A 72,089-nucleotide genomic window follows, 5' to 3' on the forward strand; every position below is an offset into this window, starting at 1 on the left:
TTTCAATGCCTTTGTCACGTTAAATCTGAACATGTTGGTAATTTTGCTTTTCACACAAACAGGGTTTCTCTGGTTGACAGTCGAATGAACTTCCTCAAATGGACTTCTTAGATTGCTTTTTAGAGCTGAAGCCAAATACATATCCCGCAACCTATTTATGCAGGCATCGAAGTGACTAGGTATTCTCTGTTGATAAAAACGAACGTAATTGGTTGCCGTGCCGTCATCATGTATCTCCTACTGAAAAAGCCATCCCCAAGAGCCATCCGTGTGGACAGTGTGCCCAATTTTAGGGGGTGATGCGCCTTCCAAATATATTGATAGGACCATTTAGGTTTATGTTCAGCAACAGTGTAGCATATAACATTCTCAGTTGATAAGATGAACATACTGATTGCCGCATAACATCATTTACAGTCTTTTCTCCCAGCGCCTACAATTTATTTATATAGGCTTTTGTAAATTAAATACGTTGATATACGTAAATACTTGTCTTAATTAATCATAGTCAACCACCGTTTTCATCGAAGTTGAAGGGACCCACGTAAATAAGTTCGACACAACCAAAACATCATAAAGAAGGAATACGCAGGGACTAAGCTTTTACTTCGAGGCAAACGTAAGTTCGACACATCAAAGCTCGATACAACAGTGTTTGACTGTAGTTGATAGAGATGTTAGTGAGTGAAAAGCTTTACCGAAACATCGCTGTCAAAATGAACGATATAATAGACGAAGATGTGACAACACGATGACACACCAAATGCATCATGATATATGTACTGACATAAACAAAATGCACTTTATTTTTCAAGTTACTAAACGAGTCCCCGTTTAATGTCATGTCTTTGTAACAATGGCATGGGGACTAGTGGAAATGTATTCTTTACGCACTGAATGTTCACACAGTTTACGCGTTGATTAAAGGCGTCTATCGTGAAGGCAGACTATGAAATCATAAAAGGACGCCAACGCAACCTCAAGCAAACTTGATAATATCCAAAAAGTAGGATAAATTAAGGAACATCTGCATTCAAAGGAAATATCGCGTATTCATATTTGTTCGTGTGTCAGTGTAAGATCTAGGTGATTTTGTTTAATAAAATTTGGGGCCACTAGTAGGTCACCAATACCCAAATGCAATGCATGACGTAAGAGCCGTCTCACACTATCGACTGCTGGTTTGCCTCACCTCGGCTCGATTAATTGATACAGGCTGACATGACAGCTGGCATGTTGTGTGTACATAAAACAATATTAACTCACTGAATTACAAACTTCACTAACAATTTGATATGTTTGATACAAGCATACTTCATGCTGTACGATAAATACAGGCTGACACGAAATGGCTGGAATACTGTTGTGTGCACATAAAACAACATTCACGCACTAACTCATTTCACTAATAAAGCACATAGTAGCCAGCCATAGCGAGTGAGTGAACAATATTTTAGTCACATCACGGCGTGTCAGCTTGATATGGGAAGAAACGCGAGGGACGCCACTCTTCATATTGAAGTGATACATTGACTTTGTCATCCGTGCACAACTGGTGCAATGTACCGTTACAACTGTAACGAATACATGACACATGAAAGGTTGAGGGTCTGATATAACGGGTGAGTCACAGATGTACATGTGTGCGGAATACATTTTTTCATACTTTCTATACGTGTACTGTGCCGGCGTCCACTTTCTGACGTATTCTTTACTCCACGAAGAATGCAGGTAATCTGCCCATGTTTCTGCAGCTGAGCAGTGATGATCAGTAATGAACGTGGCATGATGACCATCATCACAGCAGGTTAACGTAGACAGCTGTTGAACAGATGATGTAAGCTAGTTGCTAAACAGAAGGCGCATTTTAAGAGTTAAAACTTAAATCTGAAATATATTTGCAGTCTGGTTCAATATATATAGATGGATCCTTAGTCAAACGTATATGACTAAGTAATTCATACACGAAGTAATTCATAAATTCACACCAAGCACAATTTAATTCGTTTTAAAAAAAATATTTGCAAAACTGGCACATTCTCTCTTTTCTTGTAATATACCGATGGATCGCAAGAGATCGCATGAACAGATTAGAAACAGTTCACAGAGTGTTCCAATGTAGAGATATCAGCAAGGAAATGTTCCCGTATTCGCATGTCAGTATCATTTTGAAGTCTAGTCCTTTATCATATATGAGAATGAATTTGCCTTATAACAGCGCCCAAATGGCAAGAAAAATATGATTAGATCACGACAGCTTGACTCGGTTTGCAAGTAGTCTCAATAAATATAGTAGTGTGACTTCAATGTTATGTCAGTTGCATTGGCAAACCGATAATCTAAATATGTGACATGGTCGTGGTAGACGTGAACGAAATATAAGGCCTTGAAGATAATCATATAACACTCAGAGATTTAACAGAAAAATTCAGATATCAAGACGCATAAATCGTCATCAGTGAATGGACTCAAGGCACAACATAACATCATTCAGTTGCATCTTTGGCGTCGTAATGTGATCAATGGCGAATCGAGGTTCTTTCGAGAATTTTCTCTTACTGCTTCGTATTTACAAACGTGCACATCGCGACATGATGGTGGCTGGCTCAATGATGGTGTTGGTTGGCATCATTTACAGCTACGAGACAGACATACCTCATTCAACTTGATGGTCGACTCTCAGATGTCCGTTATCATGTTGAGGTTGTGAAGTCAGTCGTGGTACACTTTGCTCATAAGATTGGTCATCAGTTTGGAATCCATATGGATAACACCAGATGAAACCATGCTCGTGTGTCAAAATGGGTTTAGTTTAGGAATGAGAACATACGTTTTACGTTGGGATAAACTCAAATGTCGCACGCACTAACATCTCGTAGAACCTTATCTGGACCTGGAGGCACGGGTGGCACAGTCGTCCAAGGCGCCGCAATTTTCTGTGCATAGTTGCGTCCCTTGGCATGCCAGAAACCCATGGCCGTGTGTTCGAATCTCGAGTCGTCCCGATTATGTTTCTAGGTTTCTCAAAGACAGCTCGTGGTTTTCACCAAAGTGGTAAACGTCTGAGACCTGCATCACTTCGGGCTTTCTTGCCACAATATGCTGACATTCCTGGATACAAGTGGAATACTGTTAAAAGCGGCGTTAAACCCAACTCACTCACCTGGATCTGTGTGTTCGGAACTGTACCACACGTACTACCATCATAACCCTCACCCAGAGCATGCTCACATGATGCCAAGTCATTTTCCGGTCCACGGACTTCACAATCATTATGAAAGTCACTCCCCTTGTCACATCCTTGATGTAATAACATTGTAATAACATGCAAGTCATGACCATTAGTCCATAAGTAAATTATTTAGATTATTCCTGCCGGTTTTATATAGTAATCTGTCTGTGTTTAAATGGTGATTGCATGTTCCAAATGTTAAAAAGTCGGAATAAGAATGATTATTAAGTAAGCGGTACTTTTAAAAGGATGGCATAGTTTTGTTAATAGTTGAAATTGGCGGTCGGCGTCCACATACTTCTACTTCCAGATGGATGAGGTTATAATATGAAATGTCTTCTATTAATAGTGATTCCATTGCCAGATTTTGTATGCAAGGTTTTTAAGAAAATGCAAAGAAAATGCGGAGGACAGTCACAATCGAACATGGCACATTCTGGAGAGAATTCCATCGTATTAACATCGAGCTTGCGTGCAAAGATACTGATACTGATAGACTGATTCAATGAAGACTTACGATATGGTAACCATTCATGTTAACAATCGTGAAAAAATGGGGTTATTTATAAGCATTACATTGATCATGATTCTCAGTTCAACCGTGGGAAGATTCCATGTCTTGAATTAAAGAGGGTCGGGTGATTTGGATGATTGTGTACAATAGTACTCCGATGATGTGACTTGTTTCTCATGCTTTCAGTCACTGGTTCAGTCAAGTTCAAACTCGATTATGTACCGACAGCCGTGATACACATGTAGCTAGAATGTGCTGACTTGGCGTTAAACAGTATTCACCTACTAACTCAGTCATCATGGGCTATGTCTTCAAACTGGGTGTACAGGTTTTCCAAACCGATAGTTATTGTCGTTGATGGTATTTCGAAGAGGTACAAAGTCACTATCAGTTAATCTGGCTGAGACTTCCATTAGGCATTATCATTAAATAGTCCCATTGTTTGAAGAATGACGTTGGACATGCTGTACAGTACACAGACCGACTCCGTGGTTTAAAGGAAAGGCGTCTGCCTGAAGAGCGGAAGGTCGGGGGTGCAATTCCCGGTCGCGTCATACCAAAAAGACATTAAGGAGAAAAAATACACAGCTTAAAAAGTTTAGGTTTCAGTTTTCCGGAAACGTACCGGATACCTTCTCACTTTAAATTCGACCTGGATATCTTCCGCATACCTTGCCAAAATATTGTCAAAATGTCAGGGATGCGTTTTGTTCTCCCAGAAGAGTGAAACTTATCAAGAAATATTTGAAACTGATTAAGAAAATTAAAAATTGCTGAAGGTATTCGGGCTGGATTCAAAGTGGAAAGGTATCCATGTTAAACTGTGGCATGGTATCTCAGTGTGCCAACATTTTGACAGGCATTAGTCCGGACCAGGGCAAGTAGACACACAGACGCGCTATATACATGTATGTGCACTAATGTTCAACACGGCGTTATGCACCAGTCAACTGACCTTTTTGTACAGGCACAAGAGTTGACATTTGATTGATTAATAGCAGTTATTTCGAAATGAAATACATTTGTAGCTTTGTAATACATTCGAGCTGAGGAGACACCTTTGGGATATTATGACGAGACATCCTTTTGTGGACAGATATATGATTGGGAGATCCAAATGTAAAACGTTAAAACAAAATAATTAAAATGCTCTTAATGACATTGTACATTTGGATAAGGTTGTGAAAGAGATCAAATTTGTGTATTTAATTCTATTCAATGAATGTTTGTCGGTTTCCAACAATAGTAAGAGTTCTTTTATCTGTTTCTATTGTAGTCCGTTCTTGCACGAATAGCAAGTCTATTAATAATTTTCGATCTCACTTTAATATTTGTCCCCAGTTGTTGATTTCTAAAGCTGAAATCAGTTTCCAAATGCAATCTGTTAGGTACATCTGGTGATTATTGTTAGCAAACACGTCATGACACTCTATACCTTCCTCGGTTTCCACCGGCAGCGTCAATATAAGTGTTTTTCTACTGCACTCCCCACTTAACTACACAATAGAATAATACTGCTGTCATTGTGGGTAGCAAATTATATTCTTTCTATCTCGAACAACAAGCAGTAAATGACGACTGTGATCAATAGTTTATTGATGTGAGGACTTGATGGAAACCGTAGCGTGCCGTGTGCCACTGTTGAGGACATACCTAATGTTTCGTGACTGGACTGTGAATAGTGGGGCAACCACTTGGCGATTATAAAGCTGTCATTGGAGGGTAACCATTACAAGTGAAGAGTAGCCGGTCCAATGCTGCTGTAAGTTTACATTGTAAACATCGAGTTCGGGTTTTCTTGAAACGCTTCATTTATTCTATCCCTAATACTGAATGGATACAATTATTTTTTTACAATGCATACTATTAAATGTTAAATGAGTTTTCAATATGTGATAGGTAGATATCATATTGTAATTATTGTTGCCGCACATAGTTTAATTAAAGTATCATTCGCCTATATACATTATCCAAATACACATTAGTTTACTTTTTTCGCCATATGCTGGCGAGATAGATGTCCTGACTGGGTGCTGCAGTTTAACAATCCAAGGACGTTTCGTAAAGATGCACATCATGTTTGTATTTCAGTGGTACAAAATTCTATAACCAAACCCCGAATTACCGTCCACCATATTCAACACAGACGCCTTATTTTGTTGTTAAGATCACGGAGTGCCAATGAGACTATTAATTGTGTTCGTGATGTTTGCATGCGTTCGTTGATATTTTCACTGAAAATTTCTGGCACATGATGCCATTATCGAAACGTTGAGTCAATATACTAGTCTCAATCCAAATTGGTTTCAGATATGGTTTTTCGTTTCCTATGGTACCAGCTATCATATCGAGTTATTGATAAATGAAATGTATTAACATTATTTAACTGACCATGACTACATTTACAGATGTACAGATTAATCAAGTTACCCTGTACACAACAAAACACTTGTTAAGTGATCATGATGAGGTGCATCATGTCCCCACAATGGATAACTGAAATGCTGTATAACTGACCCATGAAAAAAAGACTTTGAAATTATATTTAAAAGATGAGCACATCGTTTTGACCCATTAAACACTTGGAATAAAAACGTTCTCAGTTTTTTATTTCGAGTTGAGCGATGATCAAATATTTGCTTGACTTTGAGCATATCATTTTGACGTTACAAATATTGACTGATAGTTGATCATAATAGAGTACTAGTTCGTCAATCATGCAATTAATCTGTCCTGATGTTAATGCCTCTTGTTTTACCTTCAACTTTGAGGATAAGCGTGAACTTCATAAACATTATAATAACCTACCGTAACAATAGTAAAATGAATTTTCAACAACACGTAAAATTGATTACACCTCAGAGGCAGACAGTAAGCATACTTTATTGGCAACAAATATATACCTTGAATAGTGTTAAGCACTGCCGCTTCTCAACTGTCATATATCTCGAACGTCCATCTGTCGTTTGAAAAATATACATTATTACATTGATCGCATTTTGATAAATGTCTTACCTGCTGGTAGGTTAGTAAAAGAACACTGTGTTTCTCCGCGTGAACCCAAAGTACCGAGTGGAAATAGTGGAAGCATCTGAAGGGTTCGCTAATTAACTATTGCCGCGGCAGCTACAAACCATATTATAAGATATTCGATTTCGGTTATCTATTCCAATACGAGTAGAAAAATATATGAAAAGTACATAATGGATACGATCGAAAAAATATATTATCAAATGGTGCTTAACTTTTCTTAGGTATAATATAAATGTGAATGTATATTCAGAACTATATGTCAAAGATGTCAAAGATAGCATCAGCTTGTTTGATTAGATTGAACAAAAATGTGTGGCATATTTCATTCCAACAACGATGGCACATTTCATTCCGATAATGACGGATCCATTGAGACACATTGAATACATGTGGCTCAACAAACAGTGGTATGTAAAAGCACATACACGAAAACAAACGCCTGGATATCGATTACTTCATCTGTAGTTGTATTGTTCACCCAAGTACTCGGGCGCCGTGTTAAACAATACCCCTTCACAATGTAACGGGATACTGAGGCTGCACACAATATTCAGACATGAAACATTGATAGAACTACACAAACCAATCTATTTACCTTCATCCAAGTACTATCTGTATCCAAAGCGATCGAATTAAAACCTGCATAACGGTGAGTAGTGTATTGTCTAATATGATGAAGGTATTACAATATACTTATTTCACACAGATGGGTTTTATGTGTAAATGTACTATTGAAAGTCTCAGTGTAATGGGTCACAATCTATTTACACGTTGAATCGGGTTCCACTCGCCACGTGAGTACGGTGTGTGATATGTATGGAATAATCGTGATAAAGACGTAAGCCTCAATTGACCAGTATCTCAATTAAAGCTTACATGAACTGAAGAGCCTGGCAATTGTCAGTCAGATACATTAATAGGATTCAGGTTATTAATGCCTTAATCTACGTAAGGTAATTAAATATCCCTATTAACGATGACGTGTAACAGAGCCAGTGGCACAAACCTATCGACATATGTACACAATGTTCATGCTAGCATTTAACACTACGCCGGTGCATTAACTAACCAATCTATTGCAATATTTACATTCATCAGTAGTAATCCTGCTTTCCATCCCCAGCCAAAGTGTTTATGTGGGGGACTAAGTGCCCTTAAACATGTGCGGCCATAAATATTCCATTAGATTAATGATTCCAGTTTTAAAAGAGTATTTTCTAGTGGGTCCAGACACATATTTTACGTATTCGACTACATTTTGGATTTAATAGAACTTTTTATGACCCCCTAACGTTTTAAGCATGTTCTACCCTTCACTCATTTAGATAAGTAACTATTGACGCGGATGGTCGACTTGTCAAAAGTGGCAGTTTAATTGCAAAGCATCACAAGAGACTTCCGCAGCCTCTACGCTTGTGCCCATAGTGACGAGAATACATTGACTCAAGCATCGAACCAAAAAACCTCAACTACTCTGAAACGAATCAGTGTTGTGACTGTCCCGCTGGAGTCGGTCGCATGCTTTGGATAGCTAAGGTGGAGGAATTGCATATTTGAAATAACATGAAACGCGGTTCTGGACACTATCACTAGACAACAACACACCTGACACGCGGTTCACTGTGGCAGCATTGTGTGAGTAGCAACTGAGTTACCCAGAGGATATGTTTGGCATGCTTGACTCAATATCTTTCTTCTCCCATATGGAATAAATAATACATTATCAGCATTCATGTATTGCATGATATATGAACATATGTATTTTCTCGCATGCCGTGTGAACATATGTATGTTTAACAATACATCATACAATATAGGTATAATTGCAGTGCGACAGCTTAACGAACTTGTGGACGTCGATGGATCGGTGTTTTATTTATAGGTTGGATGTAACATGAAATTCATGGTGGACTTCGATACCAGACAGACTCGTGTCATGAGAGTTCCTGTGGAGATATTGAGAACAGCAGTCCTGTTCGCTCTTTGTGCTTCCTTTACAACTGGTGTTAATATAGGTATGTATATTAAATCATGACTGTTTAACTCTACTGCGATCAGCGTTCCTTGTTCTAAGCTTTATTTTAAGAACTATTCGCCATTCTAATCTGGATAAGGTTTATATCACAATATATCTATAAGCAAACAATGTGGTTGGCCTGTCCCCACAAACCTTGGACCTCTTGCTATAGCCACGTCTATAACTGGACCAAAACCCAAGCCCCCAACCCCAATTCCCCCCCCCCCCCCCCCCCCCCTCTAATTATTGACTTGAACCATATGTTCACGTGTTTGTTCAGTTGGACACTTGATTTGCCTTGGCATGTGATTGTGACGGGAGGAAAGGGCTTTGTCACTGTTATTTATGCACAGTGACACAGATGATCCAGTACTCTAAAACTTCACAATTTGCTGTGCAGAGATCAGAAGCATAGGATGGTTAGTTCGATTCCCAGATCACCCTGATGTATTTTTAGGTTCGTCAGCACCAAAGTCCTAAATGTCTGAGACCTGCATAACTTCGGGCTGTCCTATGTTAAGCACCCACCCTGATATAACTGATATACTGTTCAAATGGCGTTAACCCATATTCACCAACTCTCTCATTATAAGCACAATCAGCAATGCAGAAATGGACATAGTATCAATTTGTATAATTTTATTTTGCAGGCATTATTGAGAGCCATGATGTTGAAGAAAAGCACATGAAAGCGGTGCTGAATAATGTAACAAACGTCCGCTTCACACGAATAGTCGTTCCCCTTGAACAACCCTTTGTCCTTGTCCGGAATGGTACGTTCAAAGTTCATAGTCATCACGTTTTTAGTTCTCTTTTCACGTAGGGGTTACGTATCCTAAACATAAAGCCATCTCTCTGGAACAGGACAAACAGGAAGGGAAACACGAACTCATCAGAAAGTCATTAGAGGGAATACATTTATGAAGACAGTAATGCCACAGAAGAGACCTCATTGACTTTATCGACTGTCTGTTACTAATATCACAAGGATGATGCTCTCACCAATATAGTGCTCGTGTATTTCACCATATCGGAAGATGTTTTAGATCTAAATGAGTTACGCCTCCTCCCCACAGAATACTGACACGTCTTGATATTACAGAAATATTGTTTCAAGCAGCGTCAAGCCCAAATCACTTTCACGTATAATGTTTTCATATATAGGGTCAACACATTTACCATCAACATTCATTACCTTGAATTAAACAATACATTCATATATCAATCTCCACTTAAGAGTTGAGCTACGATAATGGTCATTTGTTTCAGATGTATTCAACATAATAAATAGTCTACCGATTCTTCTGGCACCGATGGACACGTGCAGCACCATACAGATCCTGCTGCGACATTACGGACACAAGAAGAAGAGAGTCACGTGTTTTAGACCAAATCCACAGCCAGAAGAAGAGGTCTTCTTCTCCCCGGCGTTACTCTTCAGTGCGAGTATTTTAACTGCCATAGAACGACTTAAGTGGTCAGCCGTCATCATAATCGGCGAAAACGGCAATGGTATGTATATAATTAATAGAGTGTATATGTCATGCTGATTTTACGCCAAGAGTCTCAGACTGGTCGGAGTTTCGAACATCAGAATGATACACACAATGAAACGATTATCCCGTTATTATCAATGCATCAAAGTATCTACGATACGATAAACTTGACGTCAGTAATGTTAGACGATTAAACTTCATTGATAATTATTATGACGCCATGCCGCAAATGTATCCGCACAACACAAACAATCTTTAACGAAATATTATACATCTGTTTATGGTTCATTTTTTATCAACTTGCCATCGATCTTGCACCATAAGGACAAAAAATCAAATACTCGACCACTGCAAGGTTAATGTGGCCCCAGCTCGCCACATGCACGACGGTATTAAAGCTGCAATACCGCTCATTACGTTATACGTGATATTTTCCTCACACATATTATCCATGATGTAGGTCAGTGACATAAGATGTTAATTAAATTTAGGTAACCATTATACCAATACCTGGGGGAGACATGGCTACAAGGTGTGAAGCAAATTTATTGTGATCATGATGTGGCTGGAATATTGCTAAAAGTGGTGTAAAACCCAACGCAAACACTCACGAAAGTCAGTCATACAGGCCCTGAAACAAATATATCCAATCCAGCCCATGCAAGTCAATAATGTTTGGCAAGTCTAGATTACTGCAGTATCAGGGTCTGTACAAATCTGAAAATGAAGAAAGTCTCTAGGCTCCTGTTTATTGTATTTCATACCTATAATTTAACAACTGTTTTTCTGTAAAGTATGTTCATTTCAGAGACTAGATGTTAGTCTAACACTCACTACATCTAGATCTATAGATAAATCTGTATCCGTGTTCGTCCGTATACAAATCATATGCACGCTGTTGGCCCCATATGGACATATATCTGTACATATATCATGTACATGTATCTCTAGGACCACTCCCCATCAACACTATATTCTATCAGTGCATCGTTTCCCTCGAGTTATCTATCACTTACATATATATGTATATTCGACTCCCATTTCTCGAGGCTTCACTGCATGGTTTCAATGTTTATATTAGTATTAAGATATCAAACGTCTAAAGAATTAACAATGAATATTCAACGTGAGTTCATGTAAATAAATGCAATTTGGTCTCTTCCAATTCCACTTACTAGATCATTCATATTAGCGGTGGCACTTTCAATTCCCACCGCAAACAATATCTACGGATGTATCATCAGAGTTGCAATGATGTCAATATTTGATCATTGTTCTTAGAACCGCCATAATGGACTTTATTTATTAACTATTAATCATTCAGAATACCCGCGAAAGGCCGAATGGACAAGGTATGTGGGTAAGCATGGCACCCACAGCATAGCATTAGGCCATACAAATCAATACATAGAATACTTACTGTTGTAATCACTTCCAATTTCCCTGCACATACAGATAGAACAATTCCGATCATTTAGTTATTTTAATTAAGAAAGGTGAAATAAATACGTATACGTCATATCAAGTTTATATTTGTTTCAACAGCTACATGTAATTGTAGAATATAATATTATCTCCAAAAAAACCTAACGACTCAAATGAACTTTCAATGTCCTAAGCATTAGAAAAGCTAACTTCATGATAGAGGGAAAATTGAAACCCTAATAGGAATAGACAAACACGGCAGAAACTTGATTTAATAAATACATCTAACAAAACAATTCCTGTAATGAATAGTGTGACAGTGTTCGTTACGAATTCAGAATCGATTTTTCGGACAAGTTTCATTGTAATTGAATGGAGTGCTTACATCGGGTAACAGCTTGAACGTTATCGGTTGCCTGCGTGCTCGTTTCGAGTTAGATGACAAAATTGTGAGGCTGTTATACTGAAAATAACTGTACCAAACAGCCGTTGTTTTAGGCGTTGTTTAGACACAATTATCAGTGAGTTCAGCACCTTTAGTATTAGTATGTAAACGTTTGAGATAAATCTTAGTTGTCAGATCTGTTTGATTCCATCTGAGACCGATGAATTGCTCACTAACTCAAAATCTAATAATTGCAACAAAACCAAAATGTGCACAGCGACATGAATTGGACAGACCAACTCTGGTGGTTTGTCTCATAATTTTGGACACCCGAATAAAAAAATTGTTTAACGAACGATCATCATATTGTTGACATTTTTCGCCATCCCATACCAGGAAGGACCAGTCGCTCATGGAACGGCCAGGTAATGAACAGACATGTGCACCGTATATGGGGGTCATCTCAAAAGCCGCTTTGGGTGTTCAATCGGAGTCACTGTTGCAGGTTTCTGAAGCCGTGACAGTGCATTTGGAATCGGTGTCGCTGTTGTCCGAATCGCTATCGCCGCTGTCCGAGTCTACCCTGATGATCACTGGCTTGATTGTGTCATGGTCCAATCCACTATGATCCCAATAATGTCTCTCTATTTCATTCTCAACTTTCTCAATACACTTTTGCCACGTTTCCTGCGTGATGATGTCTATTGATTGTTGAACCAGTTTCTGTACATCCCGCAGTTTGAATGTTGTATTTTGCCTGGCAACATCCGATTTAATGATACCCCAAATTAGTTCTATTGGGTTTAAATCGCAATGATGGGGCGGCAATCGCAAAACTGAATGGCCATGTCCTTTAAGATACTCGTCAACTTTAAAGACACGTGTGGTTTTATTAGACTTTATAATATCATACAGAACAGGTTTCGTTGCTTTTTGTGGATACGGTTTTGCTTTGTGTGTCAACCATTCTATCATATCGCCCTTCCTACTGTTAGACGTTGGGGCTTTTGTTTTAGGTACCTGAACGCCATGATATGGAGCATTATCCATGACAACCAGACTCTTGGGGGGCAATACTGGTACCAGTTGAGTTTTAACCCATTCTAGGAATACCGCTCCATTTCGGTATGATAGTCTCGGTTGTCCTTGGATTTTGCCATGAAAACTAGCGAACAGCCTGGTAGGAATCCCTGACTCTTGCAGCCAGCATGGAGCACAATAAGCCGCTCACCCTTGCCAAATGGCAATTTCCTGGCACAGAAATCAGAAGAGGAGCTAGGGAACAATTGTGTTCCTGTGGTGTGGGAAGCGTTTACCCACGTTTCGTCCAAGTATAAGGGCTCATAACCCTCGTAATGTTTTTCTCGTATTGTGCGTAAGAAATGGTTCCTTAGTCGAACAATATCAAACCTCTCGCATAATGCATGTCTATTTTCGGAGCCTACTTTTTTGTAACGGAAACCAAATTGGTGTAGCAATTTCCATAACTGATATTTCGAAATGGTCAAGTAATGATTTGTCGCCATATATTATTTTAGAGTACGGAGAGAGACATAGATATTTTGTTTATACAGAGTCTTAATGGCGTTTCTAACCATCTCTTGTTGAAATGAATCGACTTTAAAACATCGTTTGGGTTTTGAGATGGTCCCCTCAGGTGTGTCACTGCAGGTTGAATCAGTACACCTTTTTAACATAGTTTTTAACTTCCCTTCTGTTATCCCAACTGCACGTGCAGTTCGTAAACGATACTTTTTCAAAGCATATTGTGGTCTACCTCTTTCACATTCTTTTTTAAATTTTTTGAAGACGTTGCAAATAATTGACTTCGCGTCGAGTGATGTTCTCATTGTTTCAGGTATAGCAATCACGCATCTATGGTTTGCTCAGCAATCCTTACGTCACTTTCGCACATGAAACTCGCCTACCTGGCTGTTCTATGAGCGACTGGTCCTCCCCGGTATGGGATGGCGAAAAATGTCAACAATATGATGATCGTTTGTTAAACAAATTTTTTATTCGGGTGTCCAAAATTATGAGACAAACCATCAGAGTTGGTCTGTCCAATTCATGTCGCTGTGCACATTTTGGTTTTGTTGCAATTATTAGATTTTGAGTTAGTGAGCAATTCATCTGTCTCAAATGGAATCAAACGGAATTAACTTGTGTTTTCGAATTAAGAATTAATGTTTAACCCAACGCATGAGTATAGTGAGCTGTACAAGTTGTACAAACGGAAACGTCAACGCGAGAGCGTGATCAGTCTCGAAGGTAAAATAGTGATGACAATTCTAGGAATGGATCACTGAAAATCAGTGATTATACCAAGTGTTCCATTAAAAAGTGCCAATGAGGAGGGAAGTGTGAAATTCCATGCTGATATGGGATAGCATCGTGCATGACGTTATCGTTATAACATGCTTCTCAGTAATATAGGGTGACACAGTTTACCTGTCATGTTGGTATGCACAATTATGTAAAGAACAATGTCATGCTTTCTTTATTTCTTGCAGAGGTCTGGAGTATATCTGAAGTACTTACAGCAAGAGGGTTACTTTGCCTCACCTTTACGTATAATGCGTCTGATTCAAATGCTGTTATACACGAACGGATTATGAATTCGACAACAATTGATAGAGGATTTCCGTGGAACTATCTTTTGTTTGGTTCAGACAAAGGCGTGCACTTAGTGTTACATGAGGTAAGTTGTTGCGAGAATGAACGAATGAATGAATGAATGAATGAATGAATGAATTAGATATATGTTAATTTTGCATTGGAAAGGAATGTAGTTTAGTCTAAGGAAAACTAGTGTTTAACCTATGGTTAACTTGCCAAAGGTAAATAGCTAGCATAGTGATTAATGGAAGAAGAGGGCACCAAATGATGATGATGTGTTTGTCGGGTTTCGTTGTATTCGAAATATTATCAACGGGTCATCGGGAAAACGAATTTTATAAGACAGAATAATATGATGTTGACAATCCTGAAAATAGTTGAAATCATACCTTGATGTGACAGAAACATATCAACCATGAGCATTTAGTGATAACACAAAGGCATTCGACTTCAGGCTACTATAACCTTGCATTTCACGATAACACTGTTAACTTTTTTATCTGTTCTTAACTGAGTGACAAGGTTTCAAAGCCACTGGCTTTTGAATCATTTTGTGTTTGTGCTGTGAATTGGTATTTGCCTTTTTGTCATCTGTGTCATTACTGCTTCGTAATTAGATCTTGTGGAGGGTCTGCAAAATGAAAAATAATATCACAGGTAAATACGAATATATACGTGGTCCAAAATAGGATGCAGAATGGAACCATTTGAGAAGATTGTAGAGATCATGTCTGAGAAAGCCCATATGGTTCTAGGATTGTGCAGAAGGAATTGGCGTAACGAAGTTGTTTGAATGTCTTTTGCTGGTGACGCCGATTTGAGATGAATACCCTTGATATGTGTACTCTCGTGTGAACTCATGTAGTTGAACAACAGGATGTTTACAGTGTACGTGCATACGTGTTAAGAGCTTGCAATCTTGATATAGAATTATGTATCTCAAATTAGTTAGAAATCTGATTATCGCTGGTGGATAAAAGGATATATTTACTTGTCAAAGTGCATAACTACCATTTAGAAACATCAATAACAGACGGGTAAATAATAATAGTTTTGAATAGTCGCTTAGCAGCCATGAACATTGACACTAATTGGTATTTGAAGGAAAAATTAATTCATTCAGAATTAATCCTTTCTAAACAAAAGTAACCATTATATAATTAGACATTACATATTGTTTCTAATGTATTCAAATATTACGCCGTTCAATTTAGGATTATTAGCCAAATTATAAGGTTTTATGAAATTGATAGTATATTTATATTTGATTTGTCTGTGCTGATAATCAATTCAAGTCCATATGGTCTTTCACGCCCTATTCATATATCAATACATTCACACATTCTAGCTGTGAAATGGCAAAGTGATTGATTATATCTCAAACCGATCCGTCTTAACGTGTTTTACGTAGGGGGGAATGTATGGGTAACTCTCAATTCTTTGAAAATATCGTGTCCAATACCCCCGCCAGGACGGACGCCCAATCCTTTTAAGGAAAGAATAAGAACAGTCGAGAGGATATACCCCCATTATAACACATATCACCCTATACACTTTCACAAGACATGCTCTTGTGGAAAATATTTGAAACACAAACCAGAACTCTTTGTAGCCTGCATTTAAACTGCGTTCATGGCCTTTGTCTGATCCACGTGGAATGTGTTCTCTTCTACTGTTGTTCATGACGCTTTTTTGCATCAATGATTTGCCTAATTCAACGTGAACATTGTTATCAGTAATATGATGAAACTCAAAATTATGCATATTAAATTCCAACGTTTGTACAAATTAGTTTATTTCATTTCCCAAAATCATAGGCTACGGGTTGGAAAACATGCTAGATTGATAAGAGAAATATATATTATGCTTTACTTGTTTTTTGGGTTTTTTTTTTCGTTTTTGTAGGTGGGGGATGTTTGCATCAATTATTTGCCTTATTCAACGTGAACACTGTTATCAGTAATATGATGAAATTCAAAATTATACATATTAAATTCCAAGGTATGTACATATAGTTCATTTCATAACGTCTTGTCATGCGTCGCAGGAGCCGAGGACCGCTATTAGGTATCCCCAAATCATAGGCTACGGGTTGGAGCACCGCTGGCGAAATATGCTTCCTGACAAAGTTGAAGAAGTTCACTTGAGTGTCAAAACAAAATGTGGCACTTTCTATTCCAAGTGTACATTGATTGAATTGTTGGTTCAGGATAATCATAACCAACTGTCCATTCCTGAAAAATAATGTACCGTTTAAATGTTAGAATAACGTTACAGATGTGCGTGCTTTAACGACACCAGTAAACCAAAGAGCGAGAAACATCCATTACCAGGCTTCATGAAAAACAAATTGAAATTAAGTTTTTCTATAACTATAAAATTACCAAAAGAAGAATATATATCTGAGACTATTTCCGATCCTGGATTTCTTGTTGACTACAGTGATTTCGATTATTTCGAGAATTTTAAGAGAAACTATTTTTCGTATCGTCTGAGGCGCCGCTATTCGCTGTTCAGAGTTGAAGACCTTGGCCATACCGGAAACCTACGATCCAATATGTTTCTGTGATTTTCGGCACACAACACGCGCTCATTGACTTTATTGAAGCGGTAAACGTCTACGACCTGCGTTACGTCGAGCTCTCCTCCCACATCAACTGGCATACTGATCAAAATGGCCTCAGCCCATAGACCTGCATAACTTTGGGCTTTCCTCCCACTTTAAGCTTACACGCCCTGATATAACTGTATTGATATTAAAGCAGCGTTAAAACCAACCCACTCAATGACTCAAACTAGAATATGGATGAAAAAGACGATTCCTTGATAACATTGACTGAAATGGTCACGGCGGTTCCAGTTCACGTTAGAAATAAACATGGTTTTGAGGATAAAATTCTCAGAAAGACAACTGCAAGGAAACTGATGATAGAACAGGCCATGAAAAGCAATTTCGTAAATACTTGATTTTGATTGGTCAATCAGAGGTATCAAATTACAATAAACTCTCTCTGATTGAAACAGACCATTTGACTGTCGCATCACAGCGAAGCTTATTTTTTTAGAACATGACTTCTTTTACAGTCATTGTCGGTAGGCATATTTAAATGATTATATGTACACTTATATGCTACAAAATGCAAAGTTGCGGTTACTACCGTATACAAAGGATGTGTGGCAATATTTCCATGCAGAAAACACGATAGAAATCTGCAGAATGTATTTCAGGCTTTCAGGGCAACAGAGAGCTTGGTATTTGGCGCTTTTCTTTGTACGACTGTGACGTCATATCTTTTGCGTCACAATGAAAGATATGACGTCATAATAGTGACGTGTGGTGAAGAACGAAATCTAAACGATTAGTTTTCTTTTCGGATGCCCACCTTATGTTAGCTTACGAAGTGGATTACAACATGCTTTCAGTGCCTGCCATAAGTTCGTGGGATGTTGTAAACAAACTGCTCGAGCACATAGAGCGCCATATTTGCTTTTGAAGGCTGTTGTCCGTGTCTCCGTAATTTCCTTTTATCAAAAACCTACACAAAACACTGGACTCAACCATAGCCACTTCACTCAATGTGGAGCGGTCGGGTAGCCTAGTGGTTAAAGCGTTCGCTCGTCACGCCAAAAATCCGGGTTCGATTCCCGATATGGGTACAATGTGTGAAGCCCATTTCTGGTGTTCCCCCGCCGTGATATTGCTGACATATTTGCTAAAAGCGGCGTTAAACCATACTCACTCATTCAATTCACTCAAAAGTTCGCGTTATATTTAGTCATGGAGATAAAGATACCGTGTTATCAATGTAGAGCGAGGTTACCTGTAGAATTAAACACGCTAAATTGAATTTGGAACCGAAAACGCAGCGTAATTATCTCCTCAGCATATGTTTATGACAGGAGAGCATAGTTGGTCACAAACTGAAAGACAGAAAAGGTCGATAAAACAAACGAGCCGCGCCGCGGTGAAAGTTATGCATACCGTCGCTGTTAATGTTTTGTAAATGTTCATGGCTGCGGAAAAGACAATAAAGAAAATAAATTTGTCAATATATAGTCTACTCTTACTTTTACGTTCGGTGTAAACAAACGTACCGCTTTAATTGGCTGACTGATTTTGTTCTTCAGCTCTTGAATTGTGATCTACCACACTAATGGCTATGTTTGGAAGAGGCAGCAACTTTCAAAACTGGTATTTCGTAAACTACTTTTGGGATTACGTTAAAACAAGACATTCGTTTATCATTCTTCATTTTTAGTTCAATATCATCTGAAATAAACAAGAACATGTTCACAAATGTATTGTTGAATGTGACATATATAGTCTTTTGACATCAAATACATCAACATGTGTTGATAAAAGTGGAAAAACGCTAAGGCTTGCTTCCAACATCATTCTTCCAACTTTTTCAGTTTGTAGTCAGTAATAAGCAGTGTCTTAAGTGTAAAAAGTACCGCTAACAACTTCAGTAGCAGAGCCATTAGTGATGTCATTTGATTGTGACGTCATCGTAACAATGACGTCACAATGGTCAGCTGTATCTTCAATGTAGATATCGCTTTTATTCACCCAAGTGATATCGCCTGTGAGAGGCAGATTTGGATGATAAAAAATATTACTTCACTTGGTTTTTTTAGGCTGCGAAATTTGACATCATGAACAGACGTCGCAGCGACATGCGGTCGACATCCCAGTGGCTGGTGGTGATGCAGGAGGGGGACCTGGAGTTGTTCCACACCGACAGCTGGCTCGACAACGTCGCCATCATGGTGTACCCCAACATCTCCGCTGATTGGCCCACCATGGTAAATATCGTTCAACAATCATTTGAAGCTCATTTTCAACAATTTCGAGAACACCTGGTGCCATAATTGTTTTTACATTGATGACTGTATTTATGTCATGTTATTAAATCTGGCTTTTACTTTTACTTTGGCATGACATTAATCGCTGCTTTTTCTGGTCCAGTTTCAATAATTTACAGGACTCCGTGATATACAATGTATCTGGAACTAACGTTTTAGGAACAGTTCATGCAATGAAATACCATGGATTTGTTTATGTATATAACCTATATCTACAAATAACATAATTTATGTTAAATGTGAAAATGTTTCCTTTTTTACACATCTTTCCTTTTTTGGTCCTTGGGCCACATGGTTTAAAATTTAAGTGTTGATTTTATTATATTTTATGTTTTTACTTCCGTAATATGTACCCATGAAAACAGCTTGTTAAATTCTGTAAATACGTTTGACCGAGACCTGCCGGTTTCCGGAATTAAACTTGGTCGTGTTTAAAAACATTGTTACTTTGCGTGATTGATCTAAAGTGGATTTCTTAACAAGCTGAACATAATATAGATACAGTTCAACCTTTATAAAGAAAGTGGTGTGTGTTTGTTTCAAAGTACCTTCAAAGTTATCAAATATACAGGACGGAGAATACACTCATGTTGCTATGGCGTTTTCTGTTCAACAAGATATTTACATGTTTGTCTGAAGTAATTATAAACTGAAGTCTAAATACACACTCAGTGAAGTCGATATTGCAAAATTCAGCACCAGTTGACATAAACAATCATGGCTTCAATGCTTGTTTGCCAAGTATGCAAAGCCTCCTCCAAGGAAAGTATTGAGTGTTTGTGAATCACTGTCATTTAGCCGATTTGATGTTAGATATGCATGTACATGTAGGTGTATAGGGCCCATATATATCTAGTGGCATTAACACAACAATGATATTCATGTGTGATATGTTGTCCGATTTTAATGACATCACTAGCATTCATACATTGGCTATCAAACTGAAGTTTGCTCATATCATGTGTTGAACGTACTGTTCTGAAATCAACCATATTGCAAGTGTGTAGCGGCCATAAAATTTCCGAGTCCCGTGATTGGATTCGAACCACAGACCTTCTGATCCGAGGTCGACGCCTTGTTCACATGACTAAAGGGGTTAACCTCTTTGGTAATGTGGACAAGGCGTCCGACCTCTGATCAGAAGGTCCGTGGTTCGAATCCAATCACGGGACTCGGAAATTTTATGGTCGCTACATTGGCTCCCAACGTGGGGCTGAGCACGTTCATGTTAAATTTGAGCAAAATAAGCCTCAGTACCTTACTATGCGGCCCTGGACGTGCCTTCTGTTGACGGGGATGTATGTAGCAGGGCGTGGAGTCATCCCACAGATGACATCCTTACCTTGTCAGCTTGCTAACGGGGTTAACCTCTTGGGGCATGTGGACAAGGCGTCCGTCCTCGGATCAGAAGGTCCGTGGTTCGAATCGCATCACGGGACTCGGAAATATGTAATGACTGATTTGGTTGGTTATCAAACGGTACTCGGTACATAAAAGTTGACATAAGAGAATGGGACATAGTTAAGGGACGGTTATGTGTCCGTAACCGTTCCTTAATTATGTTACCATTCCCACAGGGAAACAAAATATTGAGAGGAAGTAGGGAAGAACAAAAAAATATTAGGCTGTTGGATTGACAAGAGTTGCTTGACAACTGTTTAAGGATTTTAACGAAACGTGGCATCATAATAGAATATAGAAGTTGTCATTCATAAAATATCGTGCCTTTACTGATGTAATTGGCTCTCTGTACACAAAGTAAGTGTAAGTATAAGCTACATGTAGTAATAGCCAGACGTTCACATTATTCATCAACATATTTATGCTAATTCTGTTTCGGTCCTACATAGGCTCCATAGATTATAACATAAGGGATAAACCTAAAACAGTGAAGTGTAAAACAAAAGCCTGTGCAGATTCATTTATACGAGGTGAGGTGAGGTGAGATTGGGTTTAACGTCGCGTCGAAGATTATTGCACTGATATTAGCGACATGCATGCACATGTGTGTGTGTGGCTGCTTGTACTAGTCCGGACAGATGCCGATTTATAGTGCTAGCTCACTGAGATACCATGCTGTAGTTAAACATGAATATCCCACTCAGATACAGTATACTGACTCAGAGCCGACCAGTCCTTGTTTTAGCCCCTTAATGCTGAGCGCCAGACAGGGTAACATCTTGTAACGTCTTTTGGTATGACGTGGCCGGGGATCGAACCATGGACCTTCCGCTCTTCGGGCGGACTCTCTACCACTAGACCACGAAGGCGGTCTTATTTATACGAGCTACAACACGACATTGGAATATGCTACTAGAAATAACCGTTACTTAATGTAAGAACGTGGTACATGGAAGGGATTTCAAATATTGAAACAGGTTATTTCAAATTATTCACAGTCGCCACAAGTGTGACTGCAGTGATTAAACGCAGATCAGTATGATAGACATATTTTGGATATCTCTGTGGATATCAAACGGAAGATGTTTTACATGTCTTTTTCATGTGTACAAATTACTTCAATCTTCGAAATGAAATGTAATTTTACCAACCTGGATACTCTTTACAAACACTGCGATGCGGAAATTCGTATTTGAGTAAGAGGTCAAATCCAAATATTATATTTTTTTTAAAACTTTGTATAATTCAATTGTTAAAGTCATCCTTCACTGATGTAATACTTTATCATGTTTTATGTGTCACGGAGCGGTATTGACACAAGCGGTTCGCTTGTTTTCCAATCCATTTTCATATTCTGGAGAAAATATATAAGTTCAAATCAGGACGAAGTTGTTGCTATATGAAAGCCGCATGCCAATTTCCCGATGACGTTATGGTACTACAGTATTCATGTTTGAAAGACGAATAAAGTGGTCGTTCTACCTGTCCACTAAACCAATCGTGATTGAAAAACCCCCATTATTTTTATGTCCTAAATTGTGCACGTATCTGTCAAACGATTTGGGTAATTTCCCGGGCGTGAGAATTTCCTCAACAACACAGAAAAGTGTATATTTAAGAACAACTACTAAAACCCTTACCAATCGATATGACGAAGTAACAGAGGTTCGAATATTAAGGGATTCAGAAACCAATAGAACATAAGGAGGACATATGTACATTAAGCCATTATGTTATTCTTTGCTTTTAACTCGCAGTATTACAGCTTTATGACGGCGGTCTGTAAATAACCAGGTCTTGACCAGACAATCCAGTGATTGACATCATGACCATCGATATACGTAATTGGGATACGATGACATGCCTGTCCTCCCGATCCTGTTAGTCGCCTCTTACGACAAGTATAGCCGCCAGTTACAATGGTTGTGAAGACCTAATTTAACCCGGATCTTTCTATAAGGCATTCTGACATGCAGCGCTATGTGTATAAGGTTGATCCTCACTTTGCTACCACACTGATGGAGATTAACAGTTACCGTGTTTATACAAATTAAGCGTCAACAGCTGTTTCCATATTCATAAGAAATCTACGAATCGAACATTATACCGCGCATGTGTTTTCCAATCATTTTCAAATAGTGATGACACCAGGTGTTCACGAAAAGGTGAGCGTATCCTGCCCTACCGGTGGTATATGTTACAAACACATGCAAAGGCAAGTCAATTGTTCACCTGAAAAATACACAGGAACAAATGGTGTAAGTCCAAATATGGAATTACACATATTCTTCTCCAACACAATCTCAAATATGTATTCTCACCCGCCCGTTTCCCTGACAACAACCTAGATGGCGTGAAAGTGACCATATATGTCTGTGCGGTAGACCTAATGGTGTGTCTTGACCAATGTTGCCAGACATAAATTGCCTTGTGTATCATGGGCTTCACTTGAAAGCCTCAAAGATCGATGAAATCTTAAATCAAATACACACATTTCAAAGTGGTTAAATGGAACTTGAAGTAGAACTATTTATTTAAATTAGCATATAAGGGCTATCCGCTCTATACCAATAATAATATATTGATGTTTGAAACACATCAACGTTCAATGAGTGTTCATCCAATATTGTGATACCCAGACCTATATTTATATCCGTTAACGTAGGGGTTTTAGCAAAATAAAAGTTACTGGTAATTTAAGTGGGAACATACTTTTACGTGCCTCTGATCAATTCATGTGCGCATCTCTATCAACTCGTTTGTTGCGTTGTTGCGTCCAATCATGACAATATCTGCTTGTCTTTGGTTCAGATCCTTAATCTACCCAAGTATATCATAGCTGGTCTGTAAGCATCCGTGCACGGATTTAACTTGGTAATAACATCGACGACTTGAGTCACATCGGACATTCTTTTTTATGAATCTATCACCATAGGACATAACAGAAATATTACCGAAGGTAGCGTTATAAACCATCTTTATCATGTAGGCTGAAGCAATTCTGATAACGAAACCATATTGCCGTGATTTATTGTTGAATTTACAAGACTCATAAGAAAACACAATCGTACTACGTAACACAGTCTTTGGAATCTGACCGTCTTGATGTCTTTTGTACCATACACTGGACATGTTGTTGTACAAGCAGGGACAGGGGGATAAGATTAATACACACATGATGTACTAACTACAAAAAGTTACAAATACAGTAAAGTACGGTTATAACGAACACGCTTATAACGAACTGACCGATATAACGAACCTTTTGTTGTATATATGCTATATATCTGCTTATAACGAACTACGGTTATAACGAACTAAAATTAGTGGTCCCTTTGAGTTAGTTATAACCGTAGTTTACTGTACATGAAATCTGCTGACCGTTGTTGGTTTTGAAGACAACAAAGCCGACGATTCTGCAATTAGACAGATCTACACAACTCATAAATTTATTTTATTGCTGTGTATGTCGATCGATGTAATTTGCGGTTGCCCACCACTAGTAAAACAAAATGGACGCACACATATATCCTTTTTTATCACATAATTAAAGGTAAATGCTATTCCCTATAATATTTAAGAAATAAATAACGACCACGAGTCGTTTATTTCTTATCTGAAATATCGACATTATTTTCTCTCTCCCTGAGGATGTTCATAAAATTTGCAAGGTTTGAAAATATTTACCCCGTGTTTAAATAATGATGACTTCCTGAAAACAATCCGACCTCGGCCATGTCGCAGAAGTCTGTTTTATGAACAGGGGGTTAAGTTTGATATTTCTCCGATATTTTCACATTTCCTACGTCTATTATCTGTACATTTTCGTAGTACAATGTGTTAGCGTTAAATATACCACGCTTCGTCATTGTTCTATCGCGTAGCTATCGTGTATTCATCAATAATTTATTTACTCCAAACCCAATTAATTATAGGAAGGAGAAAGAAAAAGGACGGTAAAAGGTGAAATAAAACAAGCAGGAATTAGATCCCCCTATAATACACTAGGGGGTTGGGAAGAGCGTCGCAGATTGTAACAGAACATTTTAAAATGACTTGTTGAAAGTTTTAACATTTTATGATAAAAATAACTGACGTTTCACAATCTGGCGTATATGTAGCGTTATATTTGAGCGTTTTTCAAGCACTGAAACCAAGTGCAAGTAGTTTTTTAAAGTTTCCACACGATATTTACTTTTTCCAAGCTACCACTGATATTGCCGTTGACATTATTTCCCATGTGGCGTCGACTTTAACATCCTTGTGTAAGGCCCATTTACGTTCTTGCAGGCAAAAAAGACGAAAGTGTTTATAAAATACTATAAATTGCAAGTGTTTCCATTGCATTTGAGTGGATTATCAAGCAAGATTTTTTGCGTTTGTTTCCATCAATCTGAAAAGATAAGGACACGCCCAGGAGGAGACTACTGTCTCCTGTTGACTTGATTATTTCAGAACTGACTTTGAGATAGATGCATAAACAAAACATATTGAAGTCAATTCTAAATTGAACCCAGATTGGGAATCGAACGCGGGTCTTCGGCACTGAAGACGAGCGAAAGCGATAGCCTTAGGCTATGCCCAAATCCATTACTTTTTAAAAAATATATATGCTGGTTCCGAATAACATATATCTATCTGCACTGCTAGCTGTTGACAACTGACCGAAATGTAGGAGAATATCGCGTACGTTTATTGATTTGACAAGACATTGAGAATACGACACTGTACTGAACAGCACTGTATGACTGTATTTCCAAGTTATAATAAAACTCACAGAGTGTCGATTGGCATGTAAATACTAGTACATGGCATGGCGGAGGATACAGGCGAAACTTCCTTCTACATAATTAAATAGTTTGTGCATTGGTGCCTGCTCTCGAAACAATGTGATTCATTTGATTAAGCACTGGTATTTCCCCTGTGCAAACTCATTCGAATTGTTCGCTCTTCGACTACTGAGTGTCGGATAGAGGTCACGAGATAGACTTGATATTTGCAACTACGTTATGGTGAATATGACAGTATGTTTGAACATATATGCTTTTCGTGAGGCAATGCCATGACATACCCTGATAACTTTTAAATCAATGTTTTAAATCATATGTTTGCGGTGCGAATGCTCTGTCAGACTTATTCATTATAACCATCATGAAACCTGGACTACATATTTATGAAACAGAAGAGTCCTTTCCGGAACACAGTCAGGTCTGAGAGGGCGCACATTTGCATCACCCAATCCTGAGTATTGTCAGGTCCTAGAACAATCGGCTACTCGAACCAACATGTATTCTACCCCTAAGCCGTAAATTGTGACGTTATTTAAATATCTTTCTCCAGAAAATATATACAAAATGAAGTTAGAGCATGCTTTTATTTGCGTTTTTGAAGCAGAGTGACAAGACTTGCTGGGGTGACATATACACCTTGATGTATCGTAATGTGGGAGACGAGCACGTCAGCCGACGTCTGGCACACGTGGGCAAGTTCAACTGCAGCGGTTTCGTCGATAACTACACCCAACTTCTTCCAAACCTGGAATACGGCTTCAATGGCAGGCTCTTTGTAGCATCAACAATGAGGGTATTGATAATTTCCTTTAACCTATCAGTGCTACCCATGAAACTGAATATTACTTGTATTCTGTGAGGTATTGTGGAATTGTGGTATTGTTGGTTGTTTAGCTTTAATGGGGTACTAGGATTAGGTGAACTAGCAATGCCAGCATGTTTGATTCAAGCTATTAAGACTCTTCTCTGCTAGTTTGCCATGTGATTATTATGCATGTCAGTCTTGCGGATAATGATTACAGAGATAATGTCCGTATTTCAAACATAATTTCGAGAACCGAAAATTTGTACCCGACAGCCTTGTTAATGCTTTTAGAAGGGACATAGATATTTATTTGATTGAGTAATAGACTACAACAGTGTTTCTATATACCGAGTATCTCATTCCCCCAGGAGGCGGAGACATTGCTTCAAGACATGCAACGTCTTTCTTTAAATGAACCCCACAGGCGGAGGTACAACATAATTTCATATAGACAGCCCGTGAACAATGTGAGACAAAATTATCTCCACGCACCAAACGAAACCCGCAGCATAGAAAATGGTCGGTCCCTTACAAATATTTTAGATGCAGTCTTACTTCTCATGATCGATTGAATCGATTCTAGAATTAGCTTACGCTTTGCTTCACTGTAAGCACGTAGGTGTTGTTGACATTGTATTGTGAAGTGATGCACTTCGGTGCTGATCGTCAGTTCGAATACTTGATTCACGTTCATTATGGCTTATGATCTTTTTAGCATCAGCAAAGTGATAACCGTAAACTTTGGGTATCTCTCAAATTCACAAGCCGTGATATAACTGAAACTGTTCCAGCTGTGTAACCCTACTTACTCAGTTACAGTCGAACCCGGTTATCTCGAACCTAGCGGTGTTCGAGATATCCGGACGTTCGAGACAACGAGGCATGATGTATTATGTATGTGAACCTGTGAACTACACTTGTTTTCAGTGGGCTCCTTTCACGTTTGTACACAACATCTCCGGGCAGCTGCAGTTTGAGGGCCTGTGTGTAGATATGCTGCATGAATTATCTCTCACACTCAACTTCACGTACGTCCATTTCCTTTCACAATACCTTGAATACACCAACTCAAATTTCACGTCCACCATGCAATTCATTCTGATGTGATTCCTCCATGGTGTATTGTTCCTTTGTCTTTACCTATTCAGTCCTTACCTATTCAGAAATATTAACAAACAAGCTTCTCCCTTCTCTCTCATCAAATGGTATCGATTTATCTCTATTCTTTGTAGAATACGAAAAGGCTTTCAAGACTAAACATTCATTTTCAATAGTTACTTAAGTGATGTGCAATATCTTTACATCAAGGCTCATATGATTGACTATTCTGATAAATTCACCATTGTGGCTACCTCTTCTCCAGCTACAAAGTCAAGCTCCCTATTGATGGGGAATGGGGCCTCGAGATAGCGCCGGGCGTGTGGACTGGAATGGTTGGAGAGCTTCAGAATAATGTTAGTCATGTTAATATATACCACAAAAACTTTGATAGATATATCTAATTAATTTCGTGAATTATATATGATATGCATTTGTAAAACGTATCGAATATCTCAGTAACCCTATGTATGTTGATAACTTAAGCCCCGTTAAGTCGAATTCTGTTATCTTGATATTTAGTTTACGACTACTAAAGAGTGGTCCCCGTGGAATCGTTATCGGTACTACAAGTATGATCTGAAACTGCTTCCTCTCGAACAACAGATAACTCGACATATATTCGTGGGCCTCACATCATACACTACCTTTCTTTTGATAGCAATCTGATTATGTGTATCCATAACATGTATATTGATTCTAGAATGATATGAATAATACAGGAAGGCAGATTACTAGTTGTTTGATCTCAAGTCTCCAAGAGGTGTCACTGTCGGTGAACTCTTTACATGGACACCGGGTCATTGTGTCCATTTCATATTTGCCTTCTGTGATTTCACGTTTGAACTGATCATTAACAACCTATGATTGATTTTGTATGGACCAAAACATAGAACGTGCGTTATCATGATCATGATAGTTAATATCAGCATTTGAATGAATGTCATAAATATTAGAAAAAAAACGCTTTTGGCTGACGTGATGCGTGTTGATCGACAAGATTCATAGACTAGATATACAACTATTTCCTATGACTATTTCCTAACGATTATGTCAGATCTTATCTGGACACTGATCCAAAGTCAGCTCTACCTTCGATAAGGACAATTGACGGATGAGGCAGTCGGACCGTTTTTTGTTTAGCCTTGTATACTTTTCGTTGTTGTATTTAATCCGACGTGGTTGGTTACAACTATTTATTAAAGCAATCTCACATTTCACATTCACAATTTTTTTATTATCCTCCTTCATGTCTACGCTTTCAGCAAATTGACCTAACAGTGGCAGCATTGACCATCTCGTCTTCTCGGCTTAAAGTGATGGACTTCACATACCCGTTTGGGTACGACAAGGGTGTCGGAGTGTACCGCATCCCGAGTACCGAGTCCTCACAATGGAAGACTCTGTTCTTTCCTTTCTCGTGGCAAGTGCACATGTGTCTTGCCATCTCCTTTGTGTTCTCGGTGTCTCTACTCTACTGCCTCCAGTGGGTGAGCAGAGATAAGGCGAAGAACGACCTGGATTTGGGAGATACCACTTTACTGATCTGGGGGATGTTTATTCGTTACAGTGAGTAAACTATGCGGATGAACAATTCATAATGCACATGACAATTTCTGAACAATCCCATAGGTGTATTCATGTGACTTTTTAATGGATAGCAACTTCTTACTTTTTGTACGACGTTTCAGAGCTACTTCTTCCTCCTTCACCGGGTGAGTTGGGTTTAACGCCGCTTTTAACAGTATTCCAGTTATATCACGGCGTGTCAGCTTAATGTGGGAGGAAAGCCCGAAGTGATGTAGGTCTCCGGCGTTTACCACTTCGGTGAAACCCACGAGCACGGGCATGGTGATGACGAGCCTAGAAAACATAATCGGGGTGAACCGGGATTCGAACCCACAATCATAGGTTTCTGGCGTGTCCAGGGGACGCAACTCTGCACAGCGAATCGCGGCGCTTTAGACGACTGGGACACATCCCCCTCCATCCACCCCCCACCCCCTCCATCCACCCCCCCACCCCCACCCCCAAGGAGGAGCAAGGAGTAGCAAAGTAACGTCGTACAAAGAATAAAAGGAGTTGCTATCCCCCAAAAAGAAAGTGTCATGTATTCATGTTCTCCCAACTTCTAAATGCCTCTTAAAGATTAAATTAGATCAATTATGAAATATATACCTTTTGTACATCTTACGCGGATCCAGAGGGGTGTGGTGTAATGGGGTGTGAGTGGGTGCTTGAGGTGAAACACTACCTATAGTTAAAACAATTACCATAATATAGGCTATATTGTATATTAAGTTAGTTATATTATCTTCCTGTTGTTTTATATTCTCATATTGTGATTGTGAATTTTCATGCAGAGATTCCAATATGCATAGTGAAACAGAAAGTTAAATTCGTTCATTCCAAGGGCAACACCGTTCTTATTATTAGTTGTGTGGTATCACCCCATGTCCGATTCTTTCTCGTTACATACGTGAGTGAGTTGCGTTCGACGCCGCTTTGAACAGTATTCCTTTTATATCACTGCGTGTCCGCTTGATGTGGTAGGAAAGCCCTCAGGGATACATGTCTTAGACGTTTACCATTTTAGTGAAAACCACGAGCACGAATATGGTGCTGACAAACACACGATCATAGGTTTCTGGCGTGCCCAAGGGACGCAACTCTGCACAGTGATAAGCGGCGCCCTCAGACGACTGGGCTACCCATGCCCCTTGTAAGATGCGTCTAAAATGATGTCAGTTAACATCTCCTCGACTATATGTTGACTGTATGCTATCCTACGCCGACGGTATTTGCTAAGTTCGTTCGTTTTGCTCAGACTCGCCTATATATTTAGTGGCCTACAGGAGAGTATAATATCATTCACCATACTTCCTTGAAATTTCCCCTGCAAATTTAAGTTTTTATTTTGTGAATTGACGCGGAAGATATTGCTATGTTTAACTGCACAATTACCCCCCTGGGTAAAACAACTACAAGTGTACCTACCAAGGATTTGAAAAATAATAACAATTGCTAAGGTGCATGGTATAGCTACATCTTTGTTAAATAGGTACTTCACAAAAATATAATATATTTCACTTTAAGTTAGTAATATTTCCTTTTGGTAAATGGGACACAGGGATTAAGGCCCCGTTGCAGAAAAGACAGAAACCTATGATCGTGGAATTCGAATCACGGTTTGCCATGATTATGTTTCCAGATTTTGTCAAGATCATAATCATATCCTTGCATGGTTATCCATGGTTATCATACCATGACATTTCCCTGTGTGATATAGGGGCACGAGTGGTCTAAGGCACCGCATAATTCGATGTGCAGAAACCTGTGATGCGGAGACGAATCTCCGACGAATATTTGTCAGTACTAAACCCGTGTTTGTTGGTCTCACAAAAGTGGTAAACGTCCATGAACTTTCGGCTTTTCAGCCACATCAGTTGACATGCTGTGACAAGCTTTAACGTCATCTTCCCCTACTCCACAGGCTACGACGTGAAATCGACATCCCTAGCGACCAGCTTCTTCATCAGCTTCGTGTGGCTGTTTGGTACCGTCACTACTGCCATATACTGTGGAAACCTGATGGCATTCTTTGCTGTAGCCAAGGAAACGCTGCCATTCCGTACAATACCGGAAGTAGCAGCTCAAAGCGAGTACAAATGGGGCACACAGGGGGGCTCATTTTGGGTGAATATATTCGAGGTGAGTATGAGGCCTTGTTCACAGTAAGTTTATTGGGATTGTAGGGCGTTCTTTAATATCAGTATATACTGCCCAAAAGAAGAAAATGACCACCGGTTCTACCATATTTCCATAGTTAATCTGTCATCGCATGACAGATTAAGTATATTATTTGACAGAATCGGGTGGACCTTAACTTCTTTTGACTAGTATAAAGCATAAGGCAATAGTAGAAAAATATACGTGAAAGAGGTTCGTTTGCTCGCAAAAACATCGATGCTAGAGCTTGAAGAGTTACTTCCCGTACATTTCAAAGTTCATGCCAAGAAAGATATTTTACTGACGCTACAATCGTTACATATGCTATTCCATTGATCTTTTGTGTATGTTTTTACGATAGGGTTAGTGAGTGATTTCAACTGTTTTCCAGAAAAGGGGATACAAAGAGAATAAGCGAGCGAATAACAGCCAGCTGTAAATTATCACGGCGGCCTGTACGTGCGTGTGTGCGTCTGTGTGTGTGTGTGTGTGTGTGTGTGTGTGTGTGTGTGTGTGTGTGTGCGGGTGCCACCGGTAGGACAGGACATGCTTAACCTGGTATCATCCCTGATTTTCAGTCATATAATTGTCACCTCTATTTCACCATTTACGACCAGTGGAATCTGCTTCGTTGGATACTAGAGACTTGTTATTGACTGGTGTTAACGTTTTATATTTACTTAAATACGACGTTCTCATTGACTCTCTTTATTTTGCAGTTTGGTAGATCCAATGATTACAAAGCGATATGGAGCGGGATTAAAAAATTCAATCAGACGGACCCTAATGTGCTACACAGCGATGAATATTTGCACCGCAAAAAGGTTGAAGCTGGTAAATATATATTTTTTGTGGAAGCGGACATGTTAACGGGCTGGGCCCGTGAGAACTGTGAACTGAGGCTACTGGAGGACTCCGTATATCAAGTACGCTATGGAATAGGACTGCCAATTGATTCTCCATACACAAAACTTTTCTCTCAAAAGTGAGTTAAATATTTGCATCCGACTCTTCGTATCGATGGCGTGGCTCTGTGTCAGTATTGTCACATATTCCTATTGTAATCACACCGTGTCTCAGAAAAAAATCTCTCTCTCTCTCTCTCTCTCTCTCTCTCTCTCTCTGAAATTGTGAAACTTGTTTAACTGTTTCTGACTTCCGTTGTATCATGACTTGGCTTTAACTATGAAGGCAGTCGGAACTGTAGTATCAGTTAACACAAGGCAGAGTTAAAGTTTTCAAAGACTTCAACGAAATATATTCCTCAATAAACATAAGTGACAAAACCCTTTCCATAGTCATAAGAAATCTCTGCTAAGACAAGAATCCATTGTACGATTCCGAATAAGTTCATAAATCAGCTCTCACTCTCGCTAGATTCTTGAATGCGGAGTAAAACAACAAACACACATTCCCAGTGAAACACAACATAGGATGTACAATTTAATTGCATACGTGTACTAGAAAATGTGTTCCCAACATTAATCGGGTTTCAGGACAAACAAGGTTTCATGGGATAAAATGATCATTCAGAGGCGGATAAAAAGAACTGAGTCACCGAAGAATAACTTCAAATAAATCATTATTAATGCCTGAATAGGAAATCATGTATTTCCCTCATAACTTTTTGTCATTTTAACGCGCAGGCTGGTGGCATTCTCCGAAGAGGGCTTGTTTGTCGCCTGGAAGAAGAAGTGGTGGCGAGGCGAGGATGAATGTTCAGACGGGAAGAAAATGGCAACACGAGCAATGACACTGGGGGACTTGCAGAGCGCGTTCTATATCCTGGTTATTGGCATCTTCATGGGGATTTTGGCCATCATGTATGAAAAGGTAGTACAGTGTCGACGGCGATCAAAGTCGGGAGGTACACAACAGCATCCTGCTTCATAGTATTCAGCTGAGACTCCTCTTCTTGGAACATGGACTATTTAACAGTGTTGCTTTAGTGACTTATGTGCCAAATTATCAATACATGGTGAAGGTGTCATGTTTACTGCCGTTTTGAAAGTATTTTAGTTCTATCATTGCCTGTCAACTTTAGGGAACTGGAGGGTTTGTATCGCTTTGTTAAATCTAAGAGTACGGGAATGATGCTGATACAGAAAGCATCATGACCTTGGCGGAAAGGGGATCCCTTCGAGCCTAGGATTCCGGATGCATCATGTTAGGGAAGCATCTGCGCTGATATTGTAGTAATTTATAGGCCACCCCTGCCTTCTCCACCTGTATAAATGTACAAATATACTTGATCATAATTGATAAATATTCTGAATATAAGTGTCCACTATTGTATTATTAAATCCAACAGGATCGAATCATACACATGCACTATTATATATGTATGATGTGTCTATGTATGTATGTATATGTGTGTATATTAATTATATAAATTATGATTGAATATACCAGATTCAATTTTATGACAAGAGTGTTTTATTAGATTATGTGACCAAACCACGTTCATATATTTATACATGCTTGCAATATTCAAGCGGTACAAATAATATTGTTGACTTAGTATCTTACAGTAATCATGTTTCTGCATTATGGACATACCATTTCATATTTATGAGATTTGGCATTTATTGGAAATAGTTTGCTTCAGATTTGGAAGAAGCCAAAATAATTGGCATTGTTTGATGTCTTGTTATAAATGTGTTCATATCTTCCTGTATGAATGACCGCCAAACATTTGTTTGCAAATCCTACCCCTAACCCGAAATATACTCTTCAAAAAAAGAAACTTGACATAGATATAAAACCACTTTTTGCCAAATATCTAAAATAATTACATTAAATGACAACCAAAAAAGTCAAACATAAAGATGATGTGTCTATAATTCGCGAAAACACATGCAAAGCACATAAACGTAGCGTTTGGGGATAAATTTTACAGCTTCATCCAAACGCAACCGCCTGTAAAAAAAACGTGCAGCACATGATCCTGCATTTAGGCATGCAGGCCCCCCTGCTGAATGGGTATAAAAATCCACATCAACGGCTGTTCATACAGTCCTTATAAAGGCAGTAGAGGCGGTGACAGAATGCTAAGACTGAATGCAGCTCAACGGAACAACGCCATTGGGAGATTACAAGCTGGAGCAACTCAGCAAGAAGTGGCCAGGCACTTTGGCGTATCCAAACAGACAATCTCCGCACTGTGGACCCGATACAACAACACCAACATAGTTGACGACAGACCAAGGTCAAGAAGACCAAGGGTGACAACCCAAGCACAAGATCGATACATCCGGCTGCGACACCTCCGAGACCGCACTACCACAGCCACGTCTACAACCACACAGATCCCTGGGGTACGCAGATCAAACGGTACGCAACAGACTGAGGCAGGCTGGACTTTTTGCACGAAGACATGTTCGACGTCATGTATTGACCCCACGTCATCTGGAGGACCGTCTGCTTTGGTCCCAACAGAGGGTTAGATGGGCACGTGCAAGGTGGAGAAATGTACTGTTTACTGACGAGTCCCGTTTCCTACTCACACGTGCTGATGAGCGCGCAAGTGTCTACAGACGTCGGGGTGAACGTTACGCCCCCAACTGTGTGCAGCAGGTTGTCCCAATTGGCGGCGGGAGTGTCATGGTATGGGCCGGAATTCATCACGGTGGTAGGACGCCTCTCGTGCACGTGGCAGGTGCATTGACAGGTGTGCGTTACAGAGACTTGATCCTACAGCCTTACGTTGTTCCTCACGTCAACGTTCATGGCGAACAGTTCCAGCAGGACTACGCTCGACCGCATATTGCACGTGTTTGTCAGGACTTCTTACAGCACAACAACGTCCAGACATTACCTTGGCCAGCCCGGTCACCAGATTTGTCCCCGATTAAGCATCTGTGGGACGAGTTGGATCGACGCGTTCGCAGAAGGAATCCACCGCCCCAAACACTTCCGGCGCTTCTTGATGCACTTCAGCATGAATGGCAGCACATACAACAGCGTCTTATTGACAACTTGATTGCATCAATGGGTCGTCGGTGTCAAGCGGTGATTGATGCACGTGGTGGGCATAACCGATACTGACATTTTATGTTTCCTATTTTGAAACAATCGCATTATATTACATTTTTAAAGTCAGTGTCAAGTTTCTTTTTTTGAAGAGTATAGTTAATGGTCGGTCCATACTACATAACGAAGCTGGCATGAGGTCAACTCTACTTGTACTTTCTGATATTAATAAACGCCATATATGTATATGTACAGAGCTATAGTGTTTATACTTGCTGTGAGTACATCTTTAAGCTTTAGATATGATGTGTCTTAAATTCGAACTTTACATGATCGATAGCGAACCCTCCCGGTATTGTTTCAAAAATGACAATATCTATAACTTCTTATATTCTAATTTGTGAGGGCCAGTATGAAACAAATTTGTTTAAGTAGCAGGTTAGGCACCCTACCACAGTTCAGTGGATTTGCCTCCCTTCCACCAGAGTGTGTGGGTAATCGCAAACCGATCACGTGACGCAAGTGACTTCATCCATTTGTGTCCAACTCGTGTTATTCCGGGACAAGCCGAATAGCGACTCGTGTCCTTCTCGTGCCCATTTTTGCGAGCGGGTTCTGTCTTAGCGCAAACCTACATACCTAAAACAATTGTCAACTCGTTGTGTGATGGTTCACATATATTTCCCCATATATCATATATATTTCAGATGGAATTTAAAGCACGTCGGGACATGCGGAATTATTACAGTATGATTGAACATTTTTAACTGCGTCTTTGGTTTATTTTAAGATGCAAGACATATGTAAAATCAAAAAATATTTTTTAGGGATTCTTTGACCGTAGAACTTGAAATCATACGCGCATTCTGATTGGTGTGTCGTATTTTCGCACCTAACATTCATCGATAGGGGACGAGTCTTCTTGCAGGTGACGGAAAGGGGCGAGTGGTGACTTCATCATACCTCTTCACGAGTAAACCATCAAGCAGCCACCAGCACATCTCATGGGCAACAGATTATTTATGATCTTAGGGTAATTTCTTGTCCGTACGTTTGGTAAGAAAAAATATATCAGGCAGGAGATCAAGGAAGCGGAAGATCCAAGCATCCAGTGACCGGAAATCATCACGAGTCAACAAATCACCGATCTAAGTTGTCAGCCCGGCGATGCAGACAACATGGCGTCAACTACTGTCCCTTGGTCGTCGCAGCCCTTCGACACGAGGAATGGATCAGGTGATGCATTACCTCATGCTTTCGATACTGATTCACGATCTCATGTAATGATAGGCTGACATACCCCAAATATCCCACTAGTACAGTCAGTAAATAGCACAGTCAGTAAATCACTATTCACACGCTTTCGCATCTGTTGCCATTGACAACGATACGCCTCACATGCCTAATGCTTAGATTGCATGCACTTGTGACCATAGGGTGGCTTTGTCAACTGACAACATTGGTTTTTATCCCACAACCAATAAGGGATAAAATACATAATGGAGAATATGTGGAGCACATGCTTAAATATGTACACACAATTAGATTGACCGCTAGCAGGGGCCAGGGATGGCCAAATTTCGATAAGCAGTTTAGGTTGCGCATGGGTAGATCCACGGACAAGTCATGGGGCACAATCAACGCGGAATTGTGGATGCTATTCCTGAATATCACTCCCCAACCTGTGAACCGTAGTTTCACCACTTGCAAGCAGGCTTCACAATCCCCAACTGCAAGCACCTTAAAAGTTGTTTGGGGGGATGGGGGGGTGGGGGGATTTCTATGACCCTGGTAAATTTTGTCGCAGGCAACATTGCCGCTTTCTCCATGTTTGTTATCAGGGTGGTGGCAGCCACCTTTTCCCAAAGTGCCGATTAAACTAAGCAGTTACAGGGAATCAACCAACCCAAGATGTTAATACATTTCAGTTTCGCAACAGAAATTTCCCAAAACGTGCAAGCATTGAGCCACACACCTATCAAAGTAGATAACATATCAGCATACCTGGAGTCCATTGTTAACCGATGCCAGTATTTTTCATTGTAGTTTCACGGTAGGATTTCATTTACATTACACAGGCCCTAGAGAGGCCATTTAGTTTGTAATAACCTAAAATCCCCTCAAGATGCCAATATGGAACAAAATGTACAACGGAAACCTTCCAATGATGTACAATTAGGCCGAATGGCGGGTCCACATCATAACCCAACTTTACCAAACCTGAAGCTCTCTCCTATTGGAATCGTTCCAAAGAAAGAAGTAGACGAGTACCGCCTCATCCACCACTTATTGTATCCAGACGTATGTTGGTGAATGATTTCATCAACCCAAGCCTTTGTTCAGTAACCTATTCATCCATTGACGATGCAATTTTGATTATTCAGCAGCTTGGACCGGGGGTATACTCAACAAAGGCCGACATCAAAAGCGCTTTCCAGGTATACATAGTGCATCCTCATGATTTTCACTTACTAGCAACAAAATTCTTACATAAATTTCATGTCGACAAAGCATTACCATTTGGGTGCAGTATAAATTGCTCAATATTTGAAAAATATTCAACCTTCATCCAGTGGATAGTTCGAACAAAGTTAAATTCTCAAGGTGAATTAATGCAATACAAGTCTGAATGTCAGTTATGTCTGTCTAAGTTATAAGCAACATGCGACGAACTCGGAATGCCAATAGCCAGTCACAAAACAGTAACACCGACACCATTAATCAGCATCAGTTGAATATCTCATTGGTTCACTGATGGTAGGGCCATTCCCATCGACAGAGCTTTCTTGCGGAGATCCATTGATTCGATTTGTGGTATTAAGAAGCCCCTTCATAAAGTTAGGGTAACTAGGAATATGAAAGATGATTTTCAGAATTGGCTTTCACTCCTGGACAATCATAATGGAACGTCATTATTCCTGGATCAATTCTGGATTACCAATGAAGCATTACAACTCTACACAGACAGATTTGGAGCATACTTTCATGGACGCTGGACCAAATGTTCATGGCCACAACATTGGAGCACTTTAGGCCTAACACGAAACATCACACAGCTGGAATTCTTCCCAGTCCATGTTGCGGCTAACATTTGAGCTGATGACCTCAGCGTCAAAAAGTTATTAATAAACAGTGATAACCAAGCAATTGTTGCCATACTGAACAAGAAGTCAATTAAATGTAAGAATACTATGCAGTTTGTAAGGCAGTTTGTTCTTCATTATCTCAACATAACTTTATTAGTCAGAGGTCAGTATTTACCTGGTTTTAAAAACAGCATTGCAGATTCCTTATCTCGTTTGGATCTCCAGACGTTTCGTAAGCTGAAACCAGAAGCAAGATCCACCCTCACACCAGGACCCAAGAATCTGTGACTTATCTAAAATCCGAACCCTTTATTTCAATAAAAGCATCAGTGTCGAGCAATACGCAACACAACTTTGCAAATACCTCTCATCTGGCCTGCGCCGGTAGATGATATGAAGGCCTTTGCAAGCTCAACTATAGCTCAGCATCTCTCAGCTCTTGGCAGAAAAATTAATAGCTGGTTCGATCCTACTGAAAACATTTTTAGTTCCGAAATGCATGCAGGGATACAGAAATACAGCAGCTCTGGTGTCGACGCCTGACGCAAGACACCCAATCACAAATGACACGTTGAAGAGGCTGCTCAGTGCCCTCTAGGCTATTTGTATATCAGGTTATGAAGCTTGTCTGAAGTCTGTACTGAATTATTAGTCCATGGATGTACATCTAATTCTATCCTTATAATAGGCAAGTGCAGATTAACTTCATTACATCTTAGGACGCCGGTCTTAAAATGTCTGTCACCTAGAAATTATTTTAATATAATATTCATTACCTTAGAGACTTGTGCAAGCCTATTTCTAATAGTAAATGATACATCCGAAAACATCTATGAAAATGTATATATCCTTAATCCTTTCTTCTTTAATCCTTTAAAAGACATATCATCAAGCATATGAGCAATTATAAAAGATGAGGAAATATTAAACGTCCTTGGAAATTCGCGACAGAATGAATTTGCAGTAGCCTATATTTATTGGATTAATGGATTATTAGAGAACTAAGGGAAATAATGAGCTGATTGTTTCTGGATTCATTCGATTGACACGTTTCCAAATGTGTCTCTGATTTTGCACTTCCTGACACCCCGATGCTAGCACACCAGACTGCTGATTAATCCAATTAGATGTGACTTCAGATAATCCTTACAAATGGTAAGTACAAACAGTTTGATAGTTCACATAAACAGACCATTCTTCCACCCATCCAAGTGTCCTTCAATTTTCAATTGATGCAGCAGTGATAGTCGAAAATGCCTTTTTTAAACTTAATAATGATGTTATTAAGTTTTAAAGGACCTTGCCGACTGTATTTACACAACAAAGTTTAACCTTATCAGAAGATTCTTTCTTTGGTTGTCGTAGGAGGCGACAAACGGGATCGAATGGTCAGGCTGGCTGATGAGTTGGTTGATGCGAGTCATCGTATCCCAATTGTGTGGATCGATGCTCATGTCAATCACTGGATTGTCTGGTCCAGATTTGATTATTTACAGACCGCCGTCATATAGCTGGAAATTAGCTGAGTGCGGCGTTAAACAACATACAAACAAGATTTTTTCACACTTTCGATGCAAAATGTACAGTTTGTGTAATGTCACATTGTCGTTACGGTACACTGTGGTCTTATGATGGCAAAAATTGCAAGAGAAGAATATGATTAGAATAGAAATATCATCTGAGAGAGAGAGTAAGCTAACAGTGGCAGTCAATGAAATCGATGATGCCATTTCAACAAAGGCCGTTGTTTACACACAGAATCGATAAACTGTGATATAGCGTACTCATTAAGTTATACGCACGTCCGTGGTTTCAACTGCTGTCGTTGCACGTGGTTAAGTAGAACAATGATTCATTGGTAAATAAGATAAATGACGAGCTAAAAATAAATGTGTCCCAAAGTTCAGTCTGGTATCATCCACAACGTTAGATATTCTGTAAGGACGACAACGGCGTCATTCCCAAGCTATGAAAGCCTGTTTCTTCTTTATCATGCTTATATATATGGACGTCACCGGATCCCTTAGCATAGGTAAGTAAAGTTAACATTGAAAGCTTCCTTTCTGGTTTTTAAACGGTGGTTTGTTACATCTTACCCAGTATATATTTTTATAAAAACATAATGGTGAGTGGGATGGTGCATGGGAGTTGTATGGTTTTACGGCGCTTTTCGCAATATTGCCGTAACATCAACTTGCCAAAAGTAACATCGTGTCACCTCTTCTTCCTCTTCTTAGAGTGTCAACATAAGACTGCATGGCTACTCATTATAAACTGGTGTTTTCCTTGATAATTGCTTATATTCCAATTCATACTCCTGTGTGGTCCTGTTTATCCACATTATTCCACGTTAGAATGTTTAGTTTTGTATAGATGGTCTTGATAAAATAATTTTTATCCTGTCTGGAAGGGGAAAAAAATCTGAGAGGGAGAATAAATCCCTAGTACGAAACAAACGCTGCTTACGACTCTATGAAAGTCACACAAACGCTGCTTACGACTCTATGAAAGTCACGTTAAACAACACTAGTTAACCTTAGCTGAATCGTTCAGATGTTGTTTTTTTTTTTCATTTCTTTTACAATGGCAGACAGAAACATGTCGGCAAGATTAGCTCGTTGTTGAGGCTCGTGATATAAAACCTGACGCGGGAAGCTGCAGCACATTATAATTATTTCAATGGTATGGGCCATTTTAATATCCCAGAATCCATGTAGTGAGCTTGATGAGAACATGATAACCATGGGATGTCCCACAGTCCCTGAACGCACGGGTATACGATGTAGCCAAAGTGAGGCTAAAGTGCAGGCTGGTCAGTACAACCAACAATCCAGGATTTGATGGCTTTTTGCATAATATAACGATTACATAATAAATAGTCTTTATCATCCAAAACTGGCCCCCACAGGAGATATCGCTTGGGTTGAGATCAAGCTATATCTACATTGTACATATCGCTGCAATGAAACTGCATCACAATGCTTTGCAGACCATTGTGATGTCACTGGTTACCATGATCGATGTCACAATCAAATGACATCACTAATGGCTCTGCTACTAAAGCTGTTAGCAGTACTTTTTAACACTTAAGACACTGCTTAATACTGTCTACAAACTGAAAAGGTTGGAAGAATGATGTTGGATGATAAATAAAATCCCACCATCGTGTCTTTTGACATCAAATATATCAACACTCGTTGATAAAAGTGGAAAAACACCTCGGCAAGCCTGTGAGTTTTTCCATTTTTATCAACTCGTGTTGATATATTTGATATCACTCGCGTGAGTTTCTCCATTTATTATTATTTTGACATATAGTTATTGTTGAATAACGACGTATAAGGAGTAACACATACTAAGTGTAACACGCAACAAGGATAACATTGTGTAACCATGTAACCATACTTTACCATGTGACATATAATGGCAACTGTCATTATTCAAAAGAGTCTGTAGGCCATCGGCCCATATCACATAAAATTACAGAGAGACAACATATTCTGTCCAGTCAAATCATTTATAACTTATAGTGTTATACTCATACATAGGAATCTGATTTGACAGTGATGCATTCTTTGGTGACATGAGTAAATTGAATTTACAAACAGACGGGTGAACATGAAAATTTGAAGGCAAGTAATTACATGTGATTGAATGGTATTTTTTACAGACAAGAAGCAAATGATATTCATCCGCAATATAACCTTCTTTACATAATATACACAATCTTTCATTTCTTGGTTGTATATGCCTGTTTCTATTCTTAGTTGTGCGAACTGCATCTGTGCCTTGCTAAACTGCGCTTAAATTGTGAAAAGTTTTTAGATATAACTTCATGACAAATATTACTTTTTAAAGAGGACAGGTATGTGTTTTTTTTAGCTTTTTGAAGATCGTTCCGCCAATTTTTGCTCATATGAGGACTTTAATCGAAAAGTAAATTCCGAAATAAATGTTTTCCAATTCCCAATAGATTGCTGTTTCCAAATATTTCCAAAATCTTTAGAAAATAAAATAGTCTTTATCCTAGATACCAAATTTACTTTACCGTTTTAAGTAGCTAGTAACAACATTTTAATAGCATTTTTAACATCGAGTGAATCAGGTAAATTAATTATGCGGCATCAGTATTTTACAGCACGTTTTATGGTATATTTAAATTGTGGAATCTACCCCATTCACCCCGTACCCTACGACTTAGAGTTTGAGAGTTAACACGGCAATCAATTTCTTCAGTTTCTATAAAATTTTGCAGACCTCAGATTTCACAACCATTAAATATAATCAAATTTTTTTTAGAAAAAATTACTCCAATATATTAATAAATGAAGCACATTCCAACAGAACTCCACGATAAAACCATTTGTCATATGTCGATAGCTTAATCAATGCAAGAACTCTTTTCAACTAAGTTGACAGATTATATTTATGTCAAAAACCCTCTATAACATCTATAGGAGACCAATAACTGTATCAGAAATGTCGCATCATTGGCGAACAAAAGAAGGAGTGTACAAATTCTGTAATAAAGTTGTATACCATGACTACAAGACGTTTCTATGTCATTAGCAAGCTTATTAAAGAACATAGAAAGTAAAAGAGGGCTAAATATACACCACTGTCCCAAGGGGCATTCGAAAGTGTCTCATACAACATTAATTGGATTTGACACGTGCCTTGTAGTATTTCTTCATGCGGTACAAAAAATTGCAACACGTATTACGATAACTGATCCTGAATTCAATTATAACTTTACAGCTTAAACATACTGCACAATCCCGTTTAAAGACATATTGTGTCAAACTAAGAACGTCATATATGGCATTGAATCTACCCTTTGTGGATTGAATTATTTTGGAGAGGAACAGAAATTATCGACACGAGTGAGACAGCATAGATCGGGCATTTCCAATTGTTTCTACCTCATTTCAATTATAAAAATCACTCCATCCTATACATGAAAGTTAAGATATTAGATAAATTATACCATCCATCTCATTTCCTTCAATGCAGTCGACCTTTTAGAATGTTAAGAGAAAACCATTGGATTCGATTGTTGTGTACAGCAATGCCACAAGGATGTAATGGGGAAAAAAAGATCCTGGCAGGCTTTCCAACCAACGAGCTGCCAAGGTCAATGTATTGAGGATGTTTCCGGCACCCCAAAGACGTCGAAACAGCCGTGGTCAAAAGAAGGGACGAAAGCCAAATGATGCCATTTATTTCGAAAATGTGTTGCCTCACCTCCAGGAACCAATGGAACTGCTCACAGTAAAAACAAGACTATACTCATTGTGTCATTGAAAGAAATAAAACGACTCCAGCATATTTTGCTGATGGGTGGGTCTGCAAACAGTAAGACCCATAGTATCGACTAGAGAGTATATTTATTGATATCGCTTTGAAACGTTTGGCCAAACCAGAAACAGACTCCACTTAATCAGACAAAGACCGCATGCGCTTGAATTTGAATTCTGCAAACAAGGGAATTGTTGCTTTAAATTTAAGCACCATTTTCAGACAAAAATCAGCTTCACAAAATGTCCCCAGAAATATAAATTCCAGGAGCAACCAACAATTTCATATTCTAAACGAACACTATTCCATCAAGGTTGGTTAAATTACAGGAACGTGTTGCAGATCACTACTTGTGTCAGTAAACTGCTATCAGTAGGTCATATAACCACAGGTGACTTCTCTATTGTTGACAATAACAACCTTCGTCAGTTAGTCTCTAGACTAACCATCATCCTGAATACAATCAAATTTGGGGGTAAGACATTTAGGCAAGAAGTAGGCATCCCCATATGCACCCAATTGTGCTCGCCTTCTTGCTGATCTGTTCCATTATGCATATGAAACGGGATATCTGCTCGGATTGGCAAAGTCAAAACAAGGTAATTTGGGCAAGAAGTTTTACTGAAGCTTCAGGCATATCGATGATCTGATCTCGTTCAAAAACTATCAAATAGCCAATTCCCTTCAGCTGATATAACCACCTGAACTAGAAATAGGGGAGACCCTTGACACCGCCTCATCTATTTCATATTTAGATTTAAGCAAAAAGATTCATTGTGACAAAACACTCTCCACAAGACTGTATGACAAAAGGGATGACTTCAACTTTCCAATAGTCAACTTTCCCTTCATGTCGAGCAATAGTCCAGCAGCCAGCCTTTGGTGTTTACTTTTGAGATACAATCGAGCATTTTGAGATACAATCGAGAAAGCTCTTTCTACCAAAGTTTCAAACAGCCTGGTTCACTGGTTTTGCTGCGCTGGGGCTACACTGACCCAGGCAAGGACTACACGATGGACATGACATGTATTTACTATAGAGTGAAATGTAAACAATGACACACACCCGATTTTCAACAGTGATATGTGCGTTGATATTTCGTGTCAGCTCACTGTTGTCACGAAATCGTATGCATAATACATGGAAGTAAACGACCACGTCAATGAAATACCGTTAGCATGATTATTTTAGCAAACTTGATGAAGCAAATGTCGCCGATTGTGCCGCGTTTTCCCCCATTGTGAAATGGTGATTTAGCGGAATTATCGAACGCCAAATATCCGTAATAATGGTGTTTCATGATAGGGTCTGTCGTTGATATTTGGCTTCTGGATTTTATTCACCTGAAAAGCCATTTATTTGGCATTTGTTTTCTTATACCTCAATGAAATTAATCATAAATAGATCTGATAACTTTGGAAACATATAGGATTAATTTCAATCTTATGTATCTGAACTATGCGTGTGCTTGTAAGAATGTCGGGGCTAAGTAGGATAACAATAAAGAGTAGGTTCATAAGTTTTGATTAATTTGGTACAGTGGTATACACATCCATGAGTATTCTATATGATGCAATATAGCCACGGGGGAACCCATGTATAGAACGCCATAAAGAAGTGTACCATTATTATTCAAAAATAGTTATGATTATAATCATCAGGTTAGATGAAATACCTGTGTACGAAATTATCTACAAATAAACTACACAATAAAAGAAATTCAGTAACATTATTGTTTAAGCATAGGGAAAACAACCAGTATGGTCATGATGGTAATACATAACATTAAAGGTGCACGGAAATTGTAATACTATCCGTGTACTTTCCACTATTTATTTGTGAACTGTTTCACTACGGGTGATTATTAACCGGTACCAATGAAAACTGTCTTGACTATGAGTACCATAGTTTTGGGAGCTCTAAGACAGTATCAAAGCATGTACTGACATTATTGAGAGGCATGACATACAAGTAGATCTGACAGAAGTAACAAATCACTTACATGTTTTAGGATGTAATCATTTATTCAGCCAGTGGTAAAATGATGTATTTGAATCTGATTCTGCTTTCAATTCAAGAGAATTTATGCTGTACTTGTTGACCAATTTTGCATTGTAATTTACATACTTACAAGTTCCAGAACTGATTATGTTATTTTTGTGCTTTTGCTTTTATTCCGGACATCGTATACATCAGCTTTGAGACCGCCTCCGTTGTCTAGTGGTAGAGAATCCGCCCGGAGAGCGGAAGATCCGGGGTTCGATGCCCGGCCGCGCCATACCAAAAGACGTAAAAATATGGTACTTGTTGTTACCCTGTCTGGCGCTCGGCATTAAGGGGCTAAAACAAGGACTGGTCGGCTCGGAGTCAGTATACTGTGTCTGAGTGGGATATTCATGTTAAACTGCGGAATGGTATCTCCGTGAGCTAGCACTATAAATCGGCATCAGTCCGGACTAGTACAAGCAGCCACACAAACACACACACGTACATGCACGTCGCTATATAAGTGCAATATTCTTGGACGCGTCGTTAAACCCCATTTCACCTCACCATCAGCTTTGATTGTTTTTAGATTGTTCAATTTGTAAACCTCTTTGGAGTTAATGTAGATTGGTCAGTAGATACATCTTAAATTACAATTATTTTTAATTTGCTTGAAAGTTATGGTTATTTGCTACTTGCATGTGTGTTCCGTAGAATGCATTATTTGAATTTTTATAATATATAATATATATCATCATAACTTGGTGACAACCCAATCTCCCCCACCCCAAATATCATGTTTATGACAATAGACAGATGGTAACATTATTGAATTTTAACAACTGCTTTGCCTTTTGCCAAATATGTCTGATAAACTACAGCCCTTGAAACTGTGTGTTTCACACACATATTCCTCTGGTTGTCTTGACAAAATCATTGGCCACTTTCAGGACAAATTGTTTGGGTGTCTGGATCTCAAACAAGGCAATGGTATCTAGTAGAATTTCATGGCATAGTGATTTTCCATTTCAACAAGAAAACCTGCCAATTGTGTAATTTATAATGAAGTTTCAACTAATAAATGCCAAATAAATGACTTTTCATGTGAATATATTGCAGAGTATGTAGATATTGTATCTTAAACAATTAAAAAATACTCGGGTCTCTAGCTATAATCAGTGAATTCGAGTTTATCGCCACTTATAACAATTATCACGACATTCTAGCCCGATGTCATGCAAGTCTTAGACGTTTCCGACCCATGATCGATGTAGGGTGTCTAAGTCATTCGCGAAACATATGTATCCATCGTTACAGGGTCGCTTATGTTACTTGCTTTCTGAAAATATACATGATACAATCCGCAATGTCAAGAGGGATGTCTGAATTACCAGGCGAGGCACTGTACTCGCATGCTCCAAACTTCAACACCTCTAGCGTATACATTCTTGTTCACCAGCTCCATAATCTTGTCCTCCCACTCTCTTATTGTCCTTCCTTTAGTTATTAACTCTATTTATTTTTTGCCCACTCACTATTTACACAGCCTTGCAGAATTACGTTTTTAGCCTCTCCATGATCTCCTGATCGCGGTTTCGAATGTGAGATCTGCCCACACATTACCCGAGCTCATGGTTTCACACAGTCTGTAAACGTTTACGACATGCGTAGTTTCTCGCTTCCACTTCACTCCCAATTTAAACTGAGGTGCCTTTATTTTTTCAAAGCTGCGTTCTCACACATTTCACTCACTCATACAAACTCTCGAGTGAGCATAACAAAGCAATACATTTTATTTGTTATATTGTTCTCTTTATATATAGGTATATTTGGCTACAACGCACATGACGAAATCGAATTGCACACTTCACAAGACTTTTTAAAAGAGAATATCACCTTCATCAACATTTCGCTTGGCTTCCCCTTTCAACTGGCTCAAGGCGGTGAGTATCTGATATAATCACGGGTGACAACGCTGGGGCAGGTTACCTCAAGTTTTCGTGAACACCTGGTATCGTCACTAATTGATAGCAGTTCATAAACACATGCTTTTGATATAATCGGAATGGTAAAATGGACTCTGCTTTAATCAAATACTTCTCATAATTATGGAAATGGCTTTGTCGCTATTATAATATCACTATTCGTGTTTTATAAAGTTTTAGTTTTATTAATATTTTTTTTCCATATCTCCCTCTCCATATGGGGGGTGGGTGGGGGGCACGGTCGTCCTCCCACATTAAGCTGACACGCCGCGATATAAATGTAATACTGTTAAAAGCGGCGTTAAACCCACCTCACTCACTCCAACCATATGATCTCGGGGAAAAAATCAAAAGGTTTGAATAGTTACCTACTTCGAAATGAAATTATGTATTGCATATTATATCCTGCATCCTTTGGGCGGTCGGGTAGCCTAGTGGTTAAAGCGTTCGCTCGTCACGCCGAAGACCCGGGTTCGATTCCTGACATGGGTACAATGTCTGAAGCCCATTTCTGGTGTCCCCCGCCGTGATATTGCTGGAATATTGCTAAAAGCGGCGTAAAACCATACTCACTCACTCACTCCTGCATCCTTTACTATCGTTATAAATATAGAGATAATTTACAAATAAATAGACACGGCAAAGCGCCAAACAGTAAGAATAACCAACTGCGAATCTCAGTCTATCATTCTGGAGAAAAATTCCGCACATTGTGTAAAAGACATGACACTTTGCATGCAGAGTCTGTTTTCAAGATTATGCTCAGATATGGGGCCAAACAAAACTCAATATGATCGCCATTACCAATGGACACCACCGGGGAACAGAATCACGTTAGAATGTGTGGAAATAGAATCTTTATAAGCATTAAGATATTGGATACTCCTTTATTGCATATACACGCCGTTTCAAGGCGACTCTTTTCCTCTTTATCAGGATAGTAGAAAAAATCTACACCTCAATGCCTGTATAAACATTTTCCAGACTCTAACTGGAAATGTGTGAACGGTAAACATACTTGTGTACGTATATTTTAGTTTTTAATCATGTAAAAGAGCTTTCTGAGCTATTATTGATTATCATGGCATAATAATAAGTATTACCGTACGTATTCTAATCGATGGTTATTAACTACTTTACAGTTACAAAGCGTTTGATACAAGACCAACATGTGCTTCTGGTCCCTGAAAACATGTGCAATACAATGGTTTCCAATTTCAATCAACAACGACTGGAAAAGTCTATAATATGTTTCCGGTCAAGCTCCCCAGATCTGCCGTCGAAACCAAACTACTACCTCCCTATACAGCAGTTTAGATCTGGCATCTGTCACTTGTTGCAACATCTTCGATGGTCACAGATTCACATATTTGCAGAGGATAATGATGGTACGTATCAGTCAATGTCATTGTTATCTTGCTTCTTCGATAATGATTTAAGTACTGCAGGATGGCAATATGTTTCTTTCAGTCATTTAGCCATACCTCTTTTCTAATGATGGCATAACCTGTTACATCGCGTTTCAGGATTGGTAACTTTTCTACAACAATTCAATGGAATGGAAATGTTTCAAACAATTTCGCTATTTGCTAATTCTAAGATTGATTTCTATTATGATTGATTTCTATTATTCATATAATAATGATTTTATTTACACAATAAGCTTCATTGGCTTTGACCACGGCCCTGAAAGCAAATGGGATAACCAGTTCCTCAACCCTGTTCAACTCGTCCAGTAGCCCAGATCTACAGACCATGTTATGGAGAGTTTTAGGTAGTGTGTATCCTTGGCACATTATGGTACTAGGTAGGCAAGAGGCAGTGCATCATCTTCTCAAAGAGGTACAGTAGACCACAAACACAAATACCAGTAACGTAAAACCAGCGTGTCACTATTTGTAGGAAAATATCTGTAGTTGTTTGACTGCTTATTGTGTTATTGAGTTGCCATACAGCGTTGTCCGTCGAAAACCGCCTTATGTTTTTGAACTCCCACGGTATTATGATCAAAAGCTGAAACGGTCTATGCATGATCAAAGTACAAGCGTCTCTATAATGTCGTCATCCTCAAATTACATGCCGGAGAGCACTTTATCTTGTGCTCTTTTGCAAATACTTTTTGGCCTTGATACCGATCACGATGGGTGCTTCAGGCCCACTAATTTCACAAACCTGGTTTCATTGTTGTGAAGTTGAATGATATATCAGTTGTTAATCGCTTCTGTATTGTGATATAGGAATTGAATATGACTATCCGTAAAGCGCTGACGCTTATGACTAAAAAAATGACCACACTGACCATCACTCTGACATGCATGCATTATTCTGGAAACTTTTTTTTTAATGTGAAGTAGATGTGAATTTGCCAACGTCATCACTCTTTGGTCTTGAAACAGAGTCCTTAAATATAGTGATGCATTTGCCTATGGGGAATGTAGTTTTGGTTACCGCATGGATAAGGTAATGGATGGAGCATCAAGGTCTTATTCGATCTCCAGTCATACCAAATGCAGCTAACAGATAGTACTTGTTGTGGCGTGGCATCTTAAACATATGAATATCCATTCATTGTCGTCTCTCCAGTAATATTGTGGCTACACTCAATAACGTGCAATTGGTCATTCCAGGCTAATGCATTCGATGTACGTCACGGGCGTCGAACCGACCTGCGATCCGCTTCCTCGTGGCTGGTGGTGATGTCAGAAATAAATCTGGGGGTGTTCCAGAACGATAGCTGGCTCGACAACATCGCCGTCGTGACATTGCCTGTTGTCAACATCCGTCATGTCATAAACGCAAACGTAATAAGAAAAAAATCAATTCTAATTTTGACACCATTTGTTGATTTCCCCCCTTGGAAGAAATTAACTCACGTGTTCTACCATTGGAACGACCATTACTGCATATGGCATGGGAATTAGTCCATGGTCCGACATATGCTACATAACTGTTGATTGGATTGATGATTTTTCTCATCACAAGGATGATTTAGGATTGCAAAGAGTATGAAAATAGGAAGCTCAATATGGCGAGGCAATTTTTAAAATGTTCTCCTGAAAGGTTAAACAAACGAGATGGAACGTTCTGGTCGATACGGCGAACATGGATAAACAACTTTTCCAGGCATTTTAATGTCAACGTATGATGTCACACACTCTCGCCCTGCCAAGCACTTCTTTTGCGAGAGATGTTTCATGTAACAAACAATTGCAAGTCTCATGTTTCATTCTTAGTTCGAGTATTAACAAATAATTATATTATACATATGATGTGCAATGTATACATGTCTTTTCAGAATCCAATTGAAGACCACACAGGCGAAATTTTTACTCTCATGTACAGAAAACATGGCCGGGAGTTTGAGCACATTGGACGATTTCATGTCAATGGAACTGTTGATGTAAACAACAACATTTTTCCTAATACTCACCATGGTTTGAACAGGAGGCCTTTTCTTACCTCAACACTTCGGGTAAATGAGTTTATCAGTTTTTGTGTGTGAGATTTATAAAAGCACAAACGAAATATTGGGAACATTGATGTTAACTGATTTTTTTTTCAAAACGACGTTTCTAGTTCATGAATGTTCCATTGAGATACGCCATCATTTGGTTTTGTATTGACGTCGTCCTGTCTCCAGGTCATACGTTTTTGAAAAGATTCACGCCGTCGGGATTTGTTGACTCGCAATCAGCAAAGTCGCCAAGCTTAACCATCCAATGCATGAAGTCGCTTCGTACGAGAAGCATAGATTGCCGTGGACCAATTCTTACCAGGAATTGTCAAGGAAGCGTAGCCATATAAATGACATGATCCAACACGAACCTAAATTACTGTACACTAAATAAAGAGAATCACCATAGAGGTGAATATCCGGAAAGATGTGACAGTATGGACAAAGATAAAATTGTCAAGCTTATTCTCATAGGACAGACAAATACGTACAGAGTTATTGCTGGTTTGATTAAATATTTTCTTTGTTTCAGTGGGCCCCATACACATACATCCGAAATGAGTCAGGAAGGATTGTGTTTGAGGGAATATGTATCGACATCCTGAAAGAACTCTCCATTGTTATGAACTTCACGTATGCCTAATCTGTACTTTCAAACAGTTGGATGTTATAAGTGTTGCCACTCAGTATTGGTCTAAAATGGCATAATGGAAGGATTACATTGATCACATGAGTTATTGATAACTTCTCTACTTTCGTTTATTCCGGTGGGACAAGGGCATCAAATATTGCCCATTCGTTAAGTCCTCATTTAACGTCATGCAAACATCAATATTACCACATCACAACAAGAGATCAATGAATATGTGTCTATTTGCAACGTAATGTAACATATTTTGGTATGTCTATCTATCATCCACATCTGTACAAATATATCACGTTAACATAACACACAATTTTAGTTTTAAGATGATTTTTCCTCCTGATTTGGAATGGGGAGAAAAAAAGAGTGATGGCACGTGGACGGGTCTTGTAGGACAAATCGAAAGAAAGGTATGTTTTTTTGGTCTATATATATATATATATATATATATACATACATACATACATACAAACATACATACATACATACATATTCATTACTCGCTCGTAATATTTGATAACAGCTTAACAGTTTAATTATTTTTGAGAATTTGGATGTTATGATTAGATTACTCAGTGATTCTTTCATAAATCACTCACACGAAAATTCATGCAAACTGTTGTATCTCTACTTTATAAATTGCATTATGTTCTTCAGGAGATTGATATGACCGTAGCACCTCTTGGCCAAGCTTTTGAGAGAAGGAAAGTAATGGACTTCAGTTACCCAATAGGTTATGACATCGGCGCTGGCGTGTACCGCCTACCAGACCTAGAAGCTTCAAGATGGCAGCTCTACCTCCAGCCATTATCGTTATATGTCCATCTTTGCCTTGTCATATCATTCCTGTTGCTGATCCTACTTTTGTATACAACGCGTCACTGTCCGATGGCCACTAGAGCAGGAGAGGACGTGTCGGACACGTGGCTCCTAGTGTTTGGTTTGATGATACGACAAAGTAAGGAAGTGTCCATTTAATGTTCCTTTCATTAGTTTTAACTTTAAAGATCAAGACTTCAAGACAAACATTTTTTACTTGAAAAGAGAAGGGAATTCAGGGAATGTTTAGTTCAGACCAACAATACTCGTTTTCGAGCAGTCTGGTTAACAATTGTTTTCGTGGTAAAACACGGGGCCTTATTACATTTTGAAAGCTTTTTGGGGACAGATTATTTTTCTTCAGTAACCCATGCCTGCTATAAACACTCATCCCTTGCAATGTTTTTTTTATCATAATTAATGACAATTTGATGTTTTCTTTCAGGTCTTTCTGTAAATCAGATGAGGGCCTCTAGTAACATCCTTTTCAGTTTTATCTGTGTGTTTGGGGCGATAACAAGTGCCATCTACTGCAGCAATATGATAGCTTTTTTCACGGTTTCAAAGCAAATGGTACCGTTCTCAACCTCAGAGGAAATGGTACAACAAAACACTTACAAGTGGGGTACACTCGGTGGATCTCTGTGGAGCGATTCATTTAGCGTACGTGTTGTACCTTTACACTTTCGTGTCATGGATTTTCATGTAACCATTCGTGTATTTTTATTTCATGTTGAATTGGATCGTTATTATTTGTTTGTAAACACCTCCTAATTATAGCTCAACACTTGATAATCTTCGTGAAAGAGGGCCTACGGCAACTGATACTTACTGTCAGAGCCAACAACAATGATTTGTTGTATGTGGTTAATCTCGCACCGAGGTATATTGCATTAAAAGACAATTCAGTGATCGACATCATGAGCATCGACCCTCGCAGTTGGGAAACGATGGGATCAACCAGGTCACCGAGCTTGACCACCCGATCCATTCAGACGCCACATAGACAAGCACAGGCTACTGGGGACCTATAATCTTACCTGAAATTCCCACAGGTGCTGACCACCTGGTCATTTTGGTCGCCTCATAGACAAGCACAGTTGCTGTGGGCCTATTTCAATTGTTTCAAAAACATGGCCTTTGGCCTTGCTGTCAACCACTAGTTTCCATGACTCAGGCATAATTCTTTACAAGCCATCGTGGAATATTGCCTCTCATCCGTCTTATGATGCTGTGTTTTGGTTCCAGAAAACTCTTTAATATGAATGCTATTATTATCCAGGTTTCCAAAGTCCCGGTTCATCAAAGCTTTTGGCAAAGTGTCGTAAACTTCAATAAAAGTGACTCGGATGTACTCCATGCCTCCGAGCTGGTGCACAAGAGGAAGGTGTTGGCGGGAAAATATGTCTTTGTAGTTGAATCTGACATACTTAAGATATGGCTGCAAGATGACTGTTCATTGAAGATGATTCCAGACGTAGGTTTCCCTATGCAATACGCCCTTGGTCTACCATTGCATTCACCATATACAAAGCCGGTTTCGGATTGGTAAGAGTTTTATATATTGGTTTCTCTGAATGCTACAATGACTACCGATATACAAAAATCCAATACATGTTCATGCACATAAACTATTGAATGTTTAGGGCTACGACATGCACTCAATACGCATACGAAGTTTAGACGACTTTCAGTGATAGCAACCTAGCAAAATACTCTTTTAATTCCTCTGAATATGTTATTTGTTAAAAATGAAACAATTCGTTAAAGGGGCTTAATACATACACAGTTTTCCCCCAATTACAACTCCATGAACATACATTTCTTTCAGGTTAATAACCTTCTCCGAAAGAGGCCTGTATGATGTGTGGAGACGAAAATGGATGCGAGAAGATGATTCTTGCTCAAAGCAGCGCGAGATGAAAGGCAAAACTGTCACAGTCATCGACTTACAAGGTTCATTTATTGTCCTTGGAATTGGAAGTTTTATGGCCGTTGTGTCATTGATGAGCGAGATTTGGTGGGCACGTGTCAGGGATAGCAAGAGAAACTAACTTGACTGAGACGTGCATATTTGTGACACTTGTCAATGACATTCTCTCGAAGAAACAGGTGGTATGAGTAGAGACTTTCCTGCTTGCTGCTCATATTTAGAATTGAAACGTTTGGCCATCTACAGCTTCAGTGAGATTAAATAGGAATTGGTTTGCAAGAAAATATTCATACCAAAAGATGATATATAACAGGTGTTATCTGTATCATACTGGAATGTATAACAAAATATAATAAAATACCATGTACAATACCCTTGTTTATACATGTATAAGCGCTTTTGTGAATACATTGGCGCCTGAATTGTCATAGAGTGCCCCCCAGCTGTTAATATGCTTGTATCAGCGTCTTTCCGTTGATAAGCATGTGATCATCTAATGCTTTCATTCGTCGTTTTTGCCATAATACTACTGGCTAATCGACCAATGGCAATATACGTCTCAAAGGGCACATGTCTGTGTCAAAACCTTGACTGAGAATTGTTTTCCGGAAGATCGCCAGAATGGCTGCGTTTCCATTGTTTATAATGGTTGATTATTACCAAAAGCGTCGGGAAACATCACCCACACACTTGATTACATTTTCCACCCCGCAGTGCAAAATTCCCTGGTTATAATGTTATAATTGCTTCATTTTGAAACTTGGCAATGGAGTTAATGTTTTGGAGATATCCTAACTTCGATATCAACAATCTAATTGCATTGATCTCAGTTGTGTCCACAGCTAATCCCCTGAGCACTTGTCACATGTTACGAATGATTTGCTACTCATCTACAACAAGCATTCTACTAGAGTTAACATTGAGACCAAGAGTATTGCCCTTAGCGTAATACATTGTGATGTGTGTCAGGGGTTTTTGCATGTCGAGTTAACATTGAGACCAAGAGTATTGCCCTTAGCATAATACATTGTGATGTGTGTCAGGGGTTTTTGCATGTCGAGTTAACATTGAGACCAAGAGTATTGCCCTTAGCATAATACATTGTGATGTGTCTCAGGGGTTTTTGCATGTCGAGTTAACATTGAGAGCAAGAGTATTGCCCTTAGCATAATACATTGTGATGTGTCTCAGGTGTTTTTGCATGTCGAGTTAATATTGAGACCAAGATTATTGTCCTTTGCATAATACATTGTGATGTGTCTCAGAGGGTTATGCATGTCGCTGGAAGAGTGAAATAATCTTGAACGCGACGTTAACTATGGGAACCAATGGGAGATGAAAATGTGGCTGACAAGGATTTTTCTTGTGTAAATATATTACACCATCCCCAAAAGATTACCAGAAAATTTCATAAAAGTGTCTATTGTAGCATATGCGCATAATGGCATTTTGTGTTCTAAATCAGTATATGTGCACAGGTGAAACTGATTCAAAACTTTTCTACTGTTAAAAACTAAGGTAGAAGCATATTATCACAAAACACATGTCACCTCTGTCCTTTCTATGCCATATTCTTCATTGAGGAGGGTTTCACGTCCGTATCAACTCGGCTACATTAATAAATAGATAGGAACACTAGAATACCTAGCTACAAGATCATACACTCACTAATCACTGACCGAGTAGTTTAATTACACCACGACAGGTCAACCATCAGGAAGACTCTGACTTACTGTTAAAGGACAAACGGATCCCGTGGTCTTTACAGTTTGGTTAAATCGACAACACAATTGAAACTGTTGATATTCGGAAGATGATTAATCAGGAAGATTCTCGGATTCTAACACGAATTACGGACATTGGGCAGCCCGTGCCTCCAAAAACATACAATGCCAACACAATCCCATTGTAGATTTGTGTCTGATTGAATGACACGGCTATTTCTGTTAACCTTTGGTCTTTCAAGAACTTTCAAGAAGTGGATGGGTGAGACACCAAAAACAAGTTTCACATATCGAACCTGGTCTTCGGCTGTGAGGACCCAACACTTTAACCACTCGGCCATCCCCCACCCCTCATTCAGCTGAGAAACGCCAGCTCTGTTCAGATATAATCATAATACATGTTTGTTCCAGTGAAACATTCACCATCTTGTCTTTCGCTTAAAGGCGTTAGTCTTAGGTAAACCGGCTCGATAATAATTTATCTTAAATAAATGTTGGAAGCACATTCTGTGTTTTCTAGTCGCTAATTAGTTCCACGGGTTGTGTTGATTATTGAGTAAGAAGTAAATAAGATGCACAAAAATTAACATGTCGTATGAGTAATTCTACAACAAATCGTTATATTTGATTTGATTATTCTGGTCACACATTGAAGATTCAATTTGAGATATTTTACACATAATAATCGATGGATTCTGTCGCGTCCTAACTTCTTCCCTGGACGGAGATACATTTTATCTGTCTTGCTTAAAGATGAGAGAAGATTTTTACCGTGATATCTTGACAGTGGTAGCAGTATTCACATTGTCGTTCTCAAATGGTGAACATTCTTTAAGTACAAGAGGTAAGACTTGTACTTCTTTTTTTCATTGTTGTGTCTAATAGTAAAGATGCAATATATCTACAGCAGGATTAAAGTATTCCTGAATTCCCGAGCATCTCTTATACTTTGTCGTTAGGTTAAAACTACTGAGTACTTTTGCTGGTACGGCTATTTATTGATGTCAAACAGAATTAAAATGTGTACTATGAAATTGAAAGAGTGAGTACGGTTTCAATCCGTTATTCGAAAAAGAAATTATGTCCGGGACACGCCGACTTGACGGTACCTTGAGTGAGAAATCTTTGAGGGGATCCATGTCTTCAAAAATTATTTTCTGAGCGAAATCCATAAGCGTTGCTATGGTGCACTTTGAAACATAATCAGTGGGATTCTGATATTCGAACTCACGCTGATCGGTTCTGCAACGCCTGAGGGAAGGTAATTCTGAACAGCGGATTGCAGGCGTTAGACCACCTGGACATATTTACCCACCTACCTGTAGTTACAGAGACGTCGTGCTAACTACGTGTGAGTAGTGTATATGTATTACTCCTTAAATTGAAAGGTGGTGAGGTAAAATGGGGTGTAACGTCGCATCCAAGATTATTGCACATATATAGCGACGTGCATGCACGTGTGTGTGTGGCTGCTTGTACTAGTCCGGACTGATGCCGATATATAGTGCTAGCACACTGAGATACCATGCCGCAGTGTAACATGAATACCCCACTCAGACACAGTATACTGACTCCCAGCCGACCAGTCCTTGTTTTAGCCCTTTAATGCCGAGCGCCAGACAGGGTAACAACAAGTACCATCTTTTAACGTCATTTGGTATGACGCTCAATTGAAAGTAAACCATTCAGGCGGAATAGTAGTTGATGTTAACCCCTAGAATCTTCTATACCCTGTTTCTGTTATCTTACCGAGACAATCAATTGTTGCTCATTTCATCATCCACTGATTTGTTTCTGCTTCAATCGTCAACACGGCCACATCGGCGGCATATAATTGTTCACTACACTGGGGAGCAAAATAAACTGCACCTCTCAGTTGATTTTATCATATGTTATATATCTTAAGTAAGCGATAATCCAAAACATTAACTGTACTAGCGCTTAGTCACCACTCAAAGAATACGTCTACATACGTTTTTTTAAAAAAACCAATGATTTACAACTTTTAAAAATATAAAAAACATATCTCGGATAATACACATAATGTCAACAAGTCAAACATGGTAGGGGTCATGTGGTTGCAAGTGCATTTTACACAAAATTACCCAGTGCAGATTACTTTTTACAAAACTGTAGCAGAAATGAGTGATGGTTAAATAAAACCTAATCAAAACAACAGTTCTTTCAATTTTAAAATACATATATTATAAAATATGTGAGGTAACATGAAGTTCCACATCGCGTTCAAGATTATCGGCATTATACACGTGTTTGTGTGCGTGCGTGCGTGCGTGCGTGCGTGTGTGTGTGTGTGCCCGGACAATTGTCACTTTGATAGTGCTAGCCGACTGAATTACTAAGGGTACAGGGAGAACATATGAACCCCAATCCGTGTCGATCGGCCCTTTCTCTGTCCCACTAATGCCGAGCACAAGGCTGCATAACTTCAAAATTAATCTTTTAACGTTTTTGGTCATGACACGCCGAACCGGGGCTCGGACCATCTACGTTCTATTCTCCGGGCAGGCAGACGCTTCCAAATATTCAGTTATGTCATGACATGTCTGCTTGGTGTGGGATGAAAGTGGTCAAGGGCGTGTACCACTTTGATGAAGCCAACGAGTCCGTGTATGGCGCTGATAAACCAAGAAACACAATAAGGGTTTGTCTCGTTACTTTGAATATTTTCTCGTTAATTGAAGTTTATCTTTAAAAAATAGAAATTTCGGGGTTTTTTCTCGCTGCTTTGCTTTTTTTCGCGTTACTTCACATATTTTCTCGTAATTTCGATTACTCTCTCGTTATTTCAAGTTTATTTCAAAATCTTGATTTTTGTTTTTCTGACATTTTTTTCGAAATTACGCGATTTTTTCGTTACTTCGATTATTTTCGCGTTATTTCAATTATTTTCTCGAAATTTCGCGTTTTGGAAATAAACTTGAAATTACGAGAGAAAAACTCGGAGAAACGAGAAACTAATCGCAATAAATTTGACAATTCGAGAAAATAAACAAATAATTGAAATAACGAGACATTTCGTTTTACAAATAGATATATATGCTACCAAAGTGGCAGCATTAGGATTTCGTATGAATGACGTTAGTTGTCAGAAGTAAATGCTATTTCAGAGCTGGAATGCAATAGCCACGGATCTGGGTCCGGAGGAGGTCCCAGTAACTCACACAACGGACCAGACTATCAGGAGTCCTCGCATGGTGATGATACCGCCCAGCTTCCAAGTTGTCAGGTTGATGAAAATGACGTTGACTGCAGTTCTCATACATCTTCAACCGAGAAGCTAACTTTCCAGCAGTGTCAGCCCATCTCTGACTTTGCTGTAACGGTGATCAATAGAATGATGGCGCTCCTCGGATGGAACACTCTTGTTGTCATATGTGACACTCAAAATGGTAGTGTAGCTTTAAGTTTCTTGAATTTGCACCGGTTTTATTTATTTAATTTTTTTAAGAATAGAAAAAGGGCCACAATTTGAAAAGAAGAAGTTCTTCGAAAACACAATGCCATTTCATCGTAGTCAGATGTGATATCGATATCACTCACACACACATATATATGGCACTGGTATAATTACTTGATTTAATCAGCATATATATAATCATTGGCCATAAGTTTCTTTGGAAATGCAGTGCATGTTTCTGCACGTTGTAATCACAGATTGGCTTAGGCGCGTCATGATGTTAGGATCTTGGGGTGGAATCCCCGATTCATTCTGATAATAGACATATTGGTTTGTCAGCGCCATAAAGGGTAAACCTCTCAGACTTGCATCTCGATATCATATAACTGCAATACTGTTCAAAGCAGCGTTAACCCCAACTCACTCACTATCGATCAACGAGTAAGAAAGATTAGGATATTGCTAACAGCGTTTGATAATTGGATGATTTAACTGCAAAGAAATGTGTTTATACTAAACTAGAACCATACTGAACCGCAAAAGAAACATCACCATAGATAGATATATGAGAAACCTTATTTGTTGAAACACTGTAAACATACATCAGGACATATCAAAAATACGAAACTTGGCAAAACTGATCATCAAGGTTGAAATGTTCTTAAAGTGAAACACAACACTAGTCTCTGAGAAAATGGCATCGCAAGTCAGTATCTCGTGTGTCCGTCATGTGCATTGATGACTGCCGTGCAACGTCGATACATGGAATGGATGACGCGATTGATGAAGGCCATATGCACTTGAGCCCACACTCTGAGGAACGCCTGACGCAGTTCAGATGCAGTCATTCAGCCGTCTTTGAATTTCGTCCCACGGTTGCTCAATGGGAGTTAAATCGGGACTGAGGGCATGGTTCTGATGCCATTCTGCTGGAGAAAGTCTCTTGTTGCTCTCGCAGTGTTGGCACGGGCGTCATCATACTAAAACCCGTGGTTGCGTCGACGTGCCAGATGAGGTATGGTGTGTGGTCTCAAGACTTAATCAATGTACCGAGCTGCTGTAACACCATTGCCTCTCCCTGGACCGATGCTCTGGATGATCACAGGGCCGACCCTCTGTGCAAGACCAATTTCACACCAACCATGATGCTCGGATCACCCCATGAGTCTCTCTCAACAACACAAGCATCCGAATAACGTTCCCCACGGCGTCGCCTGACACTTTCTCTCCCTCTCTGCCATCTGTTGTTGAGATACAGTAACGGCTGTCGTCTGAGAAGAGGACTCTTGTTGGCGCCAATGCTGATGCTGATGCTGTGATGCTGTGTTGCCCACTGAAGACGATCCCGGCGATGATGTGGTGTCAGAATGGGTCCTCGGTGTGGCCTGTGACAGTGGCGGTGTCTGCTCGTCAATCGTCGACGCACGGTGTCCGCACTAATGTGTCGCTGTTGTGTCCCCATGGTCTGTAGAGCAGTTTCCGCAGCAGTAACAAAGCGATCTTGAAGATGCTGTCGCACAATCTGACGATCCTGACGTCGGGTGTTGACCCTTGGTCTTCCACTACGTAGTCGGCCATCTGTTTTGTTGGCGGTCTGGTACAGTTTCTGGATCCTGTATATGGTCCTTACGTGGATGCATTGGCTACTTGCTGGGCGGTTTTTGTCCAGCTTGCCTCGTCCAAGGGCTTGGTGTCGCTGATTTCTTGTCTCTCTTGGCATGTGGTAGCAATTCAATAACGAATGAATGTTATCCGATCTGGATGGAATTTTATAGGGCAAGAAATGGGGGAACGCATGTGCATTTCTATTTGCACGGAACCCACGTGCATCGGGTTACCATGGCCGTTGCCGTGATGCGTTTGGGCGATCGGTTTTATTGTTATCTGCTTTGGATTTTATCATCAAATTTCATTTTTCCGGACAAGGTAATGTTAATTTTTAGAAACTTTGACAAACATTACCCAGATATTTAAATGACAGCTTTTCATGCAATGTTACTTGCGGTGACGTTTCTTTTGCGGTTAAGTATAGTTATGGCATCATAAGTCAAGTTCATGTTGACTAATTCCTATATCAGTATTTGCTTTAATTTTATTTCAGAACAGAGAGCACTGGATGTAGCAAAAGCATTTGACACAGACCTTAGGACGTGGACGTTGCTTGTGGCTCAAATCCATGGTATCCTAGATGTGTATAGGCAACTCCTGCACCTCCGGTATTTGACACAGTTTCAAGTTCAATACCACAACGTTCTTGTTGTTTGCAGTGGGGAAAACCTACGCTACGCTATTGAACAGGTAGTGTCTAATTATTGTGTATACAATTGAATGGGTATAGATCATGGAGAGCTGTACAAGTAAAGAGGCATTCATCATAGTATGTGTACACTTGAACATGTGCACACCTTAGTATATGTGTACAATTGAACAATTGTGATGTCAAAAACTTCATGACTTATTTTTCATCATACATAGAACTTTAGTAGTGATCATTGATGCTTATGTTTTAAGGCAGGTGTATTTCAAGCCGAAACAGAAAGACGCCAAGAAATAGGGTATGTGTCAAAGTGGCTGTTTGTGTCTACTGCCGGAACGGGTCAACGGGATATTATTCGATCTGGGCTGGACAACATTGCGCTAATTGAACTTCTAGACGTGTGTGATTGCCACCAGCATACATTAGAGGTGAGGACACACGAATCACGGTCTCCATCAAGTGTGTTAGGGAGTTGGGTTTAGTTCAGTTACATCGATAAAAGACCGTCATTACAGTTGAATTTAGCATATCAAAACGAGAATCGTTATTTACGTTACATGATATAACCATCATTCAGATGTTGTTGTTTTTTCTGGCGGGGCCAATTTCATGAACGTGATATCAAGAGGTATACATGAACAAATCTTAGAGCGGGAGAATTGCAATGCGAATCACAAACACGTGTAAGTAATTATTTAAATACACATATTTTAGCTGTTTGGCATCGAGGCCTACACATCATGTAAGCTATTTGTAAAATGTACATTGCAGTCCTAAGTGGATACTGAGAGAATACCCGTGCTAAGTGTTTTTCCTGTGTATCCCTCTTGTTCATATCATGTGATCCTTGACCAAGTCCTTATGTCATTGTGTCATCATTGACACATGGCCCTATATCAAAATATGACCATTGACACACGTGTCCATATAGTCATGTGATCATTGACAAGTGTCCCTATATCATCATGTAATCATTTATACGTGTCCCTTTATCACCATGTGATCACTGACTCGACATAAATTGCCCCAGTACATGCTTGAAGAAAATATCCTTGCTACATACTGTTAAATATCAGATGATCGGCCCCTCAATGACAAGACATCTGACGTACTGTACAAATATATCTGTATAATTTGAAATAAGGATACTGCAAAACCCTGAAGTAAATGAAGGTACATGTACATGTATATTTTCTATAATGACGTCTTCAGGTGCATGGATATTGATGAATTGATTGACAGTTGTGTAAGCTGTGCGAGCAATGTCCTCCTCAGGTTCATGAATATTTATAAATATATATCTTGATTAATTGATTGTCAGTTGTGTAAGTGATGTGCTCTTGTCTGCTACAGGTAGATTGCTGTAGCCCGATACCTGTACGGACGCTGATGTATGGTGCAGAGCGGTCACGATACTGGGACGTCGTCGGGAACGTCATGACGTCTGGGGAGGTGGAACTGTCTGCCGCAGCATTCCCTAACACACAACATGGTCTGAACATGCGACAACTTGTCATAGGCACGAATGAGGTGATAAACACCCCGATGATATAGCAGCTTGAATTTGTTCAACATGAAATCATTTTATTCTTTTAGGAAAGATTCTGACAAAATATAGAAAATAAGAAGTTCGTTTGACAGTATTATATTTTAAATAACAGCAATTGCTCTTTTTAAGTGGCCACCATTCCTTATCCGATCAACTGAAACCCCGAGATATACAGGATTCTGTGTTGAAATGCTTCACCATATGGCTGTCAAAACAAACTTTAGGTAAGAAGCTATGTGCAGTTGACAGAGTTGTTACCTTTGAGTTCGTTTGTTTAGTTGTTTGTTGTTGACAGCATTCAACAATAACCCAGCCATTTGAAGGCGACATGTAACAAATCGAGTCACTAGTGATTGAAATTATTAGCTACGATCCACGCTATCAGGGTTCGATGTCACACAATTATCGAGGCAACAGGTTTGAACACCAATTACATTTAGTCGCCTTGGTTGAGACATTATATAGACTCATATTTTTCTTTTATTGTAGAAGGGACGCAGACCATATAAAACCGCATAACACAACAATAATGACAAGTAATGTTGTTCATACCAGTTGTAGAGAACTAATAATATGAATCTTTGTTTCTATTCTGTTTCTATACATTATCCTTATGTACCCCTTACGACGAAAGGGCATAGTCGCAAAAAGAATCTGAACCAGTCTAGTTTCACAGGTACATTATACTTAAATGTTTCAATAAATATTTCACTCTTTGTAGACATAAAAGTTTGACGATTCTGTATTTACAAGTTGGGGCAGTCGTCTATGGCACCGCAATTCTCTTTTTTGAGTCGCGTCCCTGAAGCGTGCCAGAAACCTCTGGTTGCGGCTTTGAATCTCGGTTCGCACTGATAATGTTTCTGGGGTTGTCAGCACCTTACCAAAGCTCGTAGGTTTCACCAAAGTGGTTAAGGTCGAAGACTTGCATCACTTCGGGCATAACTTTCACATCAATCTGACTCGTGTCTAATTCAACTCACTGTATTTACAAGCTATGTATTCGAAGAACCGCCTGATGGAGAATGGGGCAGAAACGCAAATGAAGAATGGACTGGTCTAGTTGGGCAAGTGCAGCGGAGGGTGCGTGCAAATCTGTTGGAACTAATTTAATACTTTGTAACAACATAACTGTCATTTATAGTTTGTCGTACAAATGGTTGTTTTGGGTGAAGGTCCTCTTTGCGTTAATGTCCAGGCAAGTGTAAGTATCGTACTTTAGACCACTGGGCCATGTACAAGATATTTCCTGTTCATAGCACATATGATCTAATATTACAGAGTATGAATATTTTGTTAACATTTCTTTTGAATTTACTATCCACAGCAACAAGGCCCAGAATGATAATAGAACTCAAGAAATATACAATTATTGTACTTTAATTAACTTTAATAAACTTTAAAGTGTACTTTAATTATTGTATTTAACCCTAATCAGACAACAGGTATCAGGCCACAGTGCTGACAGGAATTATTTCCCGTCCATAACGTTATAACGATGTTTCAAGCTAAAGCTGGACAATGCTCGACCCTCTGTTGCAAATTTTCAGTCCTGGTCAAGATATTGTCAAAATAATGACATGTATTGAAGCAAGCATTAACAGTTAGATTCATCTACACACCATAGTTTGCGTTTGAGCAAGTAAACAATGCGTTGAACGAAATGAATCACACATGCTGGGGCTGCCATATTGCCCGAGCCTTGTTCCCCATTAATTGAATGAGGATTAACTTTGTCTTGTTGTACATAGGGCTAGTCGAACAAACTGATTACATTTGGTTTCAGGAAGTGGACCTTGCAATGGCACCCTTAACCACGTCGGTTGATCGAGGCAGGGTTGTTGACTTTGCCTACCCCTTTTATTATGGTTACGCTGGCGGTGTCTTCAAGTCACCTGCCCTCAAACATAAGGCCATGAGGACCTTGCTGGAACCCTTTCAATACCCCGTCTTCCTCTGTCTCGCCATTGTCTTCGTCGTCCTCAGCATACAGTTGTACCTCGGAGAGAAGTACGGAGGCAGTACTTCACAGAATTATAGCAGTTCTCCGCTGTGGGCAGATACAATCATGTTTGTGTTTGGAACCTTCGTTAGATGTGGTAAGTATCCGTAGATAATAACATAGACGTATTTCACTATGACAGTCAGAAGGCGGTTTTTTTAATTGGCAGACACCTTTAATATAATTTGTCAAAAAGGTAAGGGACAGTGAAGGATAGTGGGAATCATCAAGACATATCTTCTGATCTATATGGTACTGACAAAGGAAAATGACATGAACACATCTGCATCAACATGGTTGGTGTGATGAGATGGTGGCGCACGTAAAGAGGTCGGGGTCAAATTCGAAATTTGCAGCAAGCGTCACTAATGTCGGTTAAAAATCACCTCTTTTTAGATAGACATGCACAAATTCTTCGAGGCATGCTTCTAATGATTCGACCAATGTCAGCTTGACAGCGAGAGCAACTACGGGTGTATTTAGAGTGGTGGGAGGATTTTGACGTTGACGTAAACATCTGGTACATCTTTGGGAGGAGGGAAATGGGGAAGGGTCAGGAAATAGTATGACATGGCTGTTTTGCTGTTGAAGGCATCGGGTCATAATCCTGACACGATAAGCACGTGCATTATCAACTTGAACGATAAAACGTTGCCAAACCCGTTGTGCAAAGGGCACCACGGGTGGTGCAATGATGTTCTACCGAAAGTAGAAGTGACTCTACCACGGACAATATGGAGAACAGTTTGGCCAGTAATAGTAATGCCATCCATTGGCATTATGGACCCACTTCCAAAATGAACTTGTTATACGATGTTAACGTCCACATAACACTCATTAGGACGTCTCCAAACCCGACTCCTTCGTTCGTTCATAAAACTCGATTTATCAGAAAACATTAGCCCAACGTCGATTGTCCCACTGCTGACGTTCCTTACACCATTGTCGCCTCTGACCACCAGTGACGATGTGGGATGACACGAGGACGTCGTGCACGCAAATGCTGTAAGACAGACGATTTCTCACCGTCTGGCCAGGTACTCTTACAGCTGCAACCGGTCCCTCATCTGAGTGGCAGTTGCAACTGTTTTCTTCATGCCATCGTTCTGAATAATCTGTCCTGGGTCCTTGGGCGTCCAGAGCGGCGTCAATCATCGACGTTATGAGTTTGTTGATATCGGGCCCGGAACCTGATGATGACAGATTGAGAAGCATGCAGCGTTTAGGCAACACTATTCTGACGTGTGCCCACCTGCAACATGGCACGTTAACGTTCAGCACGTTGCAAACGTCGCATGATCAATGTTGTTGCTTCCTTAACGATTAAGTGTGTTTAATAAAGTGTCTTTGAGCGTTTTCTTAAAAAAAAAACAATATCCATCTGCTCACACCCATATCTCTGTGACAATGGTAAATCTGTCACACCACCCGAGCACGTCCTTGATTTCTTCGGAAATGTTCTTGCAACATAAATCATTTACCATTGCTATACATTGGTGTATTTTCCTTTAGTTGCACCTCAACACAAAATATCCCCAATTTCTTTTACATACTATAATATAAAAGTCTGACTTTCAAGATAGAAAGTTGAAGAGTTGTTGTAAATTCAAAAGTTGCAATGATAAACAGATGAACGTCCAACAGACATTTTTTTTCATTCATAGAGAATCTCGCCAGTGTTATGAGTGAGTGAGTGAGTGAGTATGGTTTTACGCCGCTTTTAGCAATATTCCAGCAATATCACGGCAGGGAAAACCAAAAATGGGCTTCACACATTGTACCCATGTAGGGAATCGAACCTGGGTCTTCGGCGTGACGAGCGAACGCTTAAACCACTAGGCTACCCGACCGCCCCTCTAGTGAGATGAAGATCCAAAACTGTGATGTAAAAGTAAAGAGTGAGGGTAATTTTGAAGAATCAATTAATCATTCTGAACATTGAACATAGTGCCTTTTCAAACTGGAATTTTCCAGAGATATACATGTTTATTGCTTCATTAGGTTGTTTACATCATTGATTGAAGAGTTTTATGCTTTCCTGATGAGCTTTCACTGAAACAATTTGCTTAGATGTATCGCTATTTATCAATGAAAGACACTGCTTAGAAACATCTTAATTGGCGTTGTAGTATGACGAGAAAGCTTAATTATTGCAATAGTTAATTTTTAAGAAGCAAATGAGTTCTTTTAAGATACTTTTCTTTCATAAAAACCGGAAAAGAACCCTTACGTGTATATCTCATACACATATAATCAAGTTCACTAGTTAGTAAATATAATGTTAATGTCGGTTAATATTTTGGTACCTTTATGACACCGAGTTATTCCCTTTTTGATACCTGTAAATATTAGTTCATTTTACTGATATGTATCACATAATTAGTCGCATGAATTATAAAAATTCAATTCGTTACATTTTGATGTTTGTAATTTCTTGGTCAAACCAAGTTTTCTTTGCCTCACAGTTTGTGTTGTATTTGAAACGGGAGACTTTCCTCCCACGTCAAGCTGACAGGCCGTGAAAAGCTGTTCAAAGTGACGTTGAGTCAAACTCATTCATTACCAATTCCTGCCACAAACGTTGTTGAACATCTTATTTAGCACGCCCAATTAGTTTTTGTCAGTTTTCACAGTATTCGGCATTTCATCAAAGATGTTCTTGCAAGATCGTCCATTACATATGAACAATGACTTATGAAGCTTTGCCTTTAGTTACCGAGTGTACAGTGGTCTCCAGATCTGGCCAAATGTTAGTCATTTCACTCTGGATTTTCACCATCATCATCGCGGCAGCGTATAGCGGCAACCTCATGTCCATCCTTACTCTAGCCAGGGACAACGCACCTTTCAACACGATTGATGATGTAACCGAACAGACGGAATATACATGGGGAGTGTCGGGAGGTACAATCTGGTACTCCAAGTTTGAGGTAAGATGTCTACAGTTTATGACAACAAATACCATGATTTATTCATATATGCAACTATGCCTTCCTGTGGTGGAAGGGGCGGTCGGGTAGCCTAGTGGTTAAAGCTTTCGCTCGTCACGCCAAAGACCCGGGTTCGATTCCCGACATGGGTACAATGTGTGAAGCCCATCTCTGGTGTCCCCCGCCGTGATATTGCTGGAATATTGCTGAAAGCGGCGTAAAACCATACTCACTCACTCCTGTGGTGGATATGACCAGATTCCTACGATACCACTACTACTACTACTACTACTACTACTACTAGTAATAATAATAATAATAATAATGGATGACCTTGAAGTTATTGCAAATGGAGGATCCACACTCCAAAAACAGATTCTTCTTGTCGAGTCCTTTTCTAAAGATATCGGCATGTCCTTAGGACTCGACAAATGCAACATACTTCATCTGAAACGTGAAGACGGAGAAGAGGGAGGATCACTCAGTTTACTTGGAGGAGGAATTATTGACCATTTCGTGGAAGACTTACTTAGGGATGTACATTAGAGACAAACTCAAAAATGCCCATAACAAGGAAAAACTTCGGGCAGAGTACAAATGTAGACTTAAGAACGCTGAACGCTCGCAATAAGTAAAACCAACAAATACTTATGCTGTACCCGTCCTTTCATATTCTGTTAGTGTTGTTGATTGTACGAAACAAGAAATTCAGGGTATTGACACCCTCACACGAAGAATCATGTCAGACAATAGATCCCACCACCCTCGCTCTTCTCTCAATCGCTTATGTTTACCAATTATTATAGGAGGACGTGGTTTGATTAACGTTGGGGCTCTTCATGAGAGAATTGTTTGTGCACTTTTGCACACATTTATTTGTCTGATGATCATCTTGTGAAGCATGTCAAGACTCATTATTAAAACAAGGCATTCCACGAGCCAAGGATGTGGGACATAATCTCAATGTCGGTGTTGATTTTGTTGATGATTCTATATTGCTGGACGGTACAGAAATGAGTGTCAACCAAGCGAAGTGCCATGATTGCAAGTCGGCCCAGACTCAGTTTTTCAAGAAGAGGCTATCTGAACGACTACTGCATCGAGTTTATTTGCAGTAGGTTGAGAAGATCAGCAATCCCGCAGAGTCCTTCGCTTGGATGAAGTCGTCTGGCCTGAAAAGTGAAACAGGAGGCTTTCTGTTTGCTGCTCAGGACCAGTCACTTCCCACTCGAAACTGTCCATGAGTGATTTTGCATCGAAATGTAAATATGAAATGTAGACTATGTAATGAATTCAACGAGACTCTCCAACACATTGTCATTGGATGCCCAGCTTTGGCACAAACACAGTATCTTAAACGACATGATGGTGTAGCTCGATCATTTTATTTGCTGTCTTCGCCATGCTTGTGATTTTGACACAGAGGTCCATCCATGGTACGACCCGGAATATGTAGAGGGCGTCATGGAAAATAATACATACAAAATTCGTTGTTGTCCAACAAACGTAACCATGTACTTTTTGATAAATCCAATGAAATCATTTATATCATTGTATTCTCTGTCCCTTTTGACACAAATGGGATTGACAAGAGTCAGGAAAAACATGGCAAATATGCGGACTTCGCTTTCGAAATGTCAGGCTTGCATCCCAAGTACCAAGTTGTCCGACTCCCCATTGTCCTCGTTTCCTAGGTTTTGTACCCCCCCCCCCCCCCCCCCCCCAATTTATCATGAACACAGCCCTTCTTACACTCGGGAGTAATGCAGAAGACTGCAGTCTTGATGGGTTCGACTAGAACGCTCCTCCTGGGAGAAGTCCAATTCACTGTCTGGGCTTCGTGTAGAGGGGGCAAGGGTGAGCTGATGACGAGCCGTTTCAGGCCACCAGTCTCTACTCTGCTGCATTACATATTTTTAATCTGTATAATAATTAAAAAATATGATATGATCACCAATATGATACCGGTGCATTAGCCACTGTGACCTTAAAATAATGTGTTGCAATGAATATGTTACAGACAGAACCGGACTTCAAAAACGTATGGGAGGGTATAAAAGAGTTCAACCGTACTGACCCAAGGGTGACCTCCTTTGACCAAACTGCTCATTGTGATAAGGTGCATGAAGGATCGTATGTGTACTTCACGGAACTTGATATGGCGTCTGTGTGTGCTGGAAACTCATGCGGTATCCAGGCTATAACAGAGACGTTCTACCGCATCTCCTATGCCTGTGCCTTTCCAAAAGGTTCGCCCTTTGCACAAATCTTTTCGAGGGCGTAAGTAAATTGTATTCCTGTGCAATATATGTAGCTTATAGTACAAGTGGTGGAGTTGTCCTTAGTTGTGAAGGTTGTACTTGTCGGAAGACCTGGTTACATGTTGCTTTTCCTGGTTAATCTTATTACCTATTGTATGATGGTATCGACAGAATGAGTAAGTAGTTTATTGTGATTATTATAGTACTTTAAGGAACTTCAACGCTCAGTTTGTACAGTTATTTAAACACTGTTAAAGTATTATGCGTCACTGGTTATTTCATTACAAATTAGTCATTGTCCTGACACCAGATCAAATTTCAGAAAATGGAAAATTATCTTCAATGATTTCTTTCACATTACCTATACTTCTAAATTATATTGTTATTTTCTGAGACATAATATTCAACTGATAGATTCGGACTAAAAAGAAAATGCGATACGAAACAGAACAAATGATAAAGATGGCCCATGTGACTCATATATCATTTGAAATCATATGCCAGTTGTACATTAGCATGTCATTTGATGAAGTACCTTACTTACGAAGACAAGTACATTTATATCGCAAGAACAAGAATACTTCAGCTTGATCAACAGATACAATCCTGTTACCAGTTAAGGTGTTTGGTTATTAACTAATTATTGGCGACATCCACAATGCTTTAAGATGTAGAATACTGTATACCACTATCTTTTTGCATGCGATATAAATTTTGTAATTAACGTTTACTTTAAGAACGATGGACATGGAGAACTTTGGACTGCTTGGATTTTGGAAGGAAAAGTGGTGGCCGAAACAGCCTTACTGTGATAACAAGGCGACATCCCATGACGGAATAGAGCTCGAAGACGTGCAGACTGCATTCTATCTTCTTGCTGGCGGAATAGTGTCTGCAGCAGCCGCCTTGGTGATAGAAAAACTGCTAAAATATTACAAGATGATCAAACAGCAAGCGGTTGATATGGAAGAAGGACGACCATGTCCATTGGAAAGATAGATTTGTTCTGCGTCAAAAAATGCAGTGGCAATTGAAAAACGTTCAGTGAGTAGAATTGTGGTACAAGAATGATTTCTGTTCAATAAACCACGTCTGAATTTCCAGGAGTTTATTCTCTTTTGGTATTGAAAAGTGATTTTGGAGGTAAAAATACATTGACAGAAATCGCAAGCAAACACAATTGGCCACAGATGACTATCTCTCAGCAGAATCGATAATGAACAAGCAGGAAGAGATCAGAACAAATTGAAAGTCAATCTTCTGCTGGCAATCAGACGTTTACCTGAAGCAATTCGACACTGAACGACTGTTGTAAAGGAAATCGAAAGGTAGATTTAGTTCCTCATCAATATTTGTCAGGA

At 39.3% G+C, this 72,089-nt stretch overlaps 2 protein-coding genes and 1 pseudogene across 3 annotated transcripts; all 3 read left to right on the forward strand.

Moving 5' to 3' along the window:
• The first annotated feature begins 8,555 nt into the window (after positions 1–8,555).
• On the forward strand, positions 8,556–33,692 carry LOC139443297 (glutamate receptor ionotropic, kainate 4-like). Of its 2 annotated transcripts, none has more exons than XM_071224271.1 (12): positions 8,556–8,794; positions 9,447–9,569; positions 10,066–10,308; positions 14,616–14,803; positions 19,360–19,527; positions 26,380–26,571; positions 27,511–27,611; positions 27,947–28,037; positions 28,947–29,250; positions 31,175–31,392; positions 32,130–32,395; positions 33,057–33,692. In XM_071224271.1, the coding sequence occupies exons 1-12, from the start codon at positions 8,674–8,676 to the stop codon at positions 33,301–33,303; spliced, it is 2,262 nt and encodes a 753-aa protein (XP_071080372.1). In that variant the 5' UTR covers positions 8,556–8,673; the 3' UTR covers positions 33,304–33,692. The 2 variants fall into 2 exon arrangements, with proteins under 2 accessions (XP_071080372.1, XP_071080373.1); XM_071224272.1 differs by having other exon boundaries at positions 26,383–26,571.
• A 2,868-nt stretch (positions 33,693–36,560) lies between these two features.
• Positions 36,561–37,300, forward strand: LOC139443805 (uncharacterized; annotated as a pseudogene).
• A 15,201-nt stretch (positions 37,301–52,501) lies between these two features.
• LOC139443806 (glutamate receptor ionotropic, kainate 2-like) lies at positions 52,502–54,708 on the forward strand. Its single transcript, XM_071224719.1, has 4 exons — positions 52,502–52,793; positions 53,100–53,317; positions 53,937–54,202; positions 54,486–54,708. The coding sequence occupies exons 1-4, from the start codon at positions 52,502–52,504 to the stop codon at positions 54,706–54,708; spliced, it is 999 nt and encodes a 332-aa protein (XP_071080820.1).
• The last annotated feature ends 17,381 nt before the right edge of the window (positions 54,709–72,089 follow it).

The sequence above is a fragment of the Haliotis cracherodii genome, unplaced genomic scaffold, assembly GCF_022045235.1.
Source record: "Haliotis cracherodii isolate W230 unplaced genomic scaffold, xgHalCrac1.p SCAF_5, whole genome shotgun sequence".
In the NCBI taxonomy this organism is placed as follows: Eukaryota; Metazoa; Mollusca; class Gastropoda; order Lepetellida; family Haliotidae; genus Haliotis; species Haliotis cracherodii.

Coding starts and splice junctions, on each gene's coding strand:
- LOC139443297 (XM_071224271.1), top strand. CDS start 8,674: ATGAAATTCATGGTGGACTTCGATACCAGACAGACTCGTGTCATGAGA. Junction 8,795..9,446: donor TACAACTGGTGTTAATATAG/GTATGTATATTA, acceptor TTTATTTTGCAG/GCATTATTGAGAGCCATGAT. Junction 10,309..14,615: donor AATCGGCGAAAACGGCAATG/GTATGTATATAA, acceptor TATTTCTTGCAG/AGGTCTGGAGTATATCTGAA.
- LOC139443806 (XM_071224719.1), top strand. CDS start 52,502: ATGACCGTAGCACCTCTTGGCCAAGCTTTTGAGAGAAGGAAAGTAATG. Junction 53,318..53,936: donor TGTGGAGCGATTCATTTAGC/GTACGTGTTGTA, acceptor ATTATTATCCAG/GTTTCCAAAGTCCCGGTTCA. Junction 54,203..54,485: donor ACAAAGCCGGTTTCGGATTG/GTAAGAGTTTTA, acceptor CATTTCTTTCAG/GTTAATAACCTTCTCCGAAA.